Here is a 63,156-nt window from a genome sequence, read left to right on the forward strand (position 1 = left end):
CCTCTCACAAGCACAGAATCTGAGGCCTTGGCTACACTTGCGTGTTATAGTGCCGTGAGGGGCGGGGGACCATTACTGCACACAGGCAAGCTGCGTATGGGCCAGGGTAGAAGCCGCATTGTAGGAGAAGACCCTCCCTTGTGTCCCTGGTCACCCTCAGCAGCGAGATATCTTCCAGGACGAACTCCTGTGGAGAATGCAAACTTGCATCAACACAATTCCAACCATCGAATTTCCCACTCCAGACTGGTTAGCGACTGATCGGTAGCTGTCTGGAGTTGCCAGCTTCCAGATTGCAATAGTCACCCGTGTGACGAACTGGGACTGTTCTTACTGTGGTCTTTGAATGCTGACAGGGGAGTGTGGCTAGGATAGCCTGCACTGGGGGATGGGAGACTGACCAACGGAGAATACCTGAGCATGTAACATGAGAACCCAGGAAGGGGTTAGAGGCCAGGTGACACCTTTGCCTGGGAAACTGAACAAAGGCTGTGGGAGGGGTCGCTGAAGGGAGAGTTTTCAGGAGCTCGCTGGCGATATGGCTGGGAGGCAGACGGAGCTCTGACCTCCCAAGGGGGCTGGGGTGCCCGAGGACCCCAAGATGGACCTAACTGAGGGGGGATCCTGTTGTCTGTGCTGCAAGACCTGTCTTGGACTGTGTTCCGGTCATCTAAATAAACCTTCTGCTTTACTGGCTGGCTGAGAGTCATAGCAAATCGCAGGAAGCCGGGGGTGCAGGGCCCTGAGTCCCCCCACACTCTGTGACAACTGGTGGCAGAGGTGGGATCTACTGCATCCCGTGGATGGTGCTTCCTGCAGTAAGTGACTGGGGAGCAATAAAATGAAGGGGAATCAATGGGGACCAGGTGGGCTGAAGAGTCAGAGAGAGACGGTTTCAGGAGGCGATTAACCTCTGGGAGTGTGTGACCAGCGAGAAGGACTTTTGCAGTAACAGGGTCCCCCGGGGGATTGCAGCAAGCGGTCCCAGGGGCGGAGGAGTCTGCAGATCGACCCTGACAGAGAGGTGGTGACCTGAAGAAGGGCTGGCACACTAGGGGTCTCCCGGGAACGGTGGAAAGCGGAGAGTACAGGCCGGCGAGTGGCCAGCAGGAGGATGTATGCGAAACGCCTTAAGAGTGACCTGGTGGAGCTGTGCAGGCAGAGGAGGCTGCGCATTGGGAGGTCCACCAAAGAACAGTTAATTGTCCAGCTGGAGGACAGGGATCGCTTGGATGAACCGAGCCCTGTCCCTGAGGGAAGCCGCCCGGCGGATGCAGCGTGGGACCCGGGGACTGACATGGCTGGGAGGGGGCAGACTGCTGCCGAGGACATCCCGAGACCCTGCCTATCTGTGCCTAGGGGAAGGGTTGGGGGAAGCCCAGCAAATACCGAGGGCACCCTGACCCCGGCGGCCAGCAGGGGATCGTCCCGGCGGAGCTCCCCGTCCCTGGAACGGGTGCGGCTGGAACGTGAATGGGAGATAAGACAAGAAGAGCTTGAGTTAAGGAAGCAAGAACTGAAGCAGTAGCGGGAAGAGAAGGAGAAACAACGTCAGCATGAGGAGAAACAACGTCAGCATGAGCGGGAAGAGAAGGAGAAACAATGTCAGCATGAGCTGGAACTGGCCAGGCTGAGGAGCAGTGGGGCCCCGGCTGCGGTGAGCGAGGGGGGACCCAAGACTGCAAAGAGCTTTGATAAGTGCTTCCTGACCCAGCGTAAGGAGACACAGATACACAGCTGTAAAGATATCTAATGAAGAAGAGGTCAAGGGAGCATGTTTACCTCATTTGGTACAGGCTGCTGAAATTGTAGCTGTAACAGTAGCATTGGAAAATACGCCAACAGATGAAACCTCAACAGATGAGGTTCAACAAGGACAAGTGCAGAGTCCTGCACTTAGGACGGAAGAATCCCATGCACTGCTACAGACTAGGGACCGAATGGCTAGGTAGCAGTTCTGCTGAAAAGGACCTAGGGGTCACAGTGGACGAGAAGCTGGATATGAGTCAACAGTGTGCTCTTGTTGCCAAGAAGGCTAACGGCATTTTGGGCTGTATAAGTAGGGGCATTGCCAGCAGATCGAGGAACGTGATCGTTCCCCTTTATTCGACATTGGTGAGGCCTCATCTGGAATACTGTGTCCAGTTTTGGTCCCCACACTACAAGAAGGATGTGGAAAAATTGGAAAGAGTCCAGCGGAGGGCAACAAAAATGATTAGGGGTCTGGAGCACATGACTTATGAGGAGAGGCTGAGAGAACTGGGATTGTTTAGTCTCCAGAAGAGAAGAATGAGGGGGGATTTGATAGCAGCCTTCAACTACCTGAAGGGGGGTTCCAAAGAGGATGGAGCTCGGCTGTTCTCAGTGGTGGCAGATGACAGAACAAGGAGCAATGGTCTCAAGTTGCAGTGGGGGAGGTCCAGGTTGGATATCAGGAAAAACTATTTCACTAGGAGGGTGGTGAAACACTGGAATGCGTTACCTAGGGAGGTGGTGGAGTCTCCTTCCTTGGAGGTTTTTAAGGCCCGGCTTGACAAAGCCCTGGCTGGGATGATTTAGCTGGGAATTGGTCCTGCTTTGAGCAGGGGGTTGGACTAGATGACCTCTTGAGGTCCCTTCCAACTCTGATATTCTATGATTCTATGATTCTATGATTCTATGAAACTGTTGCTATTTTCACAGATTCTGAATGGGTCTTGAGGGCTATTGTAGATTGGATGCCTCAATGGCAAAAGAGGGGCACGAAATCAGCAGATGGTAAATACGTTGCTCATGCTGAAAAGTTGATATACTTGTGGGAATTGGCACAGCAAAGGACACAACCAGTATTAATGGGAAAAGTAAAAGCCCATAAGAAAAATGTTGAAGGGGCTCAGTGGAATAAGAAGGCAGATGAACAAGCTAAAGGAGCTAAGGAGGGGATAGTATGGCAACTGCGATCCCAGTAGCTAAGATAGAAGGAGAGAGAATAGAACAGATTGATTTAGTAGCTTTACAAAGAAAAGACCCTGAGGTACAAAAATTGGTGTCAAAAGAAAGACATCGAGGATGAAAAATCTGGCAACATGAAACAGGATTAGGATTGGCAACCAAAACAGAAGAGGATATGTCTGTATGGATAGTTCCAAAATAAATTAGAACTAAAATGATCTCACTGGTCCACGATAATGGACATATAGGAACAGATACAATCCTTGATAGACTGCAAATGGTAGATTGGTGGCCAAATGTGAGGGCAGATGTAGAATAATATGTAAATAATTGTTTACCTTGTGCAGCAAATAACGCAGATACTAAAATAACAAAAGGACCACTAGGACATCAGAGAATAGAGGGTCTATGGGCTAGGTTGCATATTGATTTTATCGGTCTATTGGCAAAAACTGAAAAAGGAAACCAGTATTGTTAGGTAATAGTGAATCCTTTTACTAAATGGGTGGAGGCAATCCCCACAAGGAGCTAACTGCAGCTAGAGTTCTGGTGGATCAAGTTATTACGAGATGGGGTATCCCTAAAGAAATAGATTCAGAGCAGGGACCTCACTTTATAGGAGAAATTACAAAAGGATTGTGCCAGGCTTTTGGCATTGAACAAAGGTTACATACAGCTGGGCATCCTCAGAACTCAGGACAGGTAGAAAGGACCAATAGGACAATAAAAACTGCTCTAAGGAAAGTGGTAAATCAACTGGGTAAAGATTGGGATCAGAAACTACCATTAATATCGATTATTAGGAGAACTATAGCATTGCATGGTGTAACTCCGTTTAAACTATCTCAGGAAGAGATATGAGGTTGCCTGAACAATGGTGGGTAATTGGTACACCCTGAGATGGATTTCAGCCTAGGGTGTTAATAGACCAATGGATGCAGAAATTACTATAATCTATTGCTGAAATGCATAAACAAGTAGCGATAGCACTTAAAGTGTAACCCTTCTGCCAATCTAAGTTGGCAGCAACAAGGGCCGGGTTCTGTATCTAGGGGTTCCGTTTCAATAACACAATGCAAAACCGGCTCGAGCCCCCACCAAGTGACCTGGGACAATTACATACCACCCCCTGGGCGCCTCTAAGAGGCAATACTTCCCCTCTCGCAAGCACGGAGTCTGAGTGTAACAGAAAATGTTTAGTAACGTGAGGTAAATGACATCAGCATTAAATTGGAAAAACACCACAAAGAGGATTCATAACACAAACCATGAGCAAAAAACCCACCCCAGCAAGTTGGGCTGTGTCCTTTCCCTTGGGTTCTTGAAACCAGCAACCCAAGGATCACCAAAGTCCCAAAAGTCCAGCAACCCCCGAAAGTCTCTGTCCCTGGTCAGTGCAGCCCCAGAGTTTGGGGGGGGGGCATGCAGGGTGTTAAGGGGCACCTTACGTGATCTGAGGCCGACGGGGTTCCGCCACAGCCTTCACCACGAGCCGCTCCACTCCACCAGCCGTCCTGTGAGCTGCTCCCGCCGTCCCACGAACTGCTCTGGCAGCTGCTCCACTCTGCTCACCGACCTGTGATGCCGCTCAGCTCTGCTCCACTTCAGCCGTCCCTTGGGCCGCTCCCACAAGGCTCCGCTCTGCTCGCTTCTCCTCCAGCCACTCCGCTCCGCTCACCGACCTGTGAGTCGCTCAGCTCCACTCCAACTGTCCCGCAAGGCTCCACTCTGCTAGCTGCTCCGCCAGCCGCTTAGCAATATAGCTTCAGGCTCCCCCACTAGTTAACACAGCCTCAGTGATCTCAGCTCTTTTGTGATTTCAGCTCTTAGCAATTTCAGCTCATAGTAGGGGAGCCCCAGTGCACCATTGGCCCAAAGTGAATTCAGCTCAGCAGTCTGTAACTAGACTTCTAATGGAATCAAAGTTAGCTCTGATATTCAACAGTGGAGAGAGGAGGTAGTGCAATTGGTGTTTCAACCCCTCAGAGAGGGGCCCATACCATCAGGTACAAATACCTGTCCCATCCTCTCTCCCTTCACTGGGTTTTGTAACCCATGCCCGTTGTCAAGCAAGTGCTACTTAGGTAATGGTGAAGGACTCACTCAGTCCTTCTGTCATACAACAGTTTCACTGCCTTTGATTCACAGAATCAGGGTAACAAAACTTTATTCTTCCTGCCCCAATAACAGAGAAGACTGGGGATCCCACACCAGCCAAAGTAACCACTTTGAGTTGTTGCTGTTGTTTCATGCCAGGCGAGTGGGTGTGCCTATGCAAACAAGATCAGCCCCTGGAGTTCTTTTCCACACTCGCCATAATTCACCACCAGATGTCAGGGTAGAGCTCATCCTGACTCTGCTTACAAAAGCAAAGGTTCAGCAATGGATAGGAAAATGGGACCAATCTTGCATGCTTAGGAATGGCAGATCAGTAATATGGTGATGTAGAAACACATAAAAGAAAAAGGCCATGTCCAAAGCTCTATTTGGTAAGGACCAGTTAGAATAATCAATAAAGCAGGCTCTACAGCGTATCAATTGGATATTCGACAAGGAAAGAGGTGTCAAATGGTTTCATTAATCAAAGTTGAAAAAGGGGAAGGGAGATGTGATAAATGAAGGGGGAAGTAGCTCCCTTTTATGGACCCCCAGCCAGCCAGTTATCTATAAAATCCCTGTTAGTAGATGTTCTCTACTTGCTTTACCTGTAAAGGGTTAAAAAGTCCATAGGTAAAAGGAAGGGAGTGAGCACCTGACCAAAAGAGCCAATGGGAAGGCTAGAACTTTTTAAAATTGGGGAAAAAACTTTCCCTCACCCAGAGAGGCGAGACAGGGCTGAAACTATGCTGTAAAAAGCTTTGGGCCAGGTATGAAAATCATCAGATCATACCTAGAAACTACACATTTGAAACCCCAGATATGTAAGTAGATCAGGAAATGTCTAGGAAGACGCAGTTAAGTTTATCTCTTTTTATTTTTTTATGGATTGTAGACTCCTCTGTGCTAACCCCTAATGCTTTTGTTTTGCTTGTAACCATTAAGCTGGACCTCAAGAAAACCATTCTTGATGCTTAATTATTATATTTGCTCTTTTTAAATCTAGCAATAGCCTAAGTTCCAGATGTATTTTCTTTCTTTTTTTGTTTTTAATAAAATTTACCTTTTTTAAGAACAGGATTGGGTTTTTGTGTCCTAAGAGGTTTGTGCACATGTTGTTTAATTAGCTGGTGGCAACAGCTGATTTTCTTTTTCTTCCTCAGCTCTTCCCCAGAGAGGGGTTGAAGGGCTTGAAGGTACCGCACAGGGAGGAATTCCCAATTGCACTTTCCCGGGTTTTCAAAGGGTTTTTTTGAACTTGGATGGTGGCAGCATCTACCCATCCAAGGTCAGAGAGAAGCTGTAACCTTGGGAGTTTAATATAAGCTTGGAGTGGCCTTTTAAAAGTATTAATTTTTAGAATCCTTGCAGGCTGCCACCTTCTGCACTCGAAGTGCCAGAATGGGGAATCATCCTTGACATGGTAGCAGAGTGGTGGGTTCATTCTGAACCAGAAGCACATTCCTCAGGATTTTAAAAGGACACATTTTCCCTTTTGACAGCCTGCAAAGTCAGGGAGTTTTTTTTCTTTGCTGCCTGAGGGGGAACAGGCACAAAAAGGATTCAGCCTGCCAAGCTAGGGAATCCAACCAGCAGTTTTTTTTTTTTTTCTAGCTTCGTGGCAACGAAATAGCTAGGCTAGAGTAGGGCAGCTCTGTGCATGAGGTTGAGGTCGGGCACCGAACCCCTAGAGCAGAGGTTCCCAAACTTGGTTTGCAGCTTGTTCATGGTAAGGGTGGACTGCGAGATGCTTTGTTTACCTGAGCGTCAGCAGGTATGGGCTGCTCGCAGCTCCCAGTGGCCGTGGTTCGCCATTCCTGGCCAATGGGAGCTGCGGGAAGTGGTGCGGGCCAGGCCACCACTTCTCACAGCTCCCATTGGCCGGGAATGGTGAACCGTGGCCACTGGGAGCTGTGAGTGCGTACACTCAGGTAAACAAAGCATCTCGCAGCCCGCCATTAGTATCTATTGTCATAAATTTAGGGAGCATGGGAGTAGGAGCCCTGTGTCATTTGGACTCTGGATCACCTATGACAATATTAAACACTGCAAATGTCAACCTAATGGCATACACCTCAGGGGAGTTATTCGCCATAAAAATAGGGGTTGGAAAACCAAATTCTGATACCTGTAAGTCAACCAACTAGCATTGACATTGGGCGCAGAAGAATGACTAATCTCAGAGTTGGATTAATGGATAGAGGGGTTAACAGGTATGGCATTGTTGGAATATATGTAATACACCTTTTTAATTGCTTGATTGATGTAGAAGCACTGGTATTATGGTCTCATAATTAATGTTCTTAAAATAATTGATGAAAGAGGTTTTAGAAATAGTTGTGTTAAAGGTTTTATATATAATTGTTAGTAAAATATTACACTTATTATTTTTAAGATTAAATTTTTACAATTTGTTAAAATAAATTCAAAGGAATTTTGTTTTACGGTTAAAAGTTTTCACCAAAAGTTATATATTGTTCAAGTAAAAATCAAGCTTGTTTTGAAAAGGAAAGAGTCTTTCATTTTCTTTATATCTTTCAGAAGGGGAAGCCAAATGGTAGAAGATGCAGTTCTATTCATTTGGGCTGTTATGGGTATTTGTGTCTATGGGATTCTACTATGGTGGTGTGAATTTGGACACAACACCAACGATTCGATGGGCCAAATCCCATCCCAATGATAAGGTCTTGGCTAATAATATAGAAGAATGTGTTTTCACAATTCCTAAATTAAGGAATACAGTAATAAAAGTAGTAATGGGACCTGTTTGAATGATAGAGTTTATGGCAGAAAATTATATGGGTAAGGTACTCATCACAGATGATGCCCACAAATTTAGTATTTTATTCAGAGATCAAGGAAAGAGAGTATTGATGTGGCAAAGGTCAGATGAGAAATCACCACAACCTTCAAATTGTACATGGAAATTGGAGGAAGGAATAGGAACCATATGTGGTAAAGTAGTTAGGTTTGGACCATAGCAGTGTGCACTACTAGAAGGATTAAAAATAATTGCATGCTCATCAAATGTATTAGTAAGTACGGAAGAGAGGGTGGATTCAGGTATAGAACTCACAATTAAACCCCAGAAGATGGTTATGAAAAGAACAATAAAGGCAAACACAGAAACAGCAGTACAGTGGATCAAACCGAATACAGCAACTATTTAAGGGTGCGAGTTCACAATTTGAAAGAATGATAGGGCAAAAGCAATAACCATTATCATGGGTCCTATAAAAGCCATAGAACAAAGTGTGGAAGACAGGAGCTGGAAATTTGTTACAACCTATTACGCTGCTCAGAAGTGTTCTACTGTGTATGCCTCTCAAGGACGGAGACACTTAATGACCCATCCAGATTATCATACCGCACCAAAGCCATCAAATTGTGATTGGGATGCTACTGATAATACAGGTAAAATATATGGGAAAGTAGTAAGAGCGGGACAATGGCAATGTGCCATAATAGAAGGACCAAATGTAATGGCACGATCAGATAATTTAATCATATATCCGAATAAGAATTCTTTCTGTGCCATCACAGCATGGAGTAAGGGAGAGTTCAAAAGCAATACTCAGACAGTGGTATCATAATTTTGTTAATTTGACAGAAACTCTTTCAAATTATAGACCAGCAAGGAAGATCGGTAGAATAGATGTTCGGAGTGAATTACGAGTTGAAATTATATATAAAAGATGAAATTACAGATACAATGGTATGCACATATGATAGAAGGTGATAAGTGCGAACGAGGAAATTCGGGTCAACTTTTATTTCATTATTGGTATAAAGGTACTGTAAATATAACTAGAAGATGAGGAAGTGGTAGTTGGAGAATTAATGGTCCTCACTTAAGTTATTCTTTCTCTTTTACATGGCTATCTAAACCAGAGTCAACGAGCATTGGTCCCCATGTTGTGAAAGAGGATATCAAGAAACAGTTGATGATAGATCCTGCCTATTCTCTAAAGAAAATAATAATAGATCTACACCATATGAATATTTTCCATCAAAATCCAGAGTGCAAAAAGTACACTAACCCATTATTTGAGGGCTGGAAAAAGTGGAGGGAAACTCAACTTCAGCTGAGAACTCCAACCAAGAGAATGAGAAGAGATTTGATGGGTACAATATTGGGAGGAATGGGTACAGACGTAGGTGTATTAAACAGCATAGATACCGAGGTATTGTCAATAAATTAAATTCAGTGGGGCAACATTTGGGAGCAATCTCAAAACCTTTAACAACATCTCTGAATGATATGAATGTTAGTCACCAGTTTATCACAAATTTACTTCCTGGCTGGGAAAAATTACAAATAAAAGATCATTTGACTATTCTAAAGACAGTAGAGGTATTGCAAGACAATGTATCCTTAGCTTTAGCAAGTATACAGGCACAAACTTGGACAAATGATGTGGTAAAGGATATTATAAGAGATGGAATGAGTGGTATTTTCCCTCTTGAAATAAGAAGTATTATGTGGAAACATGCCTCAGAAGCTGAGAAAAGATTGTACTCTTGGTGGAGAATGGTAAACATCACATACGATCCTTAATGGAATCAAGCAACCACGTTCATAATTATGATGTCTACAGCCCATATTGAATGGATATCTCTGATTGTATCACTTGAGTTAAATATTAACACAAGTGTAATGCAACCAATTCAACATAAACTTTGGACAATAAAGCAGAATCAGACATGGAAAACTGGAACTTGAGGCTTGTATGGAAGAACGAGGAATTGGATATATTTGTAGTAATGATGCGATTCAACCTTATGACATATGTTTAAATGAAGAAAGAGGAAAATGCCATTACCAATTAGATCCTTTTCCATTTAATGATTCAGTTGTTGTATATGTTGGAAGAAAATGTGTATGTATTAGAAGTTGGTGCACATTATTTGAAGTAAATTACATATGCAATGTAACCCATAACCTTTATGAAAACAAGTGCTTATGTAATATTACCTCAGTGATTGGTTGTGATTTCAAGTTTGCATGACCCGAAATTGAGAATGAGGAAATTAAAGATCAGTATCAGATATATGAGAGAATTAACCCAATCCCTTTAGGATTAAACATAAATTTAGTTAGGCAATTAATGACTCATCCTGAATTGCAAAGAAAATTACAAAAGGCTCAGGAGAATGCACAGAACGTTATGATCACTGTCCACCATTCCACTAGAAAATCGAGCAAGTAATTGAGCGTATAAGAAGTGATACTAAACCTAGATGGTGGGAAGTGTTTTTAGGATGGTCCCCCACAGAAATGAGATTCTTTAATATAGCTTTACATCCCACTGTGATGCTCTTAGCATTCCAAATTCTAATGATAATTATGCTTATTATCCTGATATTCTGGATGAAGTGAAAATTCAAACAGCTGAAGTACATGCAGATCCCCTACCTGAAAAGGAATTATTATGACACCCCAAGGAGTGTAACCAAAATGAGAATCGAGGGTGATGAGGGATTGTACCAATATGAAGATATGATGGCTCGGTTTCTGGCAAAGGAAAGCCTTGAGTCTGCTCTGGACAAGACCCTATGTTAATTGAACTCACTGGATTACGAAAATGCTGGATAGACAGAATCATAGAATATCCGGGTTGGAAGGGACCTCAGGAGGTCATCTAGTCCAACCCTCTGCTCAAAGCAGGACCAATCCCCAACTAAATCATCCCAGTGAGGGCTTTGTCAAGCCTGACCTTAAAACCCTCTAAAGAAGGAGATTCCACCACCTCCCTAGGCAACCCATTCCAGTGCTTCACCGTCCTCCTAGTGAAAAAGTTTTTCCTAATAGCCAACCTAAACCTCCCCCACTGCAACTTGAGACCATTACTTCTTGTTCTGTCATCTGCTACCACTGAGAACGGTCTAGATCCATCCCCTTTCAGGTAGTTGAGAACAGCTATCAAATCCCACCCCCATTCTTCTCTTCTGCAGACTAAACAATCCCAGTTCCCTCAACCTCTCCTCATAAGTCATGTGCTCCAGCCCCCTAATCATTTTTGTTGCCCTCCGCTGGACTCTTACCAATTTTTCCACAACCTTCTTGTAGTGCGTGGCCCAAAACTGGACACAGTACTCCAGATGAGGCCTCACCAATGTCAAATAGAGGGGAATGATCACGTCCCTCGATCTGCTGGCAATGCCTCTACTTATACAGCCCAAAATGCTATTAGCCTTCTTGGGAACAAGGGCACACTGTAGACTCATATCCAGCTTCTCGTCCACTGTAACCCCCTAGGTACTTTTCTGCAGAACTGCTGCCTAGCTATTTGGTCCCTAGTCTGTAGCAGTGCATGGGATTCTTAAATCCTAAATGCAGGACTCTGAATTTGTCCTTGTTGAACCTCATCAGATTTCTTTTGGCCCAATCCTCTAATTTGTCTAGGTCCCTCTGTATGCTATCCCTACCCTCCAACTTATCTACCACTCCTCCCAGTTTAGTGTAATCTGCAAACTTGCTGAGGGTACAGTCCACGCCATCCTCCAGATCATTAATGAAGATACTGAACAAAACCGGCCCCAGGACCGACTCTCGGGGCACTCCGCTTGATACCGGCTGCCAACTAGACATGGAGCCATTGATCACTATCCGTTGAGCCCGACGATCTAGCCACCTTTCTATCCACCTTATAGTCCATTCATCCAGCCCATACTTCGTGAACTTGCTGGCAAGAATACTGTGGGATAAATGAGCAGGCAGCTTGAAAGGTCAACCAATCATAAAAGATCAGAGAACTGAATATAAGGAGATGACTGGCAAGCTAGAAGGTGTGTGGTAGGAGAAGGAGAAGATCATCGAGACGAAGCAGCAGCAGCAGAAGATGACGAGAGAGATCAGAGAAAGAAAGAAAAGATCAGAGATTGGAGAGTGTGAAAGAGTGACAGAGCAGAAGGACCTAAAGATGAGTCAGAGGGATTGAGAAAAGGAGTGTGTGATGTTCCCCTCTGGTGTTATCTGGACCGGTGATCTACTAGGTCACTCCAATCCTTGACTCTGGGAGCCAGCCTTACCCTGCTCTGCTGTGAGAGCTTACCCTCTGGCATGTAAGCTGCTCCTTGGATTGTGCAACCGAATGGCACTTGCCAATATCTCCGGTCGCAGACACAACCCTAGGAACCTCCATCTTGCAGTGTCCACTTATGCCCGCTGGACACTGAAAGCTTATATGTGTTCATCAATTTAACAAAGAAATTGATATGCACCAGTCTTGTTATCCCAAGGGGATTCTCTGACACACTTTAAACCAAACACACTGCTTCAGGTACAATAAACAAACAGATTTATTAACTATAAAGATAGATTTTAAGTGATTATAAGTCAAAGCATAACAAGTCAGATTTGGTCAACTGAAATAAAAGCAAGACACATTCTAAGCTGATCTTAACACTTTCAATGCCCTTACAAACTTAGGTGCTTCTCACCACAGGCTGGCTGGTTGCTCTTCAGCCAAGCTCTCCCCTTTGATCAGTGCTTTAGTCACTTGGTGTGGTGTCTGTAGAGGTAGGTGGAAGAGAGAGAGGAAGAGCATGGCAAATGTCTCTCCCTTTTATCATGTTCTTTCTTCCCTCTTGGCTTTGCCCCCTCCCCCCTTTCACAGTCAAGTGAACATTACCTCATTGCAATCCCAAACTGACCAAAGGAAGGACACACTTGAGAGTCCTTTGTTGTTGCCTAGGCCAGTGTCCTTTGTTCCTGTGAGGCTGGGCTGGGTTTGGCCCATACATGCCCTGATGAGGTGTGAACGGCCCCTCTGCTCTTGGAGAGTTTTTGCCTGGGCCTGTTTTAAGCCATGAGGATACATTTTCAGCCTCATAACTATATACATGAAATTACAACCTATAACATAACATCACTATAACAACAATGCTCCATGGATCATGAGCCTTCTGAAGACACCCAACATGACAAACTTTGCATTGGATACCACACAACCATATTATAAGGATGAACATGGAGTGTAGGTACAGAGCATCACAGAGTGTTAGTCTGATTTTTGCTTATATTGGGAAGACCGCTTGTGTGTATGCTTGTCAATAAAGCTGGATGCCTGCTGCTGAGTGAGAACTGCCCCACCCCATCCTGTAAGCAGCCAGCCACTGCTTGCAGAATTGTAATTGTTAATTGTTTCATGTTTGTTTAATGCTATATTGTAACACTCTTTTATGCATATGCATGGAGTGCTTGTATGCTACATTGTAACACATCTAAGGTTACTGTATTATAGGCCTTATGTATTATTATAGGCCTCTCTCTGTGTGGTCTCGGTGCCACTAGATGGGACAGAACACCACACCCAGGAGGTGTGTGGGTTACGTACACACACAAAAAATGAGGCTGCCATATAATTTCAAGTTTTGCAGATCCTCCAGTTACTCAGATATGGTGACTGCAAAGAAGGAGCAGTGACTGGGTGTGACGAACTGGGAATGTTCTTAATGTGTTCTTTGATTACTATATGGGTGCCTGTGATGCAGCAGGGAGAAGGGAGTATTGACCTGGGAAGGTTGCAGGGGAGTTTTGCTGGGACTGTCTGCATGGGGGATGGGAGACTTTCCTTGAGCATGTAACATGAGAACCAGGAGGTTGGAGGCCAGGTGACACCTCTGCCCGGGAAATGGACTAAAGGCTGGGGGAGGAGCCGGGGGGAGGCTGAGTGAGACGGCTGGAGGGAGTTTCAGTTTGGAGCTGGCTGGGAAATGGAGGGGAACCAAGACTAGGCTCTGGCCTCCCTGGGGCCCTCCAAGATGGACCTGACTGAGGGGGTCCTGTTGTCTGTACCTGCAAGACCTGTTTTGGACTGTGTTCCTGGCATCTAAATAAACCTTCTGTTTTACTGGCTGGCTGAGAGTCATGGTGAATTGCAGGAAGGGAGGTGCAGGGCCCTAACTCCCCCACACTCCATGACACTGGGCATCTCTGAGGATAGGAAACAGACTTCTGACCACAACACAGGTTGACTCCCGAGTGAGGTAATGTCATGGACACTTTGTTGAGGACCAAAGGATTTGTGATCACTGAACACTGCTGCAAGAAAAGTGGCACAGGCCAGTGCAGGTGTATGGAGAGCCAACCAGGCTGAGGAATGTCAGGTTTGGTTACAATCACTCAGGCATTGATCCTGCAGAAGGTTGTACACATATTTAATTTATATATGTGAGTAGTTCCATTGACTTTAGGCAGTGCATAAGATTTATGTGTCTGCATGATGATGGCCTAATATTGTTTTATATAATGGTGAGTTTAAAAATCAAGCAGCCCTAGAGATAATTGTATTTCAGAGTGTGGCATTCTGAATATTCAAGGCTGAGCCATTTCTTAAAGCATGTTGGTAAATGATGAAACTGTGGCTAATTCCCAGGTGCATTCTTTACCCAGATGTTATAGCTTTCAATGAGATTTAATGAACTGCTGACCTTAGTCAGTGTTTTACCTCCAGGAAAACTTCATGGCTTCACTTTCAGGGGCTGATAGCTTTCTTTCATTTATCTGCTACATGGAAAATCAATCCTGCAAACTAAGAAGCAGAGACATTGAGGAGCTATAGTGAAAAAATAAATTCAAAAAGCCCACAGCTTATTGGGTAATAGTAAAACAGGCTACAAGAGGGGGGTTGTTGAGTTAAAATTATTGAATAATAACATAATAGTTTTACTAATAAATTAACGTTTCAAAACTCTACACTGTGATTTACTAAATGAAGATATCTTGAGAATAATAGTGTGATAAGGAATAGCCAACATGGATTTGTCAAAACAAATCATGCCAAACCAACCTTATTACTTTCCCTGACAGGGTTATTGGCCTCAGATATGAGGGAAAGCAGTAGGTGTGATATATCTTGATTTTAGTCAGGCTTTTGACACAGCTCCACTTAACATTCTCACAAGCAAATGAGGGAAATACGGTCTATGTGAAATTACAACAAGCAGAGTCAGCCCTAGACCAAATGACGCCTGAGGTGAGGAACATCTTCAGTCCCCCCATTTGTTAAACTTTTGAATCCCTCAGTTTTTATTGGATTTGTAGCCCTTTCATGACTTTGATGCATGATCTGCATACATGATTGATCCCTGTCATATAAGACTGATTGGAAATGCCCCGCCCCTTATATAGCTGCAAGAGCATGGCTGACAACATTCTAGGAGGTTTAAGGAAATGTAGTTCTCAGAAAGTCTGGAAGGTTCCATGAAATTCTATGAAGGTCCTGAACATTCTAGGAGGATAATGAAAAATGAATCTACGTATGGAATACCGGAAACATTTTACTCCAAACATTCTATTTGCCCTTTTGTCACTAACAAAAACAGCACCCCAAGCTTCAGTTGGAGTACTGTTTCTAGTTTTGCGCACCACACTTTAAGGAAGATGTGGATAAACTGGAGAGTCCAGACGAGAGCTGCAACAATAATAAAAGGTTTAGAAAAGCTGACCTATGAGGAAAGGTTAAAAAACCAGGTATGTTTAGTCTTGAGAAAAGAAGGCTGAGGAGGGACCTGGTAAGGGCTTGTTATAAAGAGGACGTTGATCAATTGTTCTCCACATCCACCCAAGGTACGACAAGGGTACGTCTACACTACCCACCGGATTGGCGGGTAGTGATCTATCTATTGGGGATCAATAGTGTAGACATGATAAATCGATCCCCGATTGCTCTCCCGTTGACTGGTGAACTCCAGCAGTGCAAGAGGCGGAAGCAAAGTCGACAGGAGAGCTGCGGCCATCGATCCAGCGCTGCGAGGATGCGAAGTAAGTAATTTTAATTCGATCTAAGATACGTCAACTTCAGCTATGCTATTCTCGTAGCTGAAGTTGCGTATCTTAGATTGATCTCCCTCCCCTCCCCCCCCCCCCCCCCAGTGTAGACCAGGCCAAATAATGGGCTTAATCTGCAGCAAGGGAGATTTAAGTTAGATATTAGGAAAAACTTTTCAACTATAAGAATAGTTAAATAAATTACCCAAGGGAGTTGTGGAGTCCCTGTTATTGGAGATTTTTAAGAGCAGGTTAGACAAACACCTGTCAGGGATGCTCCTGCCTCAGCGCAGGGGGCTGGACTAGATGACCTCTTGAGATCCCTGCCAGCCCTACATTTCTATGGTTCATTGACTTACAGTACAGAACTACTTGTATACATACCTGCCTGCCTGCCGCTAATACAGGGCTTAATCCTGCTTTCTGCTATGTTGATGCATAAAGTGGAGGGAAGAAAGTGTAGTGTGCAGCACGGAAGTATCCCCGGTGCCAAAGTATGATGGTACCAAAGCCAGTCAATACTCCAGCTCTAATAAGGACCTGAAGCAGGGGCTGACAGGGAAGGCAATGTGCCTCCCTGATCTTGGAGCTGCTGATATCTAATTTGGCCCCCAGGGCAGGTTAGATGCCCTGACTTGTGTCATAGCCACAATGGCTCCTGTGGTTGTTTCAGCAGCTGGGGATAGCCAGGGTGTAGAAAGGCCTTGGCTTGCCTCTTCCCTCCCTAGCCCAGCCTGCCCTACAACAGGCCCCTGACATGCTTCATACACTGGCTCCTGTAGGGCTTGTGTAGAGCTGACTATACCAACCTTTTGATTTCAGTGGGGTTTTATGTGGCTTAAGATACTGCGCAATGGCTGAATCCAGTACTAAGTAGTCTCACTGCTTCCTTGTACTCGCCATTGGTCTGTCTGTAGCTATCTGTTGTCTAGTCTTATACTGACGCAATATACATGACAGAGCCTATGTCTGCATAGCTCTGCTGGCATAACTGCCTAGTGTAGACGCTGAGGATGCTGGCAGAAGCTCAGCTCCTGCTTCGGCAGATTGAAGTGTGCAGCATCCAGCAATTCTCACTGAGCACTTTTCAAAACTGGCGATATCATTTAGATGTCTAAATAGGAACCAAGTTCCTCTGAAAATATGGCCAGTAATTCTGGCGTTGCTCAAAAACAATGAGAACACTGCCATCTAGCGCTGCAGCAATATTATATCTCCAGTCAAATTCTGCTATGTGTAGAGTTAAGGCCCAGTTGTTTGAAAAAAAATAACTTTACAAACTCCAACTATATTTGTGTTAATTAAAAAATGGTCAAGGACCATATGTGGAAGATGATTTTGACAGATGACTCAAAAGGTCAGAACCGTAATGCTAGAGCTGGTTAAGCTATTCTTTATGAACAATTTATTCTACAAATTTAGGGCCTTATCCTGCCAAGATTTATATTTGTGCCTTCAATTTAAAGGCACTAGTCGTGTGTGTAAAGTTACAGGCATGTGTGTTTGCAAGTTGGAGCCATTGCCCTTTTTTCTGTTCAAGATTTGTCCCCAAACAGATTAGTATTTTTGCAAAGGGGCTTGTTTGAAATTGTTTAATAATTTTACTATTATATATTGCACTGTGGGTAGTTCAGAAACTGATTGTAGTGTAATATTCAATTGATTATTCAACATTCAGAATTCACTCTTTGAGCTTTATCACTGGCCACCTAAGCCATGTGATATTGTGCCGGTTACCTTATTGGATGACCTTTAAAACTGGATGTCCACTTCCACTCAAAACAAAGTTCATCTAGTCACAAAACAAATTTTGTTTCTTAATTAAATGAATCTCTCCTACAAGCCTGAAAATCTTTTTCTGTGATCATTGTTTCAAAGTTAACAAAACTTTGATTATATGAACATTCACAAACAACTAATCATGTAGAATGAACAAGCTGATTCAAACCCTAGAGACTAATTCAACCAACTATTCCCGAATCATCCAGCCAGCTCTGCATAATACCTTAGTTTCTAGGAAGAGGTATCACTTCAAAAAGGATGGCTCCATGCAAAAAGTCTACTATAGTCAGGGTTTAATATTTCCTGCAATTCTTGACACTATAGAGGTAACTGGGAAATTATCCCATGCTACACAATCAGTTCAGAATCCAACACAAAATGGAGCTCAAGAAAGAAAGGAACCTAAATTCTAAGCTATGGTTGAGGAGTGCTCAGGTGTGTGTGTGTGCGTGCACAAAGGAGGTTTTAATTCTCATCTATCCAGGAGCCAGTCCAGCACTCAGGGTAAATTACAGTAGTTTTAGGACCATTTACAATGGAACCGGATCCAAGGAACACAATTCAATATGAACAGAGGCATTGTCATGCTTGCTACAAAAAGTCCCAACAAGTATAAACGTCCCTGCAAACATGTTCATTTCACTGAAGCGTTGCAACAGTTTCATGCAACTGGTTTTTCTACTTTTAAATATGGCTGGGAGGTCGAAGGAAGAATTGTTCTCTTCTACCTTGCTACTTAAAAGCAAGCTTCACTCAACACTGTACAGTCCATGGTGTATTTTTAATTAAGGAACTCGATTATGCTATGCATGGATTCTTTCTTGTTTACCATTTAGCTCAGCCAAGGTGACATAATCCTAATTCCACAAGGAAATCCTTGCTCAGAAATGTTTCTTTTTAAATTAGTTTATAAAAGTTTCCCTGTGCTAAGGCTTCATCTGAGTATCATGGCACTGTGGGTTAGGGCACTGAGCACAGGAGAACAAGTAAGGAATTCCTGCATTTTAATCTTGTCTCTATATGTCCCACTATGTGGCCTAGATCAAGTCACTTATCTTCTCTGTCTCAGTTTCACCATTTGTAGATAGTACATACTCATTTAGGCTAGGGGGAAATTTGCCCACCCAGTGCTTGGAGGTCAGTTGGAAGCTGGGGGCAAACTCATTTAGCATGTTGGTGGCTTTTTGAGGCAGAGAATAAAACTCTTTCATCTGTTCATGGGGAGTCTGAGGCCCAACAATTTCCCTCAGATGCTTAAAAATCTTGAAGATGTGTCCTTTTGGTCCCCTGTTCTTTGCAAACAATTCTCATCTCAAACCTGGCAAACTCACTACATCAAATACATTGCTTACAGGGTATTTGTCCATAAAGGGTAACACGTAAGGTCTCTATTAAAAGCTTGAGACTTCTTGATACTCCTAATTATGGTGTGATGTGTGTATGGGTAATATTTAAGGAATAATGTAACTCTGTTGAAGTTTATGCCTGTAGCTGAGGCCTGACTTGACATGAGTAATTAACACATGGGGGAGGCCTCTTTCTTTGTAAGTAAGGATTAGGGAGGAAAATGAATCATCAGGCTGAAAACAGGACATCTGTGCTAAATCAGATAAGTAAATAAGTAGGCTAAAAAGACAGAATGTCTGAGCCAGCTAAGATAAGAGGGAGGACACCCAGGGAACTACTGACTACGAACTAGATAACAAGGGACAAAGTAAGTTAGAAATACAGAAATGAGATAAAGAAGTCGAAACATGGACATCATGTGGACAAAGCATGTAGTACAGGGATTGGTTCCTGCTAAGTAACCAAGCCAATCTTAAAATGTATGATACAATGTACAGTGAATGCAATGAGTTGTGTAAATGTATATAAAGAGAGTTTCTGTATAACTTTGGAGCTATGTTGTACCTGCATCCATCCCCCCTGTATTTGAGTCTGATCAACTCAGTGTAGCGTTCTGTATGCCAAATAAAGATACCTGAGTGACAAAGGAAGCTGAGTAGAAAGAGGTCTCAGAGGGAATCCTAACAATGACCATATAGTCTTTAAGGTTAAAAGCAGTCACCAGAGAGTGATATGACTTGGTGACAACCTGTCCATGCAGGAGGGAGCTGCCTGCCACTCTCTCTGTTTAGCCAGTGAGATAATGCAAGGCTCAGTTGTCTACCATTGCTCCAATACAAAACAGTCAATGGAAAATCATCAAAGACAAATGCAAACAATCAAACCACTTGGAGGTAAAAAAAAGGACCATTACAACAGACAGGGGATGGCCCTGTCAATGAACAGAGACAAAAGACTGTTTCAACATAACACAGAGTGGGGAGAGGCACTCTGGATCCAATCACTGAGGAGACATCTTGCAGAGCAGGTATTTTTCATGCACAATTGGATCCTGGTTCCTATGGAGCCAGTCAGCTCTGCAATGGATTGAACTTTGGAGGAAAACCTACTTTATTAGATAGGAAAGGTAACTATTGAGAAGTATAGGCATTAGTCCGCATTTTATAATTTTGTTTTGTATTATAACCATTTGTTTCTATCACTTTCTTTTGTTTCTAGCGGAATCTCTATTCTTTCTTAAATAAACCTTTCGTATCATTGTATCACAAGTGCTTTGTGTTATATAGAAGCGGTGGTTTAGGGTAAAACTGCTAAATTGGAGTACACTGTTCCTTTGGGAAGAGGATCTGGGATTTCTGGGATTAGTCAGTGTCAGGGGCTGGATATCACAGGAAAGTGCTTGAGTGGCTGAGAGGCTGGTGCTTTTCGGGAGCTAACACCCAGTTACCACAGGCAAGACTCCCCACAAAGAAATTCACAGTCCTGGGTACCCCGAAAACCATCACACCTGCCCACAGGGAAAGTTTCATCCTAACCTGCTGTCAAGGCTGCTTCCCCACTTTGAACTTTAGGGTACAAATGTGGGGCCCTGCATGAAAACTTCTAAGCTTAACTACCAGCTTAGATCTGGTCCGCTGCCACCATCCCAATGTGCTAATTCCCTTCCCTGGGTAGCTTTGAGAGACTCTTCACCAATTCCCTGGTGAATACAGATCCAAACCCCTTGGATCTTAAAACAAGGAGAAATTAACCATCCCCCTCCTTTCTCCCACCAACTCCTGGTGGATCAAGATCCAACCCCCTTGGATCTTAAAAACAAGGAAAAATCAATCAGGTTCTTAAAAAGAAGGCTTTTAATTAAAGAAAAAGGTAAAAATCATCTCTGTAAAATCAGGGTGGAAACTAACTTTACACGGTAATCAAACTTAAAGAGCCCAGAGGAATCCCCTCTAGCCTTAGGTTCAAAGTTACAGCAAACAGAGATAAACACTCTAGCAAAAAAGTACATTTACAAGTTGAGAGAACAAAGATAAAAACGAATACGCCTTGCCTGGCTGTTTACTTACAAGTTTGAAATATGAGAGACTTGTTCAGAAAGATTTGGAGAGCCTGGATTGATGTCTGGTCCCTCTCAGTCCCAAGAGCGAACAGCCCCCAAAACAAAGAGCTCAAACAAAAGCCTTCCCCCCACCAAGATTTGAAAGTATCTTGTCCCCTTATTGGTCCTTTGGGTCAGATGTCAGCCAGGTTACCTGAGCTTCTTAACCCTTTACAGGTAAAAGGATTTTGGAGTCTCTGGCCAGGAGGGATTTTATAGTATTGTACACAGGAGGGCTGTTACCCTTCCCTTTATAGTTATGACACGACCACCAAATCACAGATAGTGTTGGACAGCCGGTTCCACACTGGCTGTGATTTCTTCCTGGAGCTCTAGGAGAAAACAGAGTTAATAAGACACATGCACCTTTAGGCCTGGTCCCCACTTCGGACTAAGGTACGCAAATTCAGCTACGTTAATAACATAGCTGAATTTGAAGTACCTTAGTCCGAACTTACCGCAGGTCCAGACGCGGCAGGGAGGCTCCCCCGTCGATGCCGCGTACTCCTCTCGCCGAGCTGAAGTACCGGCGTCGACGGCGAGCACTTCCGGGATCGATCCGGGATCGATTTATCATGTCTTAACCAGATGCGATAAATCGATCCCAGAACATCGATTGCCTGCCGCCGGACCCTCCAGTAAGTGTAGACGTACCCTTAGACATACTACTGATTATATAAAAACTAACAATATGTTTCACTTTCCAAGACCAATGTTTAACCAGTTGATTCTGGGAAACTTTCCCGGGAGAGTGCAACAGCCACTTTGTTAGAAGCTCCTGAAATGTGTTGTATTTCAAAATCGAAATCTTGGAGAGCTAAACTCTAATGAAGAAGTTTTTGGTTATTCCCCTTGGTGGTATGAAGCCACTGTAACGCAGCATGGTCTGTTTGTAGTTGGAAACGCCGTCCCCAAACATATGGGCGTTGCTTTTCCAGCGCGTACACAATGGCATAGCATTCCTTTTCGCTGATTGACCAGTGGCTTTCCCTCTCAGACAGTTTCTTGCTGAGAAACACAACAGGATGGAATTCTTGATCCGGTCCTTCCTGCATTAAAACTGCTCCCACGTCCCGCTCGGACGCATCTGTGGTTACTAGGAACGATTTGTCAAAGTCTGGGGCCCTTAGCACAGGGTCAGACATGAGTGTCGCCTTAAGCTGGTTAAAGGCCTTTTGACACTCATCAGTCCACTGAACTGCATTTGGCTGTTTCTTTCTGGTTAGGTCTGTCAGCGGGGTGGTGATTTGGCTGTAGTGGGGTACAAATTGCCTATAATATCCGGCCAAGCCTAAGAAGGATTGGACCTGTTTCTTTGACTTTGGAACCGGCCACTTTTGGACAGCATCCACTTTGGCCTGTAGGGGATTTATAGTTCTTTGACCCACCTGGTGCCCCAGGTAAGTCATTCTGTTTTGGCCTATTTGACACTTTTTAGCCTTAACAGTTAGTCCTGCCTGCCTGATGCACTCGAAGACTTTTCCCAGGTGCTCCAGGTATTCTGCCCATGAATCAGAAAAAATGGCCACATCATCGAGGCAGGCAACTGCAGATTCTCGCAATCCTGCTAGGAGACCATCTACAAGTCTTTGGAAGGTGGTGGATGCATTTCGCAGCCCGAAAGGGAGTACATTAAATTCATACACCCCTGCCTGGGTGACAAAGGCTGACCTTTCCTTGGCGGGTTCATCTAGTGGTACTTGCCAGTACCCCTTGGTTAAGTCTAAGGTAGAGATGAATTGGGTATGTCCCAATTTCTCCAATAGCTCATCTGTGCGTGGCATTGGATAGTTGTCAGGACGAGTTACAGCATTTAGCTTACGATAGTCCACACAAAAGCGTATTTCCCCATCTGGTTTGGGAACTAGAACCACTGGAGATGCCCATGCACTCTTAGAGGGGCGTATTATACCCATCAGTAGCATGTCCTGGATCTCCCTTTTTATAGCAGTTTGGGCATGAGGTGACTCCCAGTAGGGTGGGGTTCTAATTGGGTGAGCATTACCTGTGTTAATGGAGTGGTATGCCCGTTCGGTCCGTCCTGGGGTGGCTGAGAACACTGGTGCAAAGCTAGTGCACAGCTCCTTGATCTGCTGCCGCTGCAGACATCCAAGGGTCACAGAGAGGTTCACCTCTTCCACGCCACCATTACCTTTTCCTTCGCAGAAGACACCTTCAGGCCATTCCACGTCATCTGTTTCCTGGGCTGTAAACTGGGAAACCTTTAATTCTCTGGAATAAAAGGGCTTAAGAGAATTAACATGGTATACCTTAGGCTTTATGGTGGAGGTGGGGGATGCTATGAGATAGTTAACAGCTCCTAGGCGCTCCTGGACCGTGAATGGTCCTTCCCACAACGCTTCCATTTTATGGGCCTGGAGCACCTTTAAGACCATGACTTGGTCTCCTACTTTGAAGGACCGTTCTTTGGAATGTTTATCATACCAGGCCTTTTGCTCTTCCTGAGCATCCTTTAGGTTTTCTTTAGCAAGAGCTAAAGAGTGTCAGAGGGTGCTTTGTAGGTTGCTTACAAAGTCTAGAATTTTAGTTCCTGGAGAAGGCGTAAACCCCTCCCATTGCTGCTTCACCAACTGTAATGGCCCCTTAACCTCGCGGCCATACACAAGTTCAAATGGTGAAAACCCTAAACTGGGATGTGGTACAGCCCTGTAGGCAAAAAGCAACTGCTGCAACACTAGGTCCCAATCATTGGAGTGTTCATTTACGAATTTACGTATCATGGCCCCCAAAGTTCCATTAAACCTCTTCAGCGGGCCATTGGTTTGATGTGGTAAGGGGTGGCAACCAAGTGATTCACCCCATGAGCTTCCCACAGGTTTTTCATGGTCCCTGCCAGGAAATTAGTTCCCGAATCTGTAAGGCTGTCGGAGGGCCAACCTACCCTGGCGAAAATGTCTGCTAATGCCTGGCACACACTTTTAGCCCTGGTGTTGCTTAAGGGTACTGCTTCCGGCCATCGGGTAGCAAAATCCATGAAAGTCAGCATGTACTGCTTTCCCCCGGGTGTCTTCTTTGGGAAAGGACCCAGAATATCTACAGCTACTCGCTGAAATGGGACTTCAATTATGGGTAGTGGCTGGAGAGGGGCTTTGACCTGGTCTTGGGGCTTTCCCACTTGTTGGCACACCTCACAAAACCGGACATAATTAGCAACGTCCTTGCCCATTCCCTCCCAGTGGAAGGACTTCCCCAACCGGTCTTTGGTTTTGTTCACCCCAGAATGGCCACTGGGACGATCATGGGCTAAACTCAAGAGCTTTATCCGATACTTAGTGGGAACTACCAACTGTCTTTGAGGATGCCAGTCCTCCTGGTGCACACCAGAAAGAGTCTCCTTGTATAAAAGTCTTTGTTCTACAACAAACCGGGATCGGCTAGAAGAGCTGAGAGGCGGTGGGGTGCTCCATGCCGCCGCCCAAACTTTCTGAAGGCTGTCATCTGCTTCCTGCTCGGCCTGGAACTGTTCCCTTGATGCTGGAGACATCAGTTCCTCCTTGGACTGTGGACTTGGGCTTGGTCCCTCTGGAAGCGATGCAGGTGCTGGGGCTGTTTCCGTTGACTGTGAACCGCTGTCCGCTGGTACACTATGTTGTATTTCAGGCTCTGGCTGAGCCTCTTGGGTAGGGTTATCTGCTGCTTCTGCCAGTTCAGGCTCGCTGATGCCCCCTGGCGTTGGAGTTGTAGACGGGTTTGCAAACGCTGTACTCAGTGCTGGCAATGGTTCTGGTGCTGGTTGTGTTGCCGGTTCTGGCGCTGGTTGTGTTGCCATTTCCGGTTCTGGGACTGGCTTTGGCTGGGTCTCTGGGATTGGATCCACTATGGCTGTTGAAGTCGTTGGCAGGGGATCCGGTTCCACCACCTTTGTCTCGGTCTCTGGTAACACAGACGGGGCCCTGGTGGACGGCTCAGGAACAGGGATGGGGGTGAGAGCTTGCTTAGCCTGGCTGCGGGTGACCATTCCCACCCTCTTGGCTAGTTTCACATGGTTGGCCAAGTCTTCCCCCAGCAGCATGGGGATGGGAAAATTGTCATAGACTGCAAAAGTCCACATTCCGGACCAGCCCTTGTACTGGACATGCAACTTGGCTGTAGGCGAGGTTACAGACTGTGACATGAAGGGTTGAATTGTCACTGGAGCCTCCGGGTTGATGAGTTTGGGGTCCACTAGGGACTGGTGAATAGTCGACACTTGTGCCCCAGTGTCCCTCCAAGCGATAACCTTCTTTCCGCCCACTCTCAAGGTTTCCCTTCACTCCAAGGGTATGAGAGAGGCATCTGGGTCTGGGGATCTTTGGTGTGATTGTCGTGTAATGAACTGTAATCGGTTGGGGTTCTTGGGGCAATAAGCCTTTATATGTCCCAGTTCATTACATTTAAAACATCACCCTGCTAAGGTATCACCGGGGTGATGTTGGTTGGTGGAGACTGGTGTGGTGGAGTGAGAAGGCGTCTGGGGTTTCCCTTGGAATGTGGGTGGGGCCTTGGGTTGTCCCCGGTGGTAAGGTTTTGTTTCGGGTTGCCCTTCTGATATTCGCTCCAACTGCTACTAGTTTTTTTCTTTTCTGCCACCTCCACCCATTTGGCTCCAATCTCCCCTGCCTCGGTTACAGTTTTGGGCTTCTCATCTAGGATGTACCTTTCTGTTTCCTCAGGAACACCCTCTAAAAACTGCTCCATTTGCATTAGGAAGGGCAACTCTTCTGTAGATTTAACATTTGCTCCTGAAATCCAGGCATCCCAATTTTTCCCAATGTGGTAGGCATGTCGGGTAAATGACACATCGGGTTTCCATCTTAGGGCTCTGAACCGCCGATGGGCATGCTCGGGTGTTAGTCCCATTCTGATTCTGGCCTTGTTTTTAAAAAGTTCATAACTGTTCATGTGTTCCTTAGGCATTTCAGCCGCCACCTCTGCTAAGGGTCCACTGAGCTGCGGCCTCAGCTCTACCATGTACTGGTCTGTAGTGATGCTGTATCCAAGGCAGGCCCTTTCAAAATTTTCCAAGAAGGCCTCAGTATCATCGCCTGCCTTGTAGGTGGGGAATTTTCTGGGATGGGAAGTGGTACCTGGAGAGGGGTTGCTAGGATTGGCTGGTATATCCAGCCTAGCCCGTGCTAATTCCAGTTCATGCTTCATCTCTTTTTCTCTCAGCTCCATCTCTTTTCCTTTTTGCTCCATAGCTCTCTTATGGGCCTCCTCTTCTCTTTCTCTCTGCTCCATAGCAGCTTCTTTCTCGAGTTTTTTTTATTGAAGCAGTCTCTGATGTTTTTTTTCATTTTCTTCTGCTTCCAGTCTGGCCAGTTCTAGTTTGTTAGCTACTTCTTTGGTAGTCATTTTCCTATTTTCTTGTGCTGGGCCACATCCCTCTGCAATTGACTGAAACTGGGATGCACTCAGCTCAGGCAACAGAGGCTTTCTAACTAGCTATCCCCGAGAGATAGAAAGAAAAAAAAAAAAAACAATTCCGCTTGTAAATTCTTTTTGCCAGCTGTTTGCTCACTGCTTGAACCCTTCTCTTAACAAAGACCCTTGTTAAAAAAACTTAACACCTCTGCCTTCAGGCAAGGAGAGATAAGATATGCATCTACCTTCAGCTCTGCTTTCCAAGCAGCTAGAAAGGAGAAAAAAAATCTTACTGGCTTTTGGTTTAAAATGATCCCACCGCTCTGCCACCATATCAAAGCTGCTTCCCCACTTTGAACTTTAGGGTACAGATGTGGGGCCCTGCATGAAAACTTCTAAGCTTAACTACCAGCTTATATCTGGTCCGCTGCCACCACTCCCAATGTGCTAATTCCCTTCCCTGGGTAGCCTTGAGAGACTCTTCACCAATTCCCTGGTGAATACAGATCCAAACCCCTTGGATCTTAAAACAAGGAGAAATTAACCATCCCCCTCCTTTCTCCCACCAACTCCTGGTGGATCAAGATCCAACCCCCTTGGATCTTAAAAACAAGGAAAAATCAATCAGGTTCTTAAAAAGAAGGCTTTTAATTAAAGAAAAAGGTAAAAATCATCTCTGTAAAATCAGGATGGAAACTAACTTTACACGGTAATCAAACTTAAAGAGCCCAGAGGAATCCCCTCTAGCCTTAGGTTTAAAGTTACAGCAAACAGAGATAAACACTCTAGCAAAAAAGTACATTTACAAGTTGAGAGAACAAAGATAAAAACTAACACGCCTTGCCTGGCTGTTTACTTACAAGTTTGAAATATGAGAGACTTGTTCAGAAAGATTTGGAGAGCCTGGATTGATGTCTGGTCCCTCTCAGTCCCAAGAGCGAACAGCCCCCAAAACAAAGAGCACAAACAAAAGCCTTCCCCCCACCAAGATTTGAAAGTATCTTGTCCCCTTATTGGTCCTTTGGGTCAGATGTCAGCCAGGTTACTTGAGCTTCTTAACCCTTTACAGGTAAAAGGATTTTGGAGTCTCTGGCCAGGAGGGATTTTATAGTATTGTACACAGGAGGGCTGTTATCCTTCCCTTTATAGTTATGACACCTGCACAGCTAGTGGTTGGCTTATTCTCTGAATAATGAGAGTTTTAGAATATCTAGTACTCACAAAAAGGGCTTTGCCTCAACAAAAACCCTAAACGGAACTCTCACACTCAGGGCTCCAGCCTGCTTCCTACAACAATAAGAAAAATAAAAATTCCCTCATTCCCTCTTCACTACTGTAACCCTTCTGCCCATCTAAGTTGGCAGCAACAAGGGCCGGGTTCTGTATCTAGGGGTTCCGTTTCAATAACGCAATGCAAAACCGGCTCGAGCCCCCACCGAGTGACCTGGGACAATTACATACCACCCCCTGGGCGCCTCTAGGAGGCAATACTTCCCCTCTCGCAAGCATGGAGTCTGAGTGTAACAGAAAATGTTTAATAACATGAGGTAAACGACATCAGCATTAAATTGGAAAAACAACACAAACAGGCTTCATGAGCAAAAAACCCACCCCAGCAAATTGGGCTGTGTCCTTTCCCTTTGGTTCTTGAAACCAGCAACCCAAGAATCACCAAGGTCCCAAAAGTCCAACAACCCCAAAGTCTCTTGGGTCCAGCAACCCAAGGATCACCAAAGTCCCAAAAGTCCAACAACCCCCCAAAGTCTCTGTCCCTGGTCAGTGCAGCCCCAGAGTTCAAGCTGGGGGGGGGGGGGGGGAAAGGCACGCAGGGTGTTAAGGGACACCTTACGTGATCCGAGGCCGACTGGCTGCCTCTCCGTGGGGTTCCGCCGCAGCCTTCTCCACGAGCTGCTCCACTCCACTCCACCAGCTGTCCTGTGAGACGCTCCCGCCGTCCACGAACGGCTCTGGCAGCTGCTCCGCTCTGCTCACCGACGTGTGAGCCGCTCAGCTCTGCTCCACTTCAGCTGTTCCTTGGGCCGCTCCCACAAGGCTCCGCTCTGCTCGCTGCTTCTCCAGCCGCTCCGCCCTGCTCACCGACCTGTGAGTTGCTCAGCTCCACTCCAACCGTTCCTGTGAGGCTCCACTCTGCTAGCTGCTCCACCAACAATATAGCTTCAGGCTCCCCCACTAGTTAACACAGTCTCAGTGATCTCAGCTCTTAATAACTTTAGCTCTTTTGTGATTTCAGCTTTTAGCAATAGTAGGGGAGCCCCAGTACTAGTGCACCATTGGCCCAAAGTGAATTCAGCTCAGCAGCCTGTAACTAGACTCCTAATGGAATCAAAGGTAGCTCTGATATTCAACAGTGTAGAGAGGAGGTAGTTCAATTGGTGTTTCAAACCCTCAAAGAGGGCCCATACCATCAGATATAAATACCTGACCCCATCCTCTCTCAATTCACTGGGTTTTGTAACCCATGCCCCTTGTCAAGCAAGTGCTACTTAGGTAATGGTGAAGGACTCACTCAGTCCTTCTGTCATACAACAGTTCCACTGGCCTTGATTCACAGAATCAGGGTAACAAAACTTTATTCTTCCTGCCCCAATAATAGAGAAACTGGGGATCCCACACCAGCCAAAGTAACCACTTTGAGTTGCTGTTGTTTCATGCCAGGCGAGTGGGTGTGCCTATGCAAACCAGATCAGCCCCTGGAGTTCTTTTCCACACTCGCCATAATTCACCACCAGATGTCAGGGTAGAGCTCATCCTGACTCCGCTTACACTACACTGCTAAAAAACACCCAAGAGTGTTTACCCTTAGTTCTTGTTTATGGTATTTCAGGAGACACTAAGCCTGCCAACACCATTTCTGAAACTGCGTAGCCAGTACATTGTGAATGTCAGAGTGAGCTTGTGTGTGCGTGCGTGCATGCACGCACCCACAGTTGAATCAATGTTAGTAAGAGCATTGCTGTTGGCAGAGACAACAGAAACCAATATGCCTAACTCAACTTATCACAAATGCTGAAGCTTTTTAAGTCAGTCAGAAACAATAGAAATAAAATAACAATACCTTATGTCACGGGGACTTTGCATACTGTTCAGTGTTATTTTCTAGTGGCTGACTGATGGGGCCAGGAATCAGCTAGAATAAGCCAGAAGACAAAGTGCTGATATTTCATGTTCTCAACAAAGGCAGTTTATGGTGAAATGAAGTCAGCATGCAGACTCATTTCTCCCAACAATTAAGAGTGTGAAATAAGCAGTTTTTAATTATAGCTATTGTGTGAGACATTGCTTTCCAGGCATCTGATCCTGCACCTTTCACTCATCTGCGTAGTCCCACTGAAGTTAATAGGACAACATGCATAATTAAGGATTGCTCACATGACTAAAGATTGTGGGATTCGCCTCCAGGCATGTAAAAAGTAAAGAACTTTCCCCTGGAAGTTCTCTTTTCTGACACATTAGTCTGACACATTGTTAGAACAAAAAGAAATAAACTTTAACACCTTAGCTTGTTTGTTGCACTTTTCTTCAATCTAATTGCCCCTCAAGTCAGCTCTTCAGATTACTGAAAATATATTTTTTCAGTAGGGTCTATTAGATAATGCAGGAGAAGGGAAATTAAAACTCCTCATACTGGCTTGCTGCATCATCTAAAGCAAGTCATTTCACCTCTGGGCCTCTGTGAGTATGTCTACACTGCAGTTAGACCTGTGCCAGCTGACTTGGACTCAGGGGCTCTGGCTAAGGGGCTGTTTAATGGGATGTAAACATTCAGGCTTGGGCTGGAGGCCAGGCTCGAGGACCCTGAGAGATGGGAGCTTGGGCTGCAGCCTGAGCTGAAACATTTACAGTGCAATTAAACAGCCTCAAGCCCCGCAAGCCCAAGTCAACTGGCACAGGCCAGCCACAGGTGTCTAATTGAAGTGTAGACATACCCTGTTCTCCCCCCCCCCCCGCCCCCGGCCCATACAATGGGAAAGAGCGTTGTGAGGCTTAATTACAGTTTGTAAAGGGCTTTGAGATCCTTGGATGAAAGACATACTGTATTATATGTGCAAAGTACTATTACTATCATCTACAATACCTTACTAACAAAGGGCCAGATTCTGATCTCATTTCAGGGGTGTTAGTCTGGAATAATTATATTGAATTTGATGGAATTAATCTGAATTTACACTGATGGAACCAAGTATAGAATATGGAGCATTCTTGGACTGCTGCTTCCCTCTTCTGTTTTTCTCCATTCAGAAACATACTATTGTTTTTATGAGTCAACCATTATTTGGCCAGTAAGCAGGGGAAGACATAATCTCCACAATGGGCCTCCACAACCGAGTAGGGGTGCAAAGTCTTGAGATTCCTTTAGCTTTTTCTGCTACAGCCCAATTTTCTGACTAGAAAATGCTTGGTTAGTTTTTAATAAAGTAGCCTCACTTCCAATTGCCATACAGATGCACAGTATAATACTCCATTAGCATTTTAATTTCTGTCATTCCTGAACTAAGTAAGAAGCACCCTGCTGCTGTAATCAAGAGGTTTAACTAAACACAGTTCAGCGATGCTCAGCCTTGCTGTGGCATATCACTACAGGGATCTTCTATCTGTAAAGAGAGCCAAGAGAATAGCTGGTTTTTAAAGAGGCCAGCATTTTTCTGGCAGAATGCTGTTTGGAACAGAGCTGTGCAAATAGCTGATTGTTTTGGTTCATTGGCAGTGCCAAAAATAGAAAAAAATCTGAATTTTTGATTAATTGAAAATTCTGAAAAAAAAAATCCATTTCAGATTGACAGAAACATTTCATTTGACCCAGAACAAAATGTTTCATTTTGATTTCACAAATTTTTAACCTTTTTTTAATATAAAAGCAGGAAATCTGTAAACAAGGGGCCAGATTCAAAAGGCGCCTTAGGTACCATTCACAAAACTGAGGCGTCAGTGGGCCAAAGGGCGAGAGAGTTAGAATTACTATACAGCCTGGTGGTTAGGGCACTCACATGGAGGGGGACACGCTCAGTTTCCAGTTCTTGCTTCAATTAATTATTCATACAAACTAGAACAGCTACTACATGGAAAATTGAGAGAGACCTACCTCAAGATAGCCAATAGCCAGGTGGTTAAGATACTCATCTAGGGAAGAGGGAAAACTTACTTTCAAGTCCCTGCATTAGACTGGGGATTCCCACCTGATTTTCCCACATCCAAGGTAAGCACCTAACCACTGGACTATTGGGTATTGTGGGGAGAGGCACAACCTCCTCAGTTTTGTGAATGGCATCTAAAACCTGTTGTGAATCTAGCTGGAACAATCAAAATATTTCACTTAAAAATGTTACAACGCACCATTTTGATATTCCTGATTTTATTTCTTTATTTACTGAAACAGTTCCCCAAAATTGCCAGAAAGTCTCAAAATGGTATGGTTGACCTGAATCAGCATTTTTCGGTGAAAAAAAGTTTCAGATGAAAAAAGTTGTCCAGCTCTAGTTCTGGACACTGTTGTTATGGGAGCTGATGACTTCTGTTACATACCACTGAGTTATCCAGTTGAACTTCCAGCCAGTCTAATCTAATTGATCAGGTATCTGAGTCTAAGGCATCTATCTCTGTGACAGCGAGACTCCTATAACATATTGAATAGATTCAATTACTCAGTGCCTAATTTGTGCTAAGGCTGAGCCCTGGCACCTCTAGACTTGGCAGTTCATAGCCCCGGCACCTCCGAACTTGCTGCATCAGTTATGAAAGTAAAAAAAAAATTGCTTGAGCCCCAGCACCTAATTGATTAAACCCCGGCACCTCTTTCATTACAAATTAAACACTGCAATTACTTTGTCCACACTTACAATGTGCCTCTCAATTGTCACTCAATTTTAGACTGGTCCTGTGGTATCTCACTTTCACTGCTCTGAATTATTGACAACAGGAATGTTGAAATTGAGATGACAGAAAATAGGCCCAATTCTCTCCTGCCTTTCCCCTTGTGTAATCATTTACACTTGTCCAAAGTGAATGTAAACTCATCCATCTCAGAAAGCCAGCATTTAACATTCACTTTGTGTTTATTCATTATCTATATAACATGCATGGCCTAACTACATATACACACTGCTGCACTGACAGGGTTCTGATGGCTTATGAAACACAGAAGACAGTGAGGGCCATTAACAGACTCAGAAACTACTTAAAGGGTTACTACTCAATTCCTATGCACTAAAGAAGCAAAATGATTAATATGGTGGTGTAAAATTACTTTATGTGTCAGTGTACACTAAAGTCCCCTGGAAATCCAGTTTGGGAAACCAAGACATATTTTATTCTATGAATAACATTTCAGTGCATTTTGACACATTTTAGTGTACAGTTCATTCAGAAAAGTATACATTGGTCTATCAAAAACATAACTAAAAACTCATGAGAGAGTTGGGGGGGGAAACAACTTTCTCAGTAAAACACAGGTAAAAATGGATTGAAATAATTAAAATTGAAGATCATGGTAAGTTGTGTAACTGGAAGTGGTGGTGATGATGATGATTGATAAAATAGATTACTTAGGGACTGTTTTTACAAGGTGGTGAGCTCCAGGAAAGTGTTGAAGACTCTCAGTTAGCCAGCCCTAGTTCTTCCATTATCAGACTTTCTTGGAAACTCTCCATAGGCAGCCTCTTAGCACTGATCAGACACCAAGGAGAAAAGTGGGCCACTACCTAACCACTTAAAAATGACAAGGCTTGGCCTATGTTTTCAGCATTCGGGGGGGGGGGGCGCGAGGGAGGAGGGATAGGATACAGAGGGACCTAGACAAATTAGAGGATTGGGCCAAAAGAAATCTGATGAGGTTCAACAAGGACAAGTGCAGAGTCCTGCACTTAGGATGGAAGAATCCCATTCACTGTTACAGACTAAGGACTGAGTGGCTAGGCAGCAGTTCTGCAGAAAAAGACCTAGGGCTTACAGTGGACGAGAAGCTGGATATGAGTCGACAGTGTGCCCTTGTTGCCAAGGCTAAAGGCATTTTGGGCTGTATAAGTAGGGGCATTGCCAGCAGATTGAGGGACATGATCGGTCCCCTCTATTCAACATTGGTGAGGCCTCACCTGGAGTACTGTGTCCAGTTTTGGGCCCCACACTACAAGAAGGATGTGGAAAAATTGAAAAGAGTCCAGCGGAGGGCAACAAAAATGATTAGGGGTCTGGAGCACATGAGTTATGAGGAGAGGCTGAGGGAACTGGGATTGTTTAGTCTGCAGAAGAATGAGGGGAGATTTGATAGCTGCTTTCAACTACCTGAAAGGGGGTTCCAAAGAGGATGGATCTAGACTGTTCTCAGTGGTACCAGATGACAGAACAAGGAGTAATGGTCTTAAGTTGCAGTGGGGGAGGTTTAGGTTGGCTATTAGGAAAAACTTTTTCACTGGGACGGTGGTGAAGCACTGGAATGGGTTACCTAGGGAGGTGGTGAAATCTCCTTCCTTAGAGGTTTTTAAGGTCATGCTTGACAAAGCCCTGGCTGGGATGATTTAGTTGGGATTAGGTCCTGCTTTGAGCAGGGGGTTGGACTAGATGACCTCCTGAGGTCCCTTCCAACCCTGATATTCTATGATCTGGCTCAGATGATATATTTATTTTTATCTGCCACTAGATGGCAAACTTTCTACATATTAACTTTCTCTCTCTCTCTCTCACTCACACACACAAAATATATAGATGGCAAATGCCACCCCCATTTAAGGTTGCCTAATACTTTCCATGATAAAACTGTTTTCAGTTGCTTATAACTTTGCCAAACTTAAACCATTTGGGATAAACTTTCCTATACTGGGTGTCTGTCACAGGATTTGTTTTGTTTTTGTCTTTTTAAGTTTCAGCAAAAATGGTTCAGCTGTTTCTGTTAACAAGAATGGAGGGAAATTCTGCTTGGTCATATTAAAAATTTTGTACAACCGACTCATTGAGAAACTCTGTCACCTTCAGGTTTTAAAGCAGGTGTTTGACATTCAGTAGAGGGGTCATTGTTGTACCAGGAATGTGCTTTCTGTTATGCCCTTGAAAATCCACCAAAATCTGGCTAAGTGTAAAGAAGCACGGGGTGATAGTGTCCACAAGAGCAGAGGGAGGAGGCCAGTGACCATGAGGTGGAGAGGCAGTGGAGATCGGGGAAGGTGTCAAGGCCCTAGATGGCAGGGGAAAGGGAGGACAGGTTTCATTAGTACAGTGGGGCATTCAGGGAGGATACAGGGCGATGGTTATCAGCGCAAGGACCAGTGCATAGAGAGAAGATCAGGAAACAGCATCCAGGGGAGAAGCAAAAAACAGTGCTTAGGGTTGGCAGGTAATATTGCTGGGCTGAAAGCTGAGGAGGGTCTTGACAGTGCCCATAGGTGCCTTGTGAGCATGGAAGGGTGTTGGGGAGAGTGTGGCTCTTCCATCTGCCAGGAAAGAGGAGCACTGAAAACCCCCATTCCTCTGTGTGCATTTTGTATACCGTTGAGGTAGAATTTTCCCTCCCCAAAAGAGCTGAACACATTTCTAGACAGACTAAAAAAGAACTGAGACATTTTAAAAAATATCAGGTTTCAGAGTAGCAGCCGTGTTAGTCTGTATCCGCAAAAAGAAAAGGAGTACTTGTGGCACCTTAGAGACAAACAAATTTATTACAGCATAAGCTTTCGCGAAAGCTTATGCTCTAATAAATTTGTTAGTCTCTAAGGTGCCATAAGTACGCCTGTTCTTTTTAAAAATATCATGATTTTAAACCAATCTCATAATTTTTGTGGAGTCTACAGATTAATTTGTGAACTCCCAAGATCAGCAATATTTCATTGAACAGTTTCACTATAAATACAAAATACTGACTTCACTTTACAGAGTTTTAGGGTTAGGGTTGCTACCTAGCCTGGTAGCTCCAAGATTGTCTAATTTTTAACAGCTTCACAAATGGGATTTGTGAAATGTTCATGGGTCCTGAGATAATTTTGGGGGGCATACTGCAAAATATCTTTGCCACAGTCTGGATGGACAGATGGATACCTGTCTGTGGTGACAGAATCCAACTGCTGAATCCCACGTGCTTCTTAGCTCCCTGTGTCTTGATAATGACTGATCACTGTTCCTAGCTCTGGGCCTTTCAGGTGCTCTCCTGTGTCTGACACCTGTATTGGGCAGTAGGACCCCATAGTCCTGCCACCTAGACCTCAGAACCAGTGCCCCTGCCCTTCTGAGACACCATTTGATTAGACATGTTCATCTGGAGTATACCTGGCTGTGTGAGCTTTGGGCTTCTAGTTTAACCAATTCATGGACAAGATGGCAGTAAAACAAGGAACCACAGGCTTAGCATAGGAATTTTTTAAATACACACACTTTACTCTTAAAAACCACAAGAGAGCTACAGATCTTAGGAAAACAACTTCTGAATGCAATTCCTCTCTGTCTTCACTACCTCTGTACAACCCTTCTGGCCTTCTTGGCCTACCCATCTTGCTTCTGGAAATTAAAAAGCTTCTGTGCAGAGAGTTGTTCAAAATCAATGGCCCTGATGGTAGAAAACCTATTACCCTAGAACCATTTAGTGTTGAAGGCCCTTGATTGGTCTGACACAGCTTCCCAGACATAGTCTGTCGACTAGCTATAAAGTTCCTGCTACAGGATGAATGCACAACGCCACATTAAAGATTACATTCAAAATGGAAGTTGAAATACAACATGGCATTCACAAACCTAAACGGAATTCATAAGTTGACAGAGATAAATTGTAATGATCAGTGTAGAAGCCCCTCCATCCATAGGTGTAGTATCTTTATTTTAGTGTTAAATTGTTATCTGATTGGGGAAAGTCTTGCCTGTGGTGCTGGAATTATTCCAATAAATCCCTGTGATTTCTATAAGTATTACAATATCCCCCATAATGTCACGATCACCACATTGCGTTGTAGTGCCATAAAGATTAGTTGTATGGCACTATACTGATATACCCTTGTGTTGTGCTGACATTGATGTTTGACATAGCAGGATGATCTCTGTGACTGTTCTGCGTCACAGCGTTCAACTACCCTGATCTGAGGAGAGGATGGCTGAATTTGTTCCTTTGAACGAAACTCACTGAAGTTGATAACTGCTTAGTTAGGTAGCACAGAAAATTTCATGGGAAGTTTCACAATCACAAATGGGGACGTGTGAAGTATCAGACATAACCACAAACAAGGATACGCTTGTTGTGTATCGCATCCTTGCACAGATTCAACATGTGAACCCCAACAATCCCTCCCAGCCTTTCAACAGAACCTGCAATCACGTTTCAGTACCACACGGCTATGTCACCACACAACGCTGTCGTCTCCTGTTGTGACGACGACATCCGATTGTCCTGAGATGTCACTGCAGCGGCAACACCATGCCCTGCGGTTGTGATGCAGTGATGTCACAAAGCATTGTGATGTCATGCCAGAGGATAACATAGGCACGCCGCAGCACGGGCTCGCCTGCCACACCCCGATGGCGACCACACCCGTGACAGCCCGGGCCCGCGCCGCGGCGGTGCAGCCTCGCTCCGGGCTGGGGGGCGCAGCGCGTGCAGAGGGCGCGCCCTGCTCAGCGCCCAAAAGCCTCCGCGTGAGGGACGGGAACAGCTGACAGGTGGTCACGTGATTCGCAGGGCAGCTGGGATCGCTGAGATAGTGGCGCAGAGGGAGCCGGTTGCCGGCGGGCGGCTCCAGTTCCGTGAGTGCCGGCTTCGGGCGGGCCTGAGTTCGGCTGGGCAAGGGGCGAGCTCGCCTGCGGGTAGGGAGCGGGGTGAAGGGTCCTCTGTGCCTGGCTGGGGAGAAGGGGCCCCGCCCCCCGTGTCTAGCTGGGGGGGGGGACGGGACTCTCTTGTGTTCTGGGGCTGGTGAGGTGTCGTTCTCTTCGGCTGTGGGGGCTCATCCCTGGGCAGACCCTGCATTTGTTTGTGGGAGGCGGTTTCTAGCTGAGGCCCCAGTGGAGCTGGGGGCCAGCCCCCCACATTTGTGACGCTGGAGTTGGGAGCCCCTAGGTGCCATTGTGGTCACGGACCAGCTCCCTCCTGCTGACTTGTCACCCCTCCACTGCCAGCCCCAGAACACACGGATCAACATTGGAAGTGGTAGACACAGCCACCCAGAGACTTGTGGCGGTGGTCACCTATTTTATAAACATCAGGACAACAAACTGGTACCTGAGTCTACAAGGGGATGTTGACATTTCTGTACCCCCACACAGCACAAAAGAAATCTGCAAGTCACTTTATTAACTGACATTGCCAAAATTTTTATTGACATGAAACACAGAACAAAAAGTTAATAACACCAATTATATATAAAATAGCCCCATAGTACAGGAAAATTTTAAAGTAACTTTGAAGTTGTACAGTTTCTGTTTGTTAACACAGGTTCATTTTTAGCTTTTTTCACCCATTCCCAAAAGGTCTGCAAATACAACTGACATGTTTAAAAGTACCTGTATGATTTGGAAGTTTATACCAGAATAATGAAACAATTGTTTAGAAAAATAATCTTGCAGTTTTACTTACACAGCACAGGTCTTAAATTCCCCTCTAATACTGATCCCTTGTTTTGGCTTAAGTGACTTTGCCAGACTCTTCTCCTAAGTGTCCCCACAGGAGTTGTGATGCCTCGGCACTGCAGAAAGCCAAGTTATCCAAAGCTGGGTATCCAAAAACACTTCTGAAAACTTGTCTGTATACACTTCTGCTTTAGTAATAATGGGAATAGTAAAATTGATCTACCTCATGTAGGTGTTGGGAGTATATTAGTACTGAATTGCATTGAACCATAGAGATGATTGGAAATCTAGGGTCTGTATCAGCTGTGTTAAATATGTTTTTCAGTGCCATCAAACTGACACTAAATGAATAGAGTATTTCACTGAAACACAGTAAGTTAACTAAAATGAGCTACAGCTTCATAGTTAATCTAGAATGAGAGCGCTTCTCAGAATGGTTTGATTTTTGAAAATTGTTTTCTGTTTTTTAGATCTGTGCTTTGCACTTTGGAGTGGGAGTGGTTCATATTTATCTGTCAGACTTGCTGCTAACAAAAGAGAGAATATTAATGATGTGTGTTCTGTAACTTCTTTCCATGATAGAAAAATTTGATGGCAGTTTTTTATATTGGGCTCAGTTTCTTTTCTAAATAGACAACACGTAGGTAAAGGGGGTTTGGGTCCTACTAAAGGCAGTGCAAAGGAAGTGAAGTGAGTCATGTCATTATTGGTTCTATGGTTTTAATTTTCCTCCCCCCTTTTTAAGGAAATCCCAAATTGTGATGGAAAGTGGGAGATGGACTAGGATTTAAAAGCCTCCTAGAAATAGTATGTTTTGAGGAGGAATTGGGAGGAAAGGGTGGAACTATGGCCCAGCAGCTCAGGAGAGAATTCCAGATAATGGGACAGCATGGGAAAAGCCTGGAGAATAGGAGTAGTAGGACACAAGGGGGTGTATTAGTCATCACGCCTCTTGGGTGGAATGTGAGGGTTGGGAGGGAGGTGGTGTAAAGAAATTATTTAGGCATGAGCCAGCTTGTAAACTGTCAGATGTCAATTATATTGGAAGCCTTAACGTTTGTATTTATATGATCATAAGAATTACCATACCCAATCAGTCCAGTGGTCCATCTTGTCTAGTCCCTGACAGTGTCTAGTATTAGAAGCATCAGAGGAAGCTGAAAGAAATCCTACAATGGACAATTAAAGTTTAACCTGCCCATAGGAAAAGTTTCTTCCTAGCCCCTGTCACTTAGTGATTGGTTTATACCTTGGAACATGAGGGTTTAAATCCCTTATTAACTGTCTGCCTAATGTAATTGCGTCTAATGTCCTGTCTAATGTAAAACTAGATGTTCTCAGTCATAGATTGGACAAACTTTTTTTAAATCTTACTAACCTCTTGGCTTCAAAGATAACATAAAGAATGACTCTACTGGGTCAGACAAGTGGTCCAGTGCCAGATGCTTCAGCAGGAATGAACAGAACAGGGAAATTATCAAGTAATCCATCCCCTATTGTCCAGACCCAATTTCTGGTAGTCAGAAGTGTAGGGGCACCCACAGTATGGGTTTGTGTCCCTGACCATCTTGGCTAATAGCTATTAATGAATTTACCGAAATTTTTTAAATTCAGTTATTCTTTTGGCCTTCATAACATCCACTAGCAATGAGTTCCACAGGTTGATTGTGCATTGTGTGAAGAAGTGCTTCCTTATGTTTGTTTTAAACCTGCTTTCCAATTCCAATATTTTTTGAGGTAGGGCGACCAGAGTTGCATGCAGTATTCAAGGTGTGGGTGTACTATGGATTTATATCGTGGCATTATGATACTTTTCTCTTATCTGTCCCTTTCCTAATGTTTCCTAACATTGTGTTAGCTTTTTTTTGACTACCATTGCACTCTGAGCAGATATTTTCAGAGAACTATCCATAGTGACTCCAAGATCTCTTTCTTGAGCGGTAACAGCTAATTTAGACCCCATCATTTTGTGTATATATAGTTGGGATTATGTTTAACAGGGATATCTTCTGATAATGAATTCCACATGTTAATTGTGTGCTGTTCTAAGTTTGTTGCTCCAGGGAGGTGGTGTAACAGTTGTTGGGTACTAGGTTAGGATCTGAGGAGACCTGAGTTCAATTCCATGCTCCACCACAGACTTCCTATGTGACCTTGATCAGGTCACTTAGCCTCTTTGTGGTTCATTTTCCCCTTCTGTAAAATGAAGATAATAGCACTTCCCTACATCACAAAGGTGTTGTGAGAATAAATATATTAAAGATTGTGAGGTGCTCAGATACTGTGCTGATAAATAGACAGACTATAGAACCTGACCTCATATGAGCAGGCAATTCCTTAAGTTTGCTGCCTTCCACTTTCATTGACGGTTTCTTTTTTCCTGAGAGTAAACAGAAGCACCTGATTTTTACCTTCTCTATAATATTCATTATTTTAAATATCTCTATCATATCCCCATGTACTCGTTTCCTCTTTAAACTAAACAGGCCCAATCTTTTCAATATCTCCTTATATGGAAAAGCTTCCATGCATCTTCCAGAATAAATCTCTGGCCCAAATTAACCATCCTCTTACAAAACTTGTTAACTCCCTTGTCAGCAAAGTGAAAATGAAATAGTCATCCTAAGGAAATTGGATCCCATTCCTCAAAATGATTTTTAGTTCATGCTTAGTTTAAAATCCAAACTGTTTACTAGACCCACCTACTAGACTGAGGTATTATATTAGGGATGTTTTTAAATGATTTTAAATGCAGCTTCCTGAGATAGACAGTATATATGTATACATCTGGAAGTACAGGCACTAAATTGTATCCTTTGGCCTTATGACATTTCCAGCAAGTCATCGTTTTGTTTGCCTAATCTCTGAATTTCTCCCTCCTCAAACTACCTAAGATGTCTTCAGAAGGCATCCAGCAGAATGGCTTTCTACTGAGCCTCTGGTGCCCCCAGTTTCAAATTGTGTGACTGCACACCAGAGAATGCACTGCTGCCGACAATAGATTCAAAATATAAAATCAATTGACTATTCACATTAACACCATGAATAAAACATTTCTAACTAGTATCACAGTGTATAGCACTGGCTGGAATCACTGAGCCTGCTGTTGTGGCCCTGTTGCTGCACAAGTATGTGCATCAGCTGCTGTGTAAACAGTGCTCTTGTTGACATTGCAGTTTTTCCTGCAGATCTATTTGCAATAAAGAGGCAGCAGTAGTGTTGTGGTGCTAGTGCTGTACTTGCCTAGACAAGTTAGGGAGCTGATAAAAAATACTGGATTATATTCTTCATTTATTTCAGTTTAAATACTGCTTCGGGATTTTATTTTATGCCTTTTCTCAGTTAACAATCATTAGCATAAGAGAAAAGTAAAAACTGAAAGATACACAAAAAATCTCATAACAGGCTGTGGCCCTGCATGTGAATCCAGTCAGTCATGCTCACACGGAACCCCACTGACCTCAGAATGGGTCTCATTGTAAAATCAGAGGCACAGTCACAACAAATTTTAAATTTTGACCTAAAGGAAATAGAACATCCTCGTGCACAATTTCTCTCTCTCCACTCCATCCTCCCATTTGTTTCCTTTGTCCCCCTTCTACCAGTCTCCTGATCTGTTCCCTCCCCCTTCACTCATGGTGGATTTAAATCAGCAAACAGAACACATTTATTTAAATGATTATAATTGTTTCCAATTTGTGTATTAAATTAATTTTCCAAAGAAAAGTTCATTGTCACTGGTTGATATAACCATTAGAACATATTGATTTGATTATTTAAACTAACTGTAGCATGGATGCTAGATGTGGTACTTTTTTGTTAACCAGGAGGATTAACTACAACTATATACATTTATTTAAGCAATTACATAGCTTAATTTAGATTCTTATTTCTATATTTTTTTCATTATATTAAAATGGTGCATCTTGTATTTCTTATTTACTAGATAATGAACTTTTTATTCATGATTTGTGTCCAGCTGAATTTGGATGGAAAATGGAATTCAATTTAAAAAGAACAAAACCAGCATTTTAAGTATTTTTATTGGTTGGGAAAAATCTGGTAGTTTCATTTAATCTCTAATTGTTGAAATTTACAGGAGAGGGTACACTCTGAAGAATGCTAGATGATTGATGAATAATCTGCAAAACTGAAAATAAAAGTAATTAACCCAAAAGCACAACAGAGACTGAAAGACTGCCATTTGGAAAAAGGTAAAGACCAAGTTTTCCTCCATTATAAAGAATGAAAATGAAATAGATGACTTTTAGTGCCATAGTTATAAAGCTTGACCTCAAATGTTAAATGTTCTTCCCCGATCCATTATATTTAAAAATAGTCTTTAACTCCTTAAACTTTATGAGGAGAACTCATTAATTCAGGTCATCATTTTTTATGTCTGAAGTATTAATAAAGTAGAGTGAGTGTAGGCCTTCACGTAAGTTGCTGTCAATTCAAATTTAATTTTAAATACATTTGTTTTTAAAATAAATACTTAACTTAAAATAGATTTTTTTAGCTAAAAATCCAGATTTTTAATTTAAAAAACTCATCCTGCTTGTTGCTGCTGTTAAGGCTTTTTAAGACACCCAAGTGTAGTATTGGGAGTCTGTGCTCTCTCCTGGTGCTGGATTTTTAGACCAGTAATAATTGACATAGACTATTTACAATTGCAGGAACTGAAACCCAGCAGGACCCTCCAAACCTCTGAGTTCTCTGAATGACGAGGGTGCGCAGCACCTTGCAAGGTCCCACGTTAACTAACTTAAACAGTTGATTAGTGTAAAAACTGCGGGTCTAGTTACAGTATATAAAGAAACATTTTAATGTGAAGTACAAAATGAACAAATTGATCTTGTTCAGAATATTATATCAGAATTGGACACATAAAAACTTCTTATAAAATAAAACAGGTTTAGTATTCTGACAAATACTATCAGCAAGAGAAATGAAACTAGTTTTAGAAAACACATTTTGAACAATATCTGCAATATATAGTGTTGCATTCTGTTTTGAGTTGCACTTCTTTGTTTTTGTATCTTTCTGCACTTACCAAGAAGTGCTGAGTTGACGTAAATGAAGATAGGGAACCATCATACATTTTTAGTAATGGGGAGTCTGTGCATATATATCCATTGGAAAGACACTTCTGTCATTATAAAATATTCTGGAACATAAACCCTTTCCACAGCTTTTTCTCTCTTTTAATAAGTAAACACCTCTGTGGTGTAAGCTCCTCATTCTGGATTAATCAGATCTGATTAATCCAGGGTGAGAGTTCTCAATGAGCTGGAATCTTATTTTCTAATCCAAAGGTTAACCAGAAATGTGTAATAAAACAAACCAGACCTTGCACCATGCAGATAGATACTTTTGGAGCTAAGACGATGTAGAGTGCTCTGTAAAATGTATTATACAGGTTTGAACAAAACAAGTTTTATCTTATAAGAAGTGTCTTTTAATTGACTGCAAACAGTTCTTACTGGATGCCTATAAGGATCAGGAAGGTATGCCTACACTTAGTCATGTTAACACTGTGTTCCAATTTGCAGTCATGGAACAAGAACCGGATCCTGCTGTTCTAGAAGATGCAAACATTAAAGCTATTCAAGAAGAGTTCAAGAAAGCCTTTATCTTTGTCAATAAAGGACTGAATACAGATGAATTGGGTCAAAAGGAAGAAGCAAGGAACTACTATAAGCAAGGACTTGACCACTTGCTTAGGGGAGTTAGCATTCCATCACAAGGTCCTGAATGTACAGGATCCCAGTGGGACTCTGCCAGACAAATGCAGCAAAAGATGCAAGAGACTTTACAAAATGTTAGAACTCGACTGAATATTCTAGAACAAAATACCCCTGCTATGCAAACTAATGCCACCACAATGAATGTGCCTCTAGGGGTGCCCAAGTTATACCCAGTGATTCCCACTAATGAAAAGCCAGAAAGGCCCCCTGTACCGTATTCTCTGATTCCACCATCTGGGCCTCCTGCAGCAAATGAAAATGTTGCAACTACAAGCAAAGGGCAACTTCCAGGTATGAGTCCTTCATCTCCAAAAGCTCACTCTCTAACACATGAAGCTCCTCCTGTGTATACTCCTCAAGCTACTGATGGACACTATACTGTATCTTACGGTACAGACTCTGGGGAGTTCTCATCAGTTGGAGAGGACTACTACACAAAATGTACTCAGCCACCTCCCCTTGAAAGTCTAGGAGTAGATGCAGATGAATTGATCCTGATTCCCCAAGGAGTACAGATATTCTTTGTGAGTCCTGATGGGCAGGTTAGTGCTCCTTCGTATCCTGGATACCTGCGCATTGTGAAGTTCTTGGACACTGATGGTGCAATGGCCCAGAATCGTCCCCCTGCGTTTCTTCAGGTAACAGTTGGTGTGGTGTTTAACTTTAGAATACATTGTGTCTGTTATCAATTTTTGCATACCTGCTAGAACTTTGTAATCTGAGCCATTTTGCCTCTTGCACTTCTTCTGAGCCAAAACCTGCTTCTCTTGTTACTTTGAAAGAACCTGTAGCTAGTGAAGGAATAGTTCTCTGTACATTTATTGTAGGCATAGATGCCACTAAAACGTGCTATTGTCTCTGTGAAGAAATAGCTCTTTTGTCTGTCTGAGAGTTCCAGAACACCAAACGTTTCAATGGATTGCTTTTTTGGAATGGGTTGGCTTTTAACACTTTTTTGATCTTCTAGAATTCGTTTTCCCTTTCCTCAGATAAATTTGACCTATTGAATGATATATTGCCATCAACTGAATCTGTGTATAAAGGGTCCATTTAAAATGGACCCAAGTATTTAACTTTCTAGCTGAACGTGCCAGTATGGTTTACTTGGATAACCGCAGTTCTGAATTTGTGTTGTATGTCCAACCTACTGATGTAAACTAGGGATAGAACAGACTTTTTAGGTTATCTAGTCCATCTTCTTGCCAGTGCAGCATTGTTTCCTTGTGTACATTTAGTACTGTTTTTCCAGCCTGGCTTCCAACTTCAGTCTCCTCTTTTGAGAGCTTGTTTGTTTGTATCTTCTTATCCTTGTCTACTAGGGGGACGTATTCCCACCATTGGTTCAGCTCCACAAGTGTTAGCAGCACTAGAAGCTCTAGACAGCTCATTGGTAGCCATGCCCATTCTTTACACTGTGTCATGTAAACCTGCTCTGAGTGGAGCAGAATGGCATAGGGACTGTAAATCCAGCACCTGTTTGGCATTAGGCTCCCTCTACTGCTGAAGCTGGGTTTCCTGGGTCTCAATAAAAGGCTGCTGTGCTATATGACAGCCCTGTGAAAGAGAATTTTATTTGTTCCTTATTTAACTTTGGTGGCAGTCTATTGAGAATGATGTATCCCAACAATACACTTTTCAGGATCACTTGAGGCTTTTTTAATAAAACTACATAGGAACCTTGGAGTCTGTGATGCTAATCTGTACAGATCCTTTACCCTTCAACTGACATTACATTTGGCGTAGTGAAAAAGCATGATTCTTTAATTTATACAAATGAATGTATTTGTCATTTTCAGGTTTGTGATTGGCTGTATCCTCTTATGTGCAACCATTCTCCTGTTCTGTGCTGTAATACTGGAGTCTACATGTTCCCAGATCTGATGTCGCAGGTGCCAGGATCCCACGTGGGAGTAGTGCTGTCTTCAGAACTCCCAGCAGCTGACAGAGAGCTTTTTGAAGATCTGTTAAAACAGATGTCTGACCTCAGAGTCCAGGTAAATTCTAGGGCAATAGTTTTAAACCAAGTATAAAAGATACAACAAATTGTAACTGCATAACAGGCATAACTTTGGGGTCTTACATAAGAGTGATCTGGATCACTTGGTAAGCTGGGCAGAGTAATATGCATTTTAATACAGCCAAATGCAAAGGTCATACATTTAGAAAAAACTATTGTAGGCAGCATTTAAGGATGGGGGACTATATCAGGGAAAGCAGTGACTTGAAAGAGGATACTCAACTGAATGTGAGTTTCCAAAAAAGGCTAATATGATTCTCCAGGGAAATATTGAGTAGAAGGGCACTACTATCTAGCAGTGGTGAGACCATTGCTTGACTACTGTGTCCAATTTGGTTTACATTTTAAGAAAGATATTTTTTAAAAAGCTAGTTTGAGTAGAACTTCAAAAATGATTAGATAGCTGGAAAGCATGCTTGAACAGAAGTGTGTATATATATATATATATATAATATAAATTTTTTTTTTTTAAAGAGCTGAATCTACTTAGCTTACTGCAGAGAAGGTTAAAAGGTCATTTGACCAGTCTATAAGCAGCTACACAGGGAAAAGGATATCTGATATTAGAGACTCTTTAATTTAGCAGACAAAGGAATAACAAGATCCAGTGGCTGGAAGTTGAAGTTTAGAAAAATTCTAATTCAAAATAAGATGAAAATTCTTAACAGTGAGGGTAATTAAGCATTGGTAAATCCATCATCACTTAAAGGCTGTAAATCAAGACTGGTTGCCTTTCTAAAAGATATGCTCTTCTTCTTTTACCACCCAAACTCAGTAGTGTTCATGAAGAACCCAGTCCTGCAGTGTTTTATGTCCAGGGAGCCCCCTTTGGCCAATGTAAAATCCTGTTAACCTCAGTGCAGCACTATGTTGGCACAGGATCCTGTATGCAAGGCATTGCAGGATTGAGGCATTACTTAGCAGGGAAAAATAATTTCCTCCAGTACAGGAATTACTTGGTGAAATTCTGTGGTCTGTGTTATGCAGGAATTCAGACTAGATATTCATAGTGGTCCTTTAATGGCCTTAATATGCCATGAATCTATTAATTTGCCCTGATATGATGATGCAGGTGCCAAGATCCCATGAGGGAGTAGGATTATCTTCAGAATTTGCAGCAGCTGACAGAGAACATTATGAGGATATGTTAAAACAGATGTCTGACCTCAGAGTCCAGGTAAATTCTAGGGCAGTAATTTTAAACCAAGGATAAAAAATGCAAATTGTCATTGAGTAACAAGTGTAATTTTATAGTGTTTAAAACTGTCAAATTGGCTTCTATGGTAGCCTGTGGTGGTGGAGTGCTCTACCACAAAGGAAATGCAAAGGTGAATTCTGGTTCTGGCCTCACCCCTTAATCTAAAAGGGTTTTGAAATGCTGCAGATCTTACCCCTTGGGAGGGAGTTCCTTCTAGTTAAGAAAACATCCCAACCCCATTCTGTAATCAGTATGCTTGTGATTACATGATAGCATTGAGTATCATCTCAACAACATTTGCTAGAAGGGTGCTGGCAACAGTGAGTTGGGGAAATTCCCAAGGCTCTGCTGTGGATTATTACTTGTTTAGTGCTGACAGTGAGTCAGCCTGCTTGGATGCAAAGGACCACTGGAGAAGAGGATGAGTGGGGAAATATTTTTAGGAATTTTAAAGAAATATGATTTAACTTATTAAAAAAAATCACAATTAAGAGGAAATAGATTCCCTCAATTATAATGTGTTCTATGTAAAACAACATTTATGGTAGTTTAATTTTTCTCAAAATTGTCAGCCTTCTAACATTTCTGTAAAGGTTCTAATATTGGTAGAACCAGCTGCCAGATGTCTGTAAACTCAAAATATGTTACCAAATTGTTGTTTGCTTTGGAGAGTATTGTGGGGAGGGATAGCTCAGTGGTTTGAGCATTGGCCTGCTAAACCCAAGGTTGTTAGTTCAATCCTTGAGGGGGCCAGTTAGAGATCTGGAGCAAAAATCTGTCCGGGGATTGGTCCTGCTTGGAGCAAGGGATTGGACTACATGACCTCCTGAGGTTCCTTCCAACCCTAATTCCACCATCTGGGCCTCCTGCAGCAAATGAAAATGTTGCAACTACAAGCAAAGGGCAACTTCCAGCTATGAGTCCTTCATCTCCAAAAGCTCACTCTCTACCACATGAAGCTCCTCCTGTGTATACCCCTCAAGCTACTGATGGATACTAATTAGAAAGTCACTACTGCTGTGACACGAAAGTAGTAGGTGTGGTGGCTTTCCTTAGCGAGCAACATAGAGAAATGCATGGGAAAGGGTTTGGAAGGAGACGAATGGGACATGAAGCCTGGTGTAAATCATAGAACAGAGGCCCAAAAGGGAAACACAGCAAGAGACAGATCTGAGATGTACGCAGATTCATGAAGGGATATTTCCTCTTGGAATAGCATGTACATTTGGATTCAGTAATTTTTGAATTGCAAACATTCAGTATTTACTAGGAAAGTAAAACTTGGTTTTTCTTTTCTTTTTAAAGTACTTCATAAGCTGGTAGTCTTGATTTTAATACTAAAAATATATGGTATTCACTATATATTGTGTATTTTACCAGAGGTATTTTTATCATCCATGTCCATGATCCGTAAATCCCACTCCCTGACCTTGCAAAATACTTTCTCCCTTCCTCTTTCTACTAACCAAGTCACCTAATGTTTGCTGTTGAGAGAATCCACTTGAGACTATTATAGTGTTATAATAAAATCATGGAGGAGTTGTGAGTATTTCTTGGCTTTCTGTAATGACCATACTTATGAGCTATCACAAAGTTCTAAGTTATTTCTTTCATTGAGGAGACAGTGCTTTTCAGTTTCAAGAATTCTGAGCAATATGCTGAAATAGGACTTGACTGAAATGCTCTTCTAAAAAAAAAAGCTTATCTTTAAAGTTGCTCTGTGTTGGCAACCAACTTTTAAGACCATTTTAAAGAGTGTTTGTTTTTTCAAATCCAAAATAAACATTCATACTGCCTTGTCTAATTTTAAAAGATTCTAGAAATCAACATCTAAACTTTTAATGGCATTTACGAAGGGGGGGAGGGGTGGGAAGCATTACAGAGCTGCCTGTGTTGGCTTCTGAATGTTTAGCTAAATTGTTGTGGGTTTTTTTATATACAGTACTGATGAGGACATAATTAGCAACTATATGTCATGTCTAACAAAATGACATGAGTTTTACTCTACATTGCAAAACAATCTATTTTTGCTTTATAATGACTCACTTAAGGAGCTTACAGTGTAGAGGATTAGTCAATGATACATACTATAAAGTAACTTATCTGGGTCCAGCTGTATGTGTTAAGGATTTTTACCTAACCGGTATTTTAATTGTTTACATACAAGACTGTGTACACATTCAAAAATGGGATCCTATACTGTTATCAAACAATAATTGGTCATTTTTCTTGAAGTTGTGACTAATATACTAAAGTCACTGACATCAGAATAGTAGGGCAATATTGGAGGTGAATCTCTGCATGCAAATCATACAGATTATGTTGCAGTGTTCATCTTCCAGTAGCACATTATTTAGTATCTCTGGCTGTTCAACAGAAAACTAAGAAAGAGCTCATCTATTTTTGGACTTCCTCTCTGTTCACCTTTCTCCTACTGTAACAGTCCTGTTCCATGCCCCTATTTTACTTTATTTTCTGAAAATATTTATTGAAATACACTTCTTCTGATTCTCCCGTCTAGTATTTTGTTTTGTATTTTTGTCCCTTATTTGGTATCTTTGTTCCTGGATCATAATTATAACCATTCTTTTCCATTGGTCCTAGACAAATCTTTTTTTCTTTCAGAACTTTAATCAATCCTCTTTTCACCTCTATAAATTACTTCTAGCTAAAGAGGGCAGAGAAAATTTAAGGCGAGTTTTAACTCTACTTAATTTCAACAGTAAATAATACAAGTACAAGTTAAATACCAGGAGGGTCAAAGTAAAGTCCATTACATACTAAAATCATATTAATTGCAACAAAATTGCTTTATGAAAAATAGTAGCCAGTCTGGTCTTTGCCACTGCTACTTCTGACATTGACAAACGTTGCTTAACAAACATTGCAGTCTAATTCAAAGGCTTTAGAATGTTAGAGATGAAGGCAGGTAAAGTAGCCCCCCTTGGCCTGAAGAGAAGGCAGCATCATACACCACTCTGTAGTGTTCCTGGCTGTGCCAGTCTGTAAAAGCTCTAGCAGCACACGGCATGAATACATTTCCTTTTATTTATAAATTTGGGAGGGGAAGAGAAGAGGGAGCAAATTCCCAGCAAAGCTGTGTTTTGTTGTTGCAGCTGGACTCTCTGGGCAAAGAGAGAACAGATGGGGCTGCAGCTCCCATACTGAACAGCAGCAAAGCATTGTCTTCCCTCTTAAAAATAAAATGGAAAGATGGACGTGTTTCTATTTTTTCTTACATTAAACCCCAAAATAGAGTTCTCGGCTCTGTTAATTGACCAAACACTCCTGTTAGTAAGTAAGTTTCCACTCTAATTAGACCAGTCTACAATTTTTGTTTTAAAATGCTTATTATAAAAGTTTCTAAAACAATATTGCTGTGAAAAAGTAACTGAATCTCTTCCTTGTCCCATAGCAACACACAGGCTTTCATCCAATCTCTGCTAATTTACCTCAGAAATAAGGAACTTAATCCCAGGTTTTTAAAGATATTTAGACATTGCTCTGCTCAGCGTTGCAATGCCTAAGTCTCAGTAAAAGATCAACAGGATGTAGGAGCCTGTCACATTTGAAAATGAGGCTTTGGCTCCTAAGTTGCTTCAGCTTTATAACACTGAGTGGAGTAACACCTAAAGACCTTTAAAAATCTTGATCTCAGCTACTGTGGTTAATGGAGACCATCTAAGTACCTAAATAAGATAACTTGGTAGCTTGCTAAATACTTTATTTTCATGAATGTGTATTTCATCCCTTAGCCTTTGGAAGCATCAAGTGATGTGATTAACCTGGCCCAGACTGTACGCATCCAACCAGAGCCTGAAGGAGGAGAGGGAGAAAGAGAGTTACCTGAGTGGAGTGAGAAAGTAGCCCATGGAATCTTGTCAGGTACTACCGGAATCAGGGATTTATGTTTAATATAATTGTCCTGCTAGTAGTGTTTAAACACTATATTTTGATTTAAAGGCATTGTTGCTGATGAACACTTTGTGGGGCAGAGGAGCTAGATCCACAAAGATTACTTAAGCTCTGTTGCAATGCCCAACTTTAGGCACCCAGCCACCTAATTGAATCCATAGCCTTGAGTAAGGCACCTAGATTTCCTGTACAATGCATGGGGAGAGTTAGATGCCTAAAAATTGGGATTCACTATAGATAGCACAGAGTGGGGGAGCCACCTAAACTAGCCAATAGGAAATTTGAGGAGAGGTATGACCTCAATCAAGCTCATTAAAAGGAGTTAGGCACTTAAGTCTGGGTCAGAGGGAGGCGCCTCCCTTCACTCAGGATTCACTGCCTTGAATTCTCTCTTGGACAAAGGTGCCTAAGCCAGGTCAGTCCTGTCTCACAAAAACAGAGGAGAAGGTGGTGCCCTCTCCCTCCTTACACGCAATAGTCAGGTGGTTCGAGCATCCACCAGGTTCAATGCCCACTCTGCCTAAACTAAAGCAGAGACTTGAACCCTGGTCTTCCACTTCTCCAGGTGAGTGCCCTAATCTCTGGGCTGTAGAGTCGATCTCTCTGAACCAATGCATATTTATTTTATATAAAGTGGAACAGCTGCAGAAGCTGAGAGTGCCCCACTCCAGACTACTGCATAGCCAAGTGGTTAGGGTGCACACCTGAGAGCAGGGGGACCTAGGTTACAGTCCCTGCTCCTCTCTGGCAGAGTGGGGATTTGAACCTGGATCTCCCACATCCTGAGTGAGTGCTCTAACTACTCAGATATACAGTATAAGGGGCACCACCATCTCCACTGTTTTGTGTAGTGCTTGATCCAGTAAGCATGCCCTAAGACTGTTTCTGAGGTGAGATTGGTGGGAAACACCTAATCTGAGATCCCACCATGAGTTAGGCACCTGTGTCAGGGTTTAGACAGCTGTGTGCATGACAGCCACCAGCAGAAACTTGGACACCTCCAGGGTTAGATGGCATCTGAGTGGGGGTTCTGAGAATCTAAATGTTGGACTTAAGTGCCTAAATCCCTTTGTGGATCTAGCCCTAAATGATTCAAGCCACTGAAATGAAACTGTTTTAGTCCTTTATGATTATATTAGAGAAAACGGGCATCTGATCTTTTCTTTAAAGATAAGCATTCTGTAATGGTTCTGTACTCCAGGTATGTGGTGACTGACAAGAATAAATTTGTCTGTTTTATAGAATCCTGTTTCCAGTACATTAGGCCTGCATTTCTTGTGCTGTGCTTGCTCGTGGGCTAATGGGAGCAAACTAAGCTGCCCTTGAATGACTCAGTACTGCTTTTTCTAAGAGAGTTCAGAGAGTAGTTGTGGGTAATTGTTCCTTTGCTCCCAGGGTTCTCTCCTGCTGATCACGCCTCCTGTTGAGTGTGTGACTCTGGTGGGAGGGTTAATGAAGAGATATGGACTGTGTTGTATCCAGAATGCTAATGACACCCAGCTCTCTCTGTCTCACACTTAACCATGCTGGATCAGAGTCTATATGATGAAATTGAGGCTTGGATGAGGGTTAGCTAGGTGTGACTGAAATCAGACAAGTTGGAGATAATTTGGTGGTTGGGGAGGAAGCCGAAAGAAGAGTTGTGGAAATTCATTCATGCTAGCACCTCTGACTGAGGAAGTACAACTGCCATTTGCAATACAAGTGTGTAATTTAGGTATGTTAAGAGGGAGGAGAAAATACTGCCAGAAGTCCAGTCTGTAAATACTACACATCATAAGTTAATTAATTTGTTTTGAAGGAGCATCTTGGTTGAGTTGGGGTTTGGTCAAGGGAGCAGAATATACTGGCAAAGCAATCCACAAAGGAGCTTCCAAATTGCGAGAACACATTCAACCAGAAGAAAAACCTTTGGAAGTCAATCCAACTGTAGCCAAGGGGCTTCATGTAGCAAAACAAGCTACTGGAGGAGCTGTAAAAGTCAGCCGGTTTTTGGGTAAGATGTTCATCTTTTTGCAGAATTCAGATGCAGTATTGTTGGGGTAGGCAACCTATGGCACACATGCCAAAGGCAGCCCACAAGCTGATTTTCAGTGGCACTCACACTGCCTGGGTCCTGGCCACCAATCTGGGGGGGCTCTGTGAGTTGGGTATTATAGAGTAACCTGGAGGAGCTAGTTAAAGTAAGACTGTGCCCCCCCTGACCAGCTTACATCTATTTAAACAAGGCAGAAAAAAGGCAAGGAGGTATTATCCCCAATTTACAGATGGGAAACTGAGTCACAGAGAATTGCCCCAGATTGAGTTTATGGACTAGTCTACACTAGAAGTGCTACATTGGCGCAGCTGCACTATGTCTGGTGAAGATGCTCTATGCTGACGGGAGACAGCTCTCCTGTCAGCATAACTACTCCACCTCCACAAGAGTGGTAGCTATGTCGATAGAGCGTCTCCTGCCAACATAGCACTGTCCACACTGGTGCGTTGATTGGGGTAACTTGCCTCGCTTGGGAGGAGTGGCTTTTTCACACCCCTGAGCGACATAAGTTATATCAACATAAGTGGTAAGTGTAGACCTGCCCTATGACAGAACTAAGAAACTAACCTAGATCTTGATTTCAAGTCCAGTGCCTTAACCACAAGATCATCCTTCCTCTTTTAATGGGACCTGGGGCTGCTCAGCATCTCTGAAAATCAGGCCACTTCTATTTAGGTGCCTAAATATGAATTTAGAAGCCTCTTTCTCATGAATGGAATAAAATTGCAACAACATTTTAGATTTTAGTAGAACTTTTAATTCAGTGAACCAAACATGTTGTTTTCCTCCATTTAACAAGAACTTTGAGACTCAATCTGAATACTTTTTTTGTGTGTTAGTTGAAGGGGTATGTTCAATCGCAAGCAGTATTGGAAAAGAGTTAGCCCCACATGTGAAGAAGCATGGGAGCAAATTTGTTCCTGAGTCGCTTAAGAAAGACAAAGATGGAAAGTCCACTTTTGATGGTGCCATGGTTGTAGCAGCAAGTGGAGTTCAAGGTAACAAAAAAAGAATTCTAAATGCATGCTGCAAGCTACATAACTCTCATTTTGCAATGCGTTGGCTTAAAATAAACCATTTGATATTTATAGGGTTTTCAACAATATGGCAAGGTTTGGAAAGTGCAGCAAAATGCATTGCTACTAGTGTTTCAACCGAGACTGTTCAGACTGTCCAGCACAAGTAAGTTACATTTTTATCACTTTAGTAACTGGTTTGTCTCCTACAATAAACTAGGATTATGTATGAACAATGGCCAACATATATGCCTCCTTATTAATCTTCTAGATTTTACAAAATTATAGCAAATCTTACTATACAGGATAAAATCTCTTTGCACTAGGTATACAGTAAATGACTTTCTTGTAAGTGAATAGTGACAGGCTTGCTCTCTACCTAAATCTGATTACCGTATATACTCGTTCATAAGCGGAATATTTTTGGTAAAAAGTGACGCATCAGAGAGTGGGGGTCAGCTTATAAACGGGTCTACACCAAAACTTGATTTTAAACTCTATGGAATCATTGACATGAATATCTAATACATTATTATTTTGTTTACCTGGAGCGTTCAGAGGCATGGAGCCCCTCAGCTCCCAGTGGCCGCGGTTCGCCATTCCCAGCCAATGGGAGCTGTGGGAAGTGGTGCGCCACTTCCCACAGCTCCCATTGGCTGGGAATGGCAAACCGTGGCCATTGGGAGCTGAGGGGCTCCATGCTTGTGAATGCTCCAGGTAAATAAAACGTCCCAACCCGCCAGCAGCTTACCCTGACGGGCTGGGAGCCAAAGTTTTCCAACCCCTGAAATATAGGGTTGGCTTATGAAAGGGTCATACAGTTTTTTTGCTATTTTTACTTATCCATCTTGGGGGAGCGGGGGGTCTGCTTATAAACGAACGGGCTAATGAATGAGTACATACGGTATGTAACTGAGTAAATGTCCCTAATACAGTGGGTTTTCAAACTTTTCTGGGGACCCAGTTGAAGAAAATTTGATGCTTGCAACCCAACGGAGCTGAAGATAAGGGGTGTAGGAGGGGCAAAGGGTTGGGGTGCAGGGGTGAGGGCTGTGGGGTGGGAATGAGGGGTTCAGGGTGTAGGAGGGGGCTCTGAGCTGGGGCAGGGGATTGGAGTGTGGGAGGGGGTCAGGGCTCTGGGCTGGCGATGCAGGCTCTGGGGTGGGGCCAAGGATGAGGGGTTTGGGGTGCAGGAGGGGTTCCAGGTTTGAGGGGGGGGTCTCAGGGCTGGGGCAGGGGATTGGGGTGCAGACTTACCCTGAGCAGCTCCCGTGTCAGCAGTGCAGCCGGGGTGCAGAGGCAGGCTTCCCATCTGTCCTGGCGCCGTGGACCGCGCTGCGCCACAGAAGCAGCTAGCAGCAGGTCCTGCTCCTAGGCAGAGGTGTGCAAGCGGCTTCGCATGACTCTTGCCCGCAGGCACCGCCCCACTCCCCCCACAGTTCCCATTGGCCTGTTGCCGGCCAATGGGAATGCAGAGCCGGTTCTCAGGATGCAGGCAGTGCACGGAGCCCTATGGCCCCCCTGCCTAGAAGCCGGACCTGCTGCTGGCCACTTCCAGAGTACAGTGTAGTGTCGAAACAAGTAGGCAGTAGCCTGCCTTAGCTGTGCAGCACCGCCAATGGGACTTTTAACATCCCAGTTGGCAGTGTTGACCAGAGCAACCCAGTGCCTGACATGCCGCGACCAATTTGAAAAATGCTGCCCTAATGGCCTTATTTTTAGCTCTGTAGTCTAAATTAGTACAACTTTGAGAGATGTAGGTAGAAATCCTATTCACAATTTGATGTGTGTATTTCAACACCATTTTTATTTAAACACACAACCCTGTCTAGCTAAAATACTTCTAACTTTGAGTCACTTCTAACTCTGGTTGAGTCTTCACTGTTTTGGTTTACCAAAGTTTAACAAAAATTCAGATGAAGATGAGATAATCTGGAGTACAAGGAAGGAGTTTCAGCTACAAGTAGGTGCAAAGGAGGACATAAAAGGGGAGTGAAGGAAACTTAAAACATAGGCCTCAGCAGTAGAGATATTGAGCAGAGCATTTAAAGTTAGAGTGGACATAAATACAGATGTTGCCAGAGACAAGTGATAGGGGGATTTAGGAGCATGTGGTACTACGGTGATGGGAAGAAAGATGATGGTAGAGATCATCTGAAGAGTTGAGAAAATTACCAACTGGGAGATATGAAAAGGAATGTTGGAAAGATGATGACTAAGGTGAAAGGGTGCAAGTGTTGATCTGGAAAACAATACAATAGGCATGATCAGAACTGGGAGGTTCAATAAAGACACTTGGGTAACAATGGAGTCAGTGACAGATGGTCTAGCAGCAGCCAGGTCAAAGTGGTACATGTAAATGCAAACAGATCAGAAGAGCACAAAGAAGCAGGTAAGACAATGAGTAGACAAACAATACAGAGTAGAGGTCACTGGTGGAAAAGTTCAAGTTCTGTGGTTGTGCATTTCAGACTGGAGGCTGTGAATGTACTCCTGGAATGCATTTTGGGGAGATGGCAAGCAGGTTGGTGATGGGTCTTTTATAGGTAGCTGCAAGAAATACATTAAGGCTTATGGTAGGCTGGGCATAATGCTTGCAGGTGGCATGGAAAGAAATTCATTAGTCTTACACCCTGGATACAATATTTCCTTTTTTTTTTTTTTTTTTTTTTTTAAAAACTAGCTTTTCTGTACTCCCCACCCTGTAGGATGAAGTAATTTGTTTATAAATATCTCCAAGAGCTTTGGTGGAAATATTAGCAGATATTGCTATTTACAGAGCTATAGACTGGGCATGTCTGAGAAACATGCTTAAAGGTGGGAGTAATCATCAGTCTTATCAGGGCTTTATTGTGTTTTGTTCCAGATGTGTGGTTTTTTTTCTTTTTTTTTTTTTTTTTTTTTTAGAACAGTCTGACTAGTCAAAACTGCATCACTGTTACCTGGCTGTCTAATGGTATCTTACGCCTAATGAACTGTCATACTTATTTTTAATAGGAAGTGGCTGGAGGAGCTGTATTAGTACTCTGCTGCCATTTAAAATCATATTAATGTTTGTTTTTATTTTAGATATAAAAATAGGAAACATGGAGATCAGCTATCAACAGCCACTAAGAGTGACAAGCAATAAGTAATTAAATTTTGCAGTTAACTAAAACTTACAGTATTTGATAATTGAGGATTTTCCCCCCATCTCTTGCATTTGGCTCTATCCAAACATGTGTTAAAGTCCTACAAGAGATCTTTTTAAGCTGGTTTCGATTTAGGTGGGCAGAACACAATTTTCTATAAGACAACTGTAAAAATCAGCATTATGTACATTAAAGGAACACTGTCAGGTTTCCACCAAGCTACAAGTGTTCTGGACTTGAATGTAGCTGCAGCACTACTAGCTCTGTTTGGGTTCAAGTGAAGTAAGTGGCCTCTAACTACTTGGGTTCTTATACTGGTGTCCCTCATTCTAGTATCTGAGTCCATCTTGACACATTTAAAAACAAAAACCCTCTCAGTTGAGGCACTCAGATTTTGAGCTGGGGAGAAGAATCAATTTATCAAATCTTGTAATAGGACTTGGGAAGAAAGCAAAATTTACTATACACTTTGGCATTGGATATACCATAATCAGTGCAGCTACCTGTTGCAGTGATGCTGCAGCAAACTTATTTAGTGTATCAACGGCGGAAATAACTAATCTAACTGGCAAATATTTACTCCTTCTTGCTGTCCACTAATTCTGTGATCTGCAAATTAGACCATTATCATGATTAAGGCTGCTACTCTATCAACAGAATATTAATTTTTTTTTTCCTCATTTAGTTTCCATGCTTGGTTCAGCCCTCAGTAGCCAGGGCTGCTCTTCTAGTATTAGATAAGGATCCAGACTTTTGTTCTCCTAGCATAATACATTACCTCCACCTTCTTTTCTTTAATAAAAAAAAAAAAAAAAAAAACTCAGACAAAAAATGCAGCAAAAAAATTATGGCCCTGACTCTGAGCTGGGTCTTGCAGGAGGCTCAGCCCGGATGGTGAAGCAAAGTTGGTTTAGCACTGTTGGGATCCTCAGATCACCAAGACTATTTCTGGCCTGCTCTTATTTATGCATGGCTACAATGTGTCTGAAGGGGCTGTGTGGCAACTTGGAACAGCTGGATTGCTGAGTGCTCTGGCCATTCCCCTGTGCTGGTCCAATACAAGGATGTTATGCTGGCCCTACATTGCTGGAGAAATTCCTAAATGGGGAGATCTGGTTGCTTACCTGCCCCCTTAGGCTATAGAAGCAGTGTAAAGAGGCTGAAACCACAGCCCAGGACTGAGACCCATGTTTGAGTATGTTGGACTAATACCTCCCCTTGCCAGGATCTTCTGATACCGGGACACTACTGACTGAGGCTTTCCAATTAGTAGAACTACTCTCTTACCATTGTTCTGTCTCCAGTTCATCTCATTTCCTTTATTCACACCTGTAAAGGAACAGTCAGAGATTTTCATCCCCCAATATCATTTACACCTAACTCCTGTAGAAAAGAACAGAGCAGTAGTTGGTATTCTGACACTTGAAAAGAAAGTTATGGAATTAATAAGCCTTGTGACAGATTAGCAGCCATAATGGATATGAATTATTTTAGCAATTTTTAATTTTGATGTTTAAATATTTAAATGAGGTCTGGTCAAACTTGATCTGGGTTCTTTCATTTTCTTTGTGCTATGCCTAAACTCTTGCTTTGGGAGTGAAGATTTCAAGAGGGGTGAATTGCTACAATCCATAGTAGCTATAGTCTTGTGAAGACCCCATACTGAAACAGATTTACAACCATGGGGGCATGGGGGGAGCAAGGGTTTGCACATAAGAAAAACTGAATGAACAGATGACCTCACTTGTATTAAAGTTTAAAATGTATTTTCATATCTACAAATATGATGTTCCTTAAGGTATGGGGATGATGCAGGCCATGCTACAGACAACGCTATGAATTCTGCAATCAATGTTGGTGTGACAGCATTTAACATTGACAACATTGGTATCAAAGCTATAGTGAAGAAAACTGCAAAAGAGACTGGTTATGCTGTGCTGGATGAATATAAAGTACTAGAAAAGGAGAAAAAGGATGGAAGATAAAACAGTTAATTTCCCAAAGCCTTACAGTATGGATGTAACTTGCTATTTTAAAGTAATGGGATAATGCTAACATAACGTAAGTATTTATTTTTATAATTGTCTTTATGAAAACTAATTCTTCACATACTTGAGAAAATTGAAGGCATAAAACTAGTCATTTTCTCTGGGTTGAAAGTACCCTTCATTCAGCACTTCTGCATCAGGTATCAGTCTGACCACTGGAAGGATATGGATTCAGAATTACATGTAGTACAGTCAGAAAAAAAAATCTCCATAATCTAGTAATTCAAAAACACTATTTTTCAAAATATAAAATGGAACAGTAACATGAATAGAAATATGAATTTGTCTTGAGTATTTTTGTAATGCTGTTTGTAAAGAAAAAGGGTTGGTACTCTGAATAAATCTAATAGGGTTTATAGTTTAATTCCCCTTTTAATTATTATGGTTGAAATGAGTTTGCCAAGGCAGAATTGTCTTATCTAATTATATGCACTAAGATTAGTTTTGGATTCCATTCTTTAGTTTCCAAAGACTAGAGAGATTCCTTTAGGACAATTAACATTTAAATAGCAGCTGAGCTAATGACCAAAGTCCTATTAAAAGAAATGAAAGAGCCTCTGGTAGCCTCCCTCCTTTTAAAGTTAAATGCTTTTCAGAACAAATATTTATATAAACCAAAGACTTAAACCACACTGTTTGTTAGGGTGACAAGTACTCTCTGTACAAGAGAACCAACTCAAAAATAATCAGAATACTCACAAATTGGCAGTAAAAAAAAAGAGAATTCAGTAATTCTGTGCAATCTGATTTTTTGGGGGGTGGGGTGGGGAAGAACTAACTCAGTATTTTAAAAAAAAAAAAAAAACTTTTTTTCTGTAACCATCAGGGTGAGACTCTATCCAGGAAAAAATTGTTCTATAGAAAAGCTTTCACTGACCTTTTACACTGCATGTGTTTCACAATCCATCTACTGTAACTGCAATGTCTTTAGAAAGATTTGTAATGTATTGTGACATTGGGTATTACTGCCCTCTAATGGAATATCAGGGTATTTGAAATGTTAAGTTTTTGTTTCTGTCTACTTCAGTATCTAGCATTAAATTCCAACAGTTATTAAAATGAGCTTTCAGTCGTGGTAAGGGCATGACTTCATGGGCATAAACACAAAGAAAAATTAAATTCTGAAAATCATCCCACTGAATGTAATATACATGCTGCTTTTGTAAATAGTTACTTTTTGCCCACTTTCTACTCAGACATGAACTGTCCTGATGTTTCTTGTACACTTGTGTACTACACAAAGCTGTTGTAGACCACAGGAGTGCAGTACATATGAAAAACTCAGGTCATTCTCTGCTACTGGCTCAAAAATTCATTACTGGGCTTCACAGCTGCTATCCGTTCCAGTCTTGATTGAACCTGTAGTGGAAACAAAATGACACTTACAAACTGTCTTTAACATTAATTGCAAAAAATGACTTAACTGTGTGACTGGCTCAGACTCACAAATAAATGCAATCAAAGTCTATACTAATGGATTAATAGAAAGTAGTGTGTTAGCTTGGCTATTACATGCCTGCAACTGGTGATGGTGAGACGCATGAGGCTAAGAGCATAACAACTTGACACACAATTCCTGGAATGTCTTGTGGAATTGAAATTATAAATAAAACTAATTGACCTGTGTGCTTAGCATTATTGTAGATGCAGAGCTACTGTGTGAATTTTCTGTTGTGAGAAAAGTAAAAATCTAGGATTTTTTCCTGAAGTGACAGTCCAGATCATAACCTTCACCCAGATCTACACTACCACCTTTTACTGGTATAGCAGTGTCTGTTAGGGTTATGGGGGTGTTTTGGCAAGATTTCTATACTGGCAAATACCCTGCTCTAGCTGCAGTTATACAGGCATAAGTGATTTTGTGGCTAGTTCATTTTGCTCACTGGACCAGTATAAGGTATGCCTCCACTAAAGGCTTGCTTACTGATATAGCTATATTGATAAATCCTTTCTAGTGTAGACTAGGCCTTAGTCTTGTAACCTGCTTCTGTCTCTACCTACTATCTGCTGCTTCAGGAGCAGGCAAAACATTATTTAAGTTGCCAATCCTGTAATGCTCAGAAAGGAGAACAGGATCCCTTTGAGTTTGTTATAACCCAAAGTGTTCTCAAGCAGCAGTATTAAACACCCATACTGCATCTGACCAATGGTCCATTTAGCCCAGTAAGCTGCCTTGACAGTGGTCAGTGCCAGATGCTTCAAAGGGAATGAACATAACAAGGCAATTTCAAGTGATCCATCCCTTTCATTCAGTCGCAACTTCTGGCAGTTGGAGGTTTAGGGACACCTGCAACAGGGTTGTACCCTAATTTTTAGACTCAATTCTCTGTATAGCTAACTTCATTTTCTTCCCACATACCATGTAAGCTGGAAGCATAATATACAAGTTTTATTCTCTTTCAGAACCAGCCTTGTAGGATTAAGATTCATATCTTTAATACTAATGGGTACAAGTAGACCGCTACCAAATTCAGTCCATTTTGGTCAATTTCACAATCATAGGATTTTTAAAATTCTAAATTTCAATTTTAGATATTGAAATCTGAAACTTCACAGTAGTGTAACCATAGGGGTTCTCAACCCAAAAGAGGGGTGTGGGTGGGGGTTGCAGTAAGCCCACTCTTCTGTGCCGCTGCCTTCAGCGGTGAGCAGGCAGCCAGCTCTGAAGACAGCATCACCACCAGCAGCAGCAGTGCAGAAGTAAAGCTGGCAATATCATGCTATGCCATGCTCCTGCATGCAGCAGCACTGCCTTCAGAGCTGGACTCCCAGCCAGCAGCCATAGCACTTCCTGCAGCCAGGGGAGGTTCCCAGAGATGTCTGACCCAGCCTCAGGAATGGCATGTGCAAAGAAAGTCCTGTCCTTCCCCAGGACTAGCAGCTGGAGCCTGGTGCTTGGGAGTTAAAGGGGCCTTGGTCTGGCTGTAGTGGGGGCAGGAGAGTGCCCACAGGGCCCTAAGCAGTGGCCCACTTGCTCACCTGTAAGGCCAACTCTACCCCCCCTTCAAAGTGACAACCTCTGCCCCATACCAGGCCACCTCACTTCTGTGCTGCTGCTGCCTTCAATGGTGGTCTCCCAACAAGCAGCTGCTGCCCAACTCTGTGCAATCTGGTCTCCCCTACGCTAGCCAGATTTCACAGTCTGTGACCCATTTTTCATAGCTATGAATTTGATAGGGCCCTAGGTATGTTAGAAGATGTAGTCCCTTTCAAAATAATAATACAAGTACTAGAGCTAGCTTAGTAGTTCTACAGTTATATTGCCATATTTCTCATATTAGCTGGTTTGAGTCTAAAAGGAAGAGGCAGACTACTGCCCTATTTAAGGTCTCTGCTACAGTGAATCCTGACACAGTTAATTAGGGCTGAGTCATTACTAGTTATACTTAAAATTATTGTTTTTTGTCCACTGTTCTCTCCCATTTAAAAATCTAATGTTCAATGGATTCTCAATGTATGATAGCAGGAACAACTGTTTTTAAAAGCAGTGGCTGTACAATTTGTCTAAATGTATGTTACTGATGGAGGATTTTAGACAGTTCTGCAATTCATTAGCATCTCAGATAATTCACTGAGGAGAATAATAGCATCAGTTATAACTTACTAACACTGTCAAAACCACCTCCTGCCCAGATGTTTTCACCAAATTAACTGACTTTCAACTCCAAGACCCAAGCTAACAGTGATTTGGGTACAAGACCAGTTTGTATTCATTGAAAACATTGTTGCTTTTATTTTTCTCTTTTGTCACTTTTAATGTGCCACACTGCCAGCCCTTCACACGTTACAGGAACTACAATACACATAAAAGAGAATCTAGTTCCTCGCTCTTCTTGTACAGCATAAGAGGGAATTATGCCCACAGCTGCCTGGAAAAGAGAACCAAGAGCCAGTGCAAAAATGCTTGTGTGATCTAAAGCCATGTCAGATGTTTCTAACTGAATCCAGTACAATTTTTAAAAATACTACCCAATACATATCAGATTAGACTAGTGGCTGTTAATGTTAGGTGTTTTGGGCTCTTCAGTCCTGATTGGTTTAACAAATTAGGGCTTGTCTATACTTATTGGGGAATCGTTGAGCGGCAATCGATACATCAGCAGTCA

The 63,156-nt window shown here is 42.8% G+C and overlaps 1 protein-coding gene and 1 long non-coding RNA gene across 8 annotated transcripts; one reads left to right on the forward strand and one right to left on the reverse strand.

Moving 5' to 3' along the window:
• Positions 1 to 27,914: 27,914 nt before the first annotated feature.
• On the reverse strand, positions 27,915 to 36,944 carry LOC128828253 (uncharacterized). Of its 3 annotated transcripts, none has more exons than XR_008443182.1 (3): positions 36,707 to 36,944; positions 29,470 to 29,541; positions 27,915 to 28,548 (listed from the first exon to the last, which is right to left on the reverse strand). It is a non-coding gene; the product is annotated as an uncharacterized LOC128828253 (long non-coding RNA). The 3 variants fall into 3 exon arrangements; XR_008443179.1 differs by having other exon boundaries at positions 36,687 to 36,944; XR_008443174.1 differs by lacking the exon at positions 36,707 to 36,944 and having other exon boundaries at positions 29,470 to 29,653.
• Positions 36,945 to 37,051: 107 nt separating this feature from the next.
• On the forward strand, positions 37,052 to 60,674 carry SPART (spartin). 5 transcript variants are annotated; one of them, XM_054015291.1, is made up of 11 exons: positions 37,052 to 37,121; positions 42,040 to 42,154; positions 43,493 to 44,325; positions 45,484 to 45,681; positions 46,777 to 46,881; positions 50,658 to 50,787; positions 52,619 to 52,813; positions 53,695 to 53,853; positions 53,947 to 54,037; positions 56,941 to 57,001; positions 58,801 to 58,891. In XM_054015291.1, the coding sequence occupies exons 3-10, from the start codon at positions 43,495 to 43,497 to the stop codon at positions 56,999 to 57,001; spliced, it is 1,770 nt and encodes a 589-aa protein (XP_053871266.1). In that variant the 5' UTR covers positions 37,052 to 37,121; positions 42,040 to 42,154; positions 43,493 to 43,494; the 3' UTR covers positions 58,801 to 58,891. The 5 variants fall into 5 exon arrangements, with proteins under 5 accessions (XP_053871266.1, XP_053871262.1, XP_053871265.1 ...); XM_054015287.1 differs by lacking the exon at positions 56,941 to 57,001 and having other exon boundaries at positions 58,801 to 60,674; XM_054015288.1 differs by lacking the exons at positions 37,052 to 37,121; positions 56,941 to 57,001 and adding an exon at positions 37,141 to 37,181 and having other exon boundaries at positions 58,801 to 60,674.
• The last annotated feature ends 2,482 nt before the right edge of the window (positions 60,675 to 63,156 follow it).

Source organism: Malaclemys terrapin, chromosome 1 (assembly GCF_027887155.1).
Source record: "Malaclemys terrapin pileata isolate rMalTer1 chromosome 1, rMalTer1.hap1, whole genome shotgun sequence".
Lineage (NCBI taxonomy): Eukaryota > Metazoa > Chordata > Testudines > Emydidae > Malaclemys > Malaclemys terrapin.

Excerpts from the sequence above, each read along its gene's own strand:
- SPART (XM_054015286.1), top strand. The coding sequence starts at position 43,450 with ATGCCTACACTTAGTCATGTTAACACTGTGTTCCAATTTGCAGTCATG. Across the intron at positions 44,326-45,483 it reads GTCCCCCTGCGTTTCTTCAG|GTTTGTGATTGGCTGTATCC; the intron begins GTAACAGTTGGT and ends TGTCATTTTCAG. Across the intron at positions 54,038-58,800 it reads GTTCAGACTGTCCAGCACAA|GTATGGGGATGATGCAGGCC; the intron begins GTAAGTTACATT and ends ATGTTCCTTAAG.